General features: G+C 37.0%; 1 protein-coding gene across 1 annotated transcript; it reads left to right on the top strand.

Annotated features, from left to right (window-relative positions):
• The first annotated feature begins 5,886 nt into the window (after nt 1-5,886).
• Nucleotides 5,887-44,809, top strand: kcnk3a (potassium channel, subfamily K, member 3a). Its single transcript, XM_066706353.1, has 2 exons — nt 5,887-6,322; nt 40,235-44,809. Exons 1-2 carry the CDS (start codon nt 6,040-6,042, stop codon nt 41,107-41,109), a joined length of 1,158 nt encoding a protein of 385 aa, XP_066562450.1. The 5' UTR covers nt 5,887-6,039; the 3' UTR covers nt 41,110-44,809.
• The last annotated feature ends 17,064 nt before the right edge of the window (nt 44,810-61,873 follow it).

The raw sequence follows: 61,873 nt of genomic DNA, 5'->3' as shown, positions 1-61,873 counted from the left end.
CTTGCTTTTAAAAATAGTTATAATGTGTCATAGAAGTCCAATCCTGTTTATAATTTAACCATGTTTATAATTTCATAAGCCATATGTTGTTTTCTCAAGGAATAAAAAACATGTATCTGGAATACTTACTTACAATGTTATATTAAATTCTAGTATTTATTTGAACTGTTCAGTGCTCACATAATAATAAATCTACTTCAGCCTATAAATCACATTCAGCTCTGCTAAGTTAAAAACAAAACAATTGATTAAGGCTTTTTCTAGCCCTGTGTCAGGAATCCTACACCAATTCAGGATTTCCCAAGGCAACCATCTCAGATTTTAATTTGCTAAATGACAAAAAAATACTTTCATGAGTATAATCACCCTTCAAAAACATAAAGCATCCTATTCCAGAGAGTTGTGGGATTATAGACTTTTATAACATGAGTGTCAAAGCCATGACACAAAGCCAAGAATTTTCACTTTTGTTAGTTTGTTTTTACGAATGTAATGCAGGTTTTACACTGAATGTTTTGTTTTCATTTTGAAATCTTTATATGAAATACATCGATTGCCCAATTATATTTCACAAGGAAATTAGCTTTTGTCCTTTTCACATCACAGCCAATGTCTTTTGATTGAACATCTTGGAAGAAGAGCCTTATTCTTATTCTATGTCCAGTATTTAGGAGTAAGGGGATTTAACTACAAGTTTCATTTTCCTTTAGCTGTAGTGATGGCTGTGCCCTTTCTATGAAATAAATAATTAAATGAATAAATAAACTCTGTGTTTATGGCCTGAATTACCCCTTTTGCAGTGCCTTTTGTTTGTCTTATCTGTTTTATGTAACACAATTGATCTCGACTTCTGAAATTAAATAGGGTTGCTTCAGTTTCATCAAGCTGTGGTTTCTCATTAGAAATCTCATTGTTATAACACTATTTCAGAGATAATTGCAGCATCCAATTCATCTTCATCAAGGCTTGTGCAATTCTCTGCCTAAATCACAATCGCTCTAGGCAGAAAGTGTTATATGAAATGGTTCTTGTGTGTTAGTTTCATTACCATGTTTTCTGCATAACATATTTTAAGTTTCTTCAAGCCTTGTGCATAATGTGGTTCAACTGCTGCACAGATTCATGTTCAACCATGTTTCTTGCACTTAAAGTGGAATGTGTTTCCATCCGTGTCATGCTATGAGGAATCACACACACGCTTTCATATTGTCTTTTGATGTTCCATCTGACCTACTGGCTTGTCGTCCTTGAATGACCTGTGGAAACCAAAATCACATGTCGTCACAGTGAGAAAGCTGCCTTTGCCTCTGAATCTCTGAGTGGCACAGCATGGATTTGAGCCGGGATCCCCAAAATCTCGTTCTCATCCAGCATGGAGAAGAGACACACAAGAGCCCTTTTCTAATTATCTGTTATTGTTATCTATGTGTCATCATTACTGACATGAATCCAGCAGTGTTAAGGTAACATTTGATTAACTAAATGGAAACTTGCACAATCATCTAACTAACAGTTGTGATACACATTTTATAAAAGGTTGTAGGGTTATGTGGGTATGTGTGTTCATGTGTATATATATATATATATATATATATATATATATATATATATATATATATATATATACACACACACACACACACACACACACATATACATGCATACATACATACTTTAACTGATAAACAAATACTAAATAATACAGTTTATATCATATTTGTATTTTATTCTGTTGTATCAGGGTGTCAATGCACTTACAACTGGAAGACACTGTGAAACCCATTACATGTATTTATGTATTTATTTTTAAATCAACATTTTAGATTTACAACTTACATGTTGCCTTTTCTATGTGAAAATGATTGAAATTAAATGTATGAAACAACAATGGAAATATTTAATCTCTTGTCCAAGAAACAGGCAGCAGAGCACCTTGGGAAGCATAATGGAAATCTGCAAGCGAACCAGCAGTGGAGGAGGATTATTTATAGCAAAGGGAGTTATATAAATATGCAGCCAGGCCTTTCCCCATGAAAAACTTAATGGCCTATGCAGTGGTCCTTAAAAGGTTATTTGCAATTCCAAGCTGTCTTACTTATTTTATCTCTGCTTGTTTTAGGTATTTTGCTTCTGCTTCCATTCCCTATTATGATGATTTATTTTGTAATAATTAATCACTAGATAGTAATCTGCACTCTTCCTTCCAAAGCTAATATTGCAAGAATTTATCACCAGTATATTAACAAAGCTAAACAATACTTCAAACACAGAAGCGATCAAAACTTAGATAACAATCTATGCTATTGTTAATTCACAAACACACCAAAACATGTCCATTCACTGGCCAGAAACATAATATAAGCCAGGATGAAGTCATATTTTAACCACACTGGCAAATGTAAATTTAAAAACGTATAGGCCTATATGATGGTGTTTTTCTATGTGTAGATGCAGGAATGTTTATTTCCTGCTGTTTTTTTATTTCCATTCTATAAAACAGGTAAATGATCCCAATTTGATACCACATAAATCATGAAATTGAAAACAAGTTTATATTCTAAAGCAAGTAGTAGTAGTATATGTAGAAGTATGCCTATTAAATGTAATTTGCCAGACAAGAAAATATAATGGAAGTACAAATCCATGTAGTAGACACATATTTTGCATATTTGAACTGTGCCGAGGAAGACAAATGTTAAATGTTGTGAGTCATTATCATCTGTCACTATGAAAAAAGAAAAAGTGTTATGTGTTGAAGTGATTATAATGATATTGACTAAGCTTTGAGTAAGTGCCATGTTAACCTATTACAATATCTGAACTACAATCAATTCTTCGACTGAAAAACTCAAGACTCCCTTCCCCCTTTACAAGAATGCAGTATAAAATTTGAAAATTGAATGTAACCTTCAGGACATCTTATTTTGTACAACCATTATGAGTTCTGGAAGATTTTTTTTTTCATTTGTATATGGACCAATGCAGTTTCTCCAGCTTCAGACTATTTAAACTGAGTTTATGACCTTTCAGAGTTTCAGTGTGACAGTTCAGTGGGTTAAATCTAAATAATGCACCCATAGAATTCTTTTCTCAACAAGAAATGGATAGGGTATTAGGATGTTTCACCCTGGACATGATTGCATTTGCAATTTAAGCCCAGTCTGCGCTTCAAGGAGCTTGACTATGAGTGCACGAATATCTATGATCATGATATATAACCGAGAACATGACCACTGATTTGATGTTTCTGGTTCATTAATCTCTTCACTACAGGGATGCAGATCTGAGAGATGTGAAAGGAATTGGCTGGTCTCACTTTTCAAGACACTTTCTTACTGATTGTCATAAGTATTTTATTTCATTAATGCATGGTTGTATTTGTTTACGAGTTTCTACCACATATAGGCATAAGTAACAGAAAAGTCACCTGATATGAGAAATAGGTCAGGTTCTCTAACCACCACGATCATTTCCATTATTAAATAATTTAGGTATATTAAACTGATAGTTATGGGTGTATTTATTTATTGTATAAAGTTATTACTGACACCTGCTTTAAACATATATGTACTGGAAGATTGTGTTTTATCCTTACCTCCACAAACAAAATAGTTTTGGATTCATGTCATGCAGGAATATTTTCCTGCCACTTGCATATTTCAAATTAAACTGTCCAAATTAAAATGTCATAAATTGCTTTAGAATGTCATTTTAAAACACATCCTACAGTGTTATGAGCAAACGGTCTTATGAACCTCTTGTTTATTTTTCAATAGTAAAAAAACAATCAACAGCTAAATAACGATCATATCAAATTATTCAAACACAAAACAGAGTGGTACAATAGTTATATCTGAGTGTTGCTTTTCATGCTGATTCAAAAAGTAAATGACTAGATACATTTTTTTCTTGAAAATGTTGGATAGCTTAACAATAATATATAAACACAGATATATAGGGAACACATTCACAAACTCTCTTACCACAAAGTGTTAAAACAAAAGAAAACTACCATTTTGTTTCCTGACATCTAATACAAAAAGCAAAATCAATTAATGTTTCCTCACTGCCCCCCTGAACTGACCTGGATAAAGGCACAGACATTTATCTGCTAATACATTTTCCTGGCTGATTAATTCCTTTCATACCACTGTCTCCAATTGAAATAATGGAGGTTGAATGTTAACCAGACGTCAGACATAATGTTCAGTTTGATAGAGTTAACTGGGTTTTGTCTAAATCGTCTGGTATACTACGTTGAATTTCGTGCACAGTTTTCTGTTAATTTAGTTACAATTAAGTAAATTCTGTTGCCTGGAGGTTTAACATCTGTTTCCAGCTAATTTGGTTTATGCAGGTGTCCCACAAGGTTCAATAATGGGGACTCTTTACTATCTACTTTTGACAACATTTTTCATCAACCAGGCATCAGCATGATTATTATTATTATAATTATTTATTTATTAGCTGACGCCCTTGTCCAGGGCGACTTACAAAATATTACAATCAAAGTAATCTCTGGATTGAAAATTATTGTACTTTGATTGCTTCTTTGTATTCATTATGTCTGACTGAAGTCAGATCACGGATTCACTATAATTGTTGGCAATTTAGGTGACAAGATGAAACTGATGTTACTTAGCTTTCTGTATAAACTGGTGGAAAATCAATTGCTTCAAAATGGTTATTGATGGATGTGAGATTTCAGCTAGTATTTCTGAGATTAGAAATTACAGGTTTAGTTTTGACACTGTATTTTTAGGTTAATTCATGGGTTGTTAAGTGGGTCAAAGACATATAATTTGTACATAAATGTAGATACATTAACATCATTTAATAGTAATGAAATAAAAGCCTGTGTGCATTATTTGTTTGCATCACATCATACAAATTGCCAGGAGAAGAAAATGTCCTAACAGAAGTGCTAGGACCCCACATTCAATGCAAATTAAATTAGCCAGACAACAGACAGCAACAGATTAACAAAAACATTTGATCTGCTTCATTTTAAATATGATGCTCAGTGGTTAAGCAGATCAGCGGTTCAGTACAGTTTGGAGGACACTGGCTCACACATCAAATCTCCCTGGTGTGAAGAGCTACAATGAGATTTTAAAAGGCTGGTGTTCTTCTCTTGAGAGTGATATCAGCCATTTATTATATAGGATATGCCTTACAGTCCTTTTACACCCAGTTAAAATAAGTCAAAAGAAGAAGGCACTTGAGATTGAGATCTCAATCCTCATGGGTTCTGAGAAACATCAATGCTGCTGGCAATTCCCTTGGAGACATTAGCCCACTGACCATTGACTAAGAGTGTTGACAAGTATTTAATAGAAACTGACTGACTGATGTAATGATACATAATTATAAACAAGCTTCATTGCAATACTATATGATCAAATCAGGCCAATAACCTTTAAACAAAGTCTCTCTGTCTCTCTCTCTCTCTCTCTCTCTCTCTCTCTCTCTCTCTCTCTCTCTCTCTCTCTCTCTCTCTACCCTCTCTCATTATATAGATAGATAGATAGATATGACTCGTGGGTCTAGAAGAAAGTGTTCATCATCTCCTGTTTGTGCAATAGAACACCTTACCCCGTTTTCTGAAGGGGCTGTCCAGATAAACAGCAATTTGACATTGTGAGCTTTTCGATATAAGCCATGACGACTTTAATTACATTGTAATACCGTGCTGTTGGAAAATCGTTTAAAAAATCATTCGTGCTGCTAAATGGATATCAAGGAACTGCTGTGGCATGTACGCATGGACGTGTGCGGTTGTTTCTTTAAATCTCTGTGATAAGTGACAGGGCAGACCCACGGGTGTCTGGGAGCAGATGTCCAAATAAGGCGCCACCCTCTTGCGTGCGCCGGGCGCCGCGCTGGTGCTGAACGGACAGCTCCGGGACGCGGCGCTCAGTCGGCAGCGCCTCAGTCAGCCTCAGCCCCTCGCAGCCGCGGCGTCGCCATGAACCAGCCGAGCTCCCCGTCCTCCAGATTAACATTCAAACTTTTCAAAGCCGTCACACCACCCAGACCATGAAGAGGCAAAACGTGAGGACCCTCGCCCTCATCATCTGCACCTTCACCTACTTGCTGGTTGGCGCGGCTGTCTTCGATGCCTTGGAGTCCAAGCAAGAGACCACCGAGAAGACTAAACTGGACGACAGGAAAGCAGTGCTGATGAACAAATACAACCTGAGCTCAGGCAACTTTGACGAACTTGAAGCGGTCGTCTTGCAGCTGAAGCCCCACAAGGCGGGAGTGCAGTGGCAATTCGCCGGCTCTTTTTATTTTGCCATCACTGTGATTACCACCATAGGTAAGAGAGCGCATGGTTTCTTTTTCTCCGTTTTTTTGGGATCATAACTTTCATGAACTATGATGAATGCAATGTAAACTATCTTATTCCTGGCGAAATCAATCTATAATATTGAGCAGAGGTTAGTTATAATACGTGCAATGAACGAGGGGTTATAATGAACAGTGGTCACGTTGAACTGCAATTCTTATTTTTATATTAAATAAATGGTGAGCAGAATTAAAATCGAGATCAGCTACATTGGCATACATTTACGGTACTTCATTAGAATGCACGATTCCCTGGTCTTTTTTTTGGGTGTAAGACATTGATAACTATCTATTCCCGGTGTTTTATTATATATATTATACTACATAGTGTGTGTGTGTGTGTGTGTGTGTATCTATGTATATAATTATGTGTGTTCTCGCAATTGCATAGAAAGCCCTTGTTTCAACTTTTCATAATGTCTGTTCATTGCAAGGAATTAGGAAGAAAGCGCTTTTATATAGCAACAGCACAATCCCTTAAAGCATTGAAAAGGAAAACTGTAACCTGTTTCTCAATCCTGATGGAGGGAAAACAAACTTGGTTCATCTTCGTATCACCCTACTTCCTTTCAAACGCAATATCTGATGTTGCAAGACTCTTTAACTAGTCATTTTTAAATCAGACTTTGAAAAACTAAACAGTGATGTTTGAACCCCATGATGTCATCTTTACTTCACTTCATAGATGTGTTAACGTATTTGATTACGTTTCTTGTTCGTCTGTATAGGATGCATTATGTTTTTAATGTTTGAATACAGTATTAACCGAACTAAGCTGCTCAGGATGCTTTTTCAATAACAAAATAGATCTCAAAACTACATTCAATTTCAGACGCGTATTTCACTGGGTAGAGTAAGATTACTTTTTAATTGCAAGTACCCTATGGTTGCTAATGTGAAAGATTTTGCGGGCAAAAATATATATCACTTTTTTACTTGTACGTGTCGATTTATCCAGCCTGATGAAATGAGTGATGTTTTTAATGACTGCATGGAAACAAATATGTACCTTGTTGTTTTCACTACAACCATAAACCATTTGAAAACACCTCCAGGACCTAGGTGCAAGTTGCATTAAGACTAGAACCAAGTAAATGCTCAGAAAAATATATGCAATGAAAAACGATGACATATACCAGATTAAAAGACAATGCATGCATAATAAGCAATACTACAAATGAAGGACTGATCTGTTGCTCTAATATCTGGCAATGGATAAGAACAGGTGCTGTCTTTGCTACGCATTCATGCTACAAGTTTCTCAGTTTGTGCAGTCTTTTATTACTGCGGAAAGCAGCAGTTTGGAGTATAATCAACACACAGAATGTCAATGCTAGGGAATGTGATACTGCATTGGACAAGCTGCAAGCTTCTATTTGGTATTTTCACCAAGTGTTTTGCTTTTTACTGCAGTACAATGTTAAATATTGATGATTGTGTTGTTCATTTTGCAGTGAATGCATGTGAGGATGTTAATCGATACCACATTAACATCTGCGGTATGCATTTATTCTATAAGATAGTGGAGACTTTTGAATTACTTGAAGGAACTTGTAAAAAATCCCAAAATATGGAAAAGAATATGAATAAGAGAAAGTTAACTTTAAATCAATGAGCTGATTTGCATTAATGGAAGAAAGGCCCCTAGTTCACACTTGTTTTTCCTAATGTATGCAGTTCCAAGCAAGCAATCTTGAGAAAGTAATTTGATTCAAATAGCAAGCTAGCTGTTGGAGATCGACTGACTTTATTTACATATCAATCACTGGGCAGCTTTGGAAATGCCTGTATATTGCCAATGTCATTGTATTTTCTCCTCATTGGTCTCTTTACCTAACTATGATATGAAAATATTATGATCCGTATGGCTCCTTTTAATGTATAACTTGAATTATAGTCATATCCATTCAACCAAACTTGTTCAGAAACAAATTAAATTAACACAAAAGACAGTTTTTCCATTTATTCATGCCAGGTATTCAAAATGGGGTGTTTCCAGCAATTTAAAAAATATTGAGAAGAAAAGAAAATTAATGCAAACCTTAGCTATTGTCATGGGGAGGCCCAGAAGACTTTTGAAGACTTTTCATATTTAGCTTAAAATCTGGCAAAAGTATCAATTAGTTTAAATCCTAAACACAAAACATTTCCCCTTCAGTTTGGTCCAATACAATTGTAGCTGTCAGGAGTGAGATACTCTTGGACAGCAGTAAGGGAAAGCACGGAGAGATAGTCCTGGCAGCGTTCCCGACTTTCCACAGTTAAATTGTCATTCTTCCTAGAGGGGTGCCAAATTCACAGGCACAACGACAACAGAAGATATAGAGAGGAATACAAAATATTTTACAAATTATAATTGAAATTAAATGCTTGCCTCTTCACAGTGAAGTACACAACAACCATCTTCATAAAATGAGAAATCACTGACAATAATGGAGAATAATCATAATATTTATAATAGTATTTAAACACCGTGCAGTTTTTTATTTATTTATTTTTTATGGTCAATATTTAAACACTGCTGGATCACACAGATCTATTACAAACAAGAGTAGCAGACTCCTTAGTTTTTTTGCTCTAAACTATATTTGTATAACCTTTGCAAGAGTAATGCATGCCTAATGTCCACATATGCGAGGACAGTTGCTCAAGCTGTCATATTCTGGCTGTGATAGTTTAAACAGCTGTCAGCGATCACTGTCCCGCAACAGGAGATCTAAACAGATGCATCAATATGAAATGTCTTAAACAGTCATAGGTTTAGTCGCACCAGAGGAGTTTTCCAAAAGAAATGTATCATGCCAAATCCACTTGTGAGATATATGACATGATAAAAGCATGGGAAACTTGGAACAGGACACCTATGCCTTGCCATTTAAAACAATCGTCAGATATTGCAAGCTCTTGTGTAAAAAGGCAGCTCATGTGGTTTACGATTGCTAAAATACACACAGTACAAGTGGGTCACTATAATTCAACTGGGTATCCACAGGGGGGGGTGCTTCGGCTAGACCCCCCCTCCCTAATCTCTGGGGAAAGATTAGATTTAAGGAAGGAATGCCAAATGGGGAAAAATAAATAAGCTATTGAAAATAATTCCCAAATCTACTGTGTTTGGCACAAAGGAGATTTTGATAAACTCCACTGAAACTTTAACTTCTAAACCTTTTGGCAACCTTGTTTGTAGCCCCATGAATTTCTCATGTTAATACAGATAAGTTCCAAGTATATTGTGCAGGGCTTTAGAAGTAATTTCCATACTCACAGCTTTGTTAATCTAGTGTCTGGGAAATTAGCAAGTCTGTTCATTATATTTATATTCAAAACACTGTCACAAAAAATTGCCATTCATCAGAGTCTCTCTCCTAATACTCTGACTGAAATCCTATCGCCAGCTCTAAGCACAGAGTGATGAGGGCCTTCATTCCAAAACAGATTTTAAGTGTTCTAATGCACAAGCCCCCAAGATAAGCAAAATGCAAAAAAGGCTCTCAAATTATGCAAAATTAGTATATTGCTTTGGTTTAAGTTATTTTACTATAATCGTTTTATGCACTCCAGTAGGCAGAAGCTGTCCATAATGATAATTGTAAGATGAACTTATGCAAAGTGTTTTATAAAATAAAGCATTAAAGGAATTACACCGTTAGCTTAAGACCTTACAGTTCATTTTTTATCAAAATGTATGTTGGCTAATGGCACAGACTGAAATTTGTTTTGGAAATTGTGTTTTTTTAGCTGATTGATGAGGTAATTTAAACAATGTCAAAGCAAACCCAAATGAAATCTGACATTAATTTTCTGAATTACAGTTAAGCACCTACCTAGTCCTCTATTTGTGGGACTGACCAGACCAAATTCAGTTCCATAAAAAATATTCCAGCTAAATTTAAATACTGGCAAAGTAGGACACACATTTATGTTAATGCAATTAATAATATCAATAATATATTGTGGCACTCGGGAGAAGGGATTTTAAGGAAAAACATATAGTTATTCAATTAAAGAAGGCAAAGACCTCCAGCACAAGGGCCTAAAGCAAAAAAAAAAAAAAATCAGAACCAGAAATGACCACTAATTTCAGAGCAAACTCTCAAAACTAACTTGTCTTCAGACAGGCCAATTAAATAATAATTATGAAATTATTCTTATATTTATAAGCCTTCCAGCATCGTGGCTGATATATGATGTATAATATATCAGCAGAAATACAATTTTATAATAATTCAAACAAAATGCTAGTGAATTCATATTCCATCTGTCTCTTAAATGAGCCTTCAACTTTGATTATAGGCTAAGAGCTCTATTCCTATGCATTCAAATGATAATTCTTATCAGTTAGTCTCTTATGAAAAAATGATCTAGCTCCTATTTACAAAGTATGAGACATAAATATAAAATAAGAAGGATCTGAGAGGGCAGTCTTGCCAGCTTAGTAATATGAAGGAAATTATTAGAGCTATTCTAGGAGACAGCAGCCCCTGGGTGAACACTGACCAGAGGTGTCATTGTTTTCCACATGACTTGCTCTATGCCAGTTAGTACACACAGTAATGTATCTTCCACAGCACTTGTGGATTTATGGCTGCCTCACATTTATCAGTTGGTTGCATACACAAATAGCCTCCAAAGCATGACAGTTGCCCAATTAGTTTGATAAAATGGCCGCACAAATAGGTGACCTACCAAGGAATATATGTTAATGTATTTTGTCGAAAGTATGTAAAGGAAATACACACCAGTACCCGATGAGCTATTTTTTTGTTCAATAAAAGGTTCTTTTGCCACTCACCAAAAACTGCAACTTATTTTTCTTTGATATTTTCTTAAAAGGCTCTCTTTTAAGGGAAGTCTGATGAAAATTGCTCTGCGGAAAATTGTTTTGAGAGTCGTTTCCAAATGCTGGAAAATGAAACCATGAGGCGACGGCCTTCTCTGCAGCTCGGTTTTCCACACTGGCCTTCACAGACACCTGCCTCTGTATTGAAGTGATTGTTGTTTTAAAACACATTTCAGCTGAATATGCATGCACTGACCTCAAAAGATTGTTGTAGGGGTTAGATGACAAATTGAATAACATAATTAATACTAACAACACAGCCTCCAAAGAGTGAAAGATTTTACGCTGATTAAAACCTGATTTTTCCTGCACGGAATCCACACAACGTTTTTTAAACCCTATCATCCACTTCTTCAACCTATACAAATGATGAACCCTTATTGTGGGATTGAAATGTACATATATAGATAAGACTTGCACTCCTGGTCAACAAAGTCATTTATACATTTTTGTCTTTGTGGTCTTTTAGAAATGCTTTAAAAAGGTAATTCTAAACCCAATAGAAGCTACTGAGCGATGATCAAGGATATTTGCTCTTCTTTAGTCATGCTCTAACAGCGTGGAACATATGATGATTTCTTGAAACTTCACATTGATACTTAATACTACCATACTTGGTACTATTGAAATCAATCTCGAGCAGAGGGCACCCATGCACTCACAATGTCAGAAAATGACATTGGATATACTGTGAGTACTGGTGCTGTAATAGATAGCAATCCCCATACACATTTAGTAGTGTTGGTGTCTTCACAGTGTTTTCTTGGGGTCAACAGTGGTGAAATATGCCATTTACTTAATGACATAACAGTATCAATGGTGCTATATTGCAATATTTTGTGTGAACAAACTGCAACACAGATCTATTTTTAGTGAACAGGTTTCAGGTCTCACTGGATCTTCATTGACGGTGTGTCCCTTAGTCCCATCACAAGACATCAAGATATTTATCAAGAGATGTACATTCTTTAAATACCTTGCTTTATGTTACAGACACCACTCACTATGACATTTCCACAAAATCTAGAGTTACATTATTATTATTTATTTATTTATGTATGTATGTATGTATGTATGTATGTATTAGTATAAAACAAGTTTATTTGTATAGCTTCATATCACTTTTGCCTGTTGGAAAACAACTTTTTCTTTTTTAAAAGGAGCAAGTATACACCCATATGCTTGAAAGAAAACAGTGCAAAAATGCTTAGAGAAGCTAAAATGATTGGCGAGGATTACTGCTTTCCAAATCGTGCTCAGATAATTAATCATTGAAAATGGCTATAGTGGGACCTAAACCATAAAGGTTCTCAATGGACAACAGGGTGGTGGGCTGATGAATATGTTCAAGCCTCTCTGCTGCCAGTGAAACAGAATGTGGGCAGATGAACATAGGCTCTCAGAGTGTGCTTAGTGCCTGAAGTGAAACATGAAGGTCCTACTGTGAAAGAGAGGGGTAATTGTGCCACTGTTTAAAATGTACACACTGCTGTACCATTCCAGCTCTTTGTGAAAGATGGCCCAGTTTCAGACACAGTACATTACCACCCGTAACGTAAGTTTCCTATCATAAAGACACTGAGTACAAAATTAAACCTAGGTCACCTGGTTACAAGGCCAGCGCAGTCAAGAGTTCAGTTTCTGTCAGCAAAGCCACGGAGACAGTGGTGAATTGTATCACTCTCTGAATGAGTATGTTATCATGGTATATAGTGCCAAATGACTACAGACATAAAGGAAATTCCAGATTCCTCATATTTCCTTTGTGGTAATTTTCTTTTCTTCTGAAAATATAGATTTTTTTAAATACAGCAACAAAAATTCTGAAATATATTTTAAAGAAATTGCTTCTTGAAAGCCACCACTGTGTCCCCGTCCACACTTTCTGCCAGAAGGAGTTCTGCTGTTCAGGACATAATGATAAACCTTCTAGATGAATTCTAAGTGTTGCAAGGGAAAAGAGTGATCAACACAAATATTACACCAGCTATAAATACTGAATGTGTGTGGAATGTTTTTGTCCCCCCTCTTCATCAGCTTGTTTTTCCACTTCTGTGCAGTAGTGTAATAATGCGAGTCTGAGGACGCCTCAGGGAAATCTTTCTGAACCAGCAGTACAGCATTTTGAAGCAGTAGATGGCAAAAGCTAGTTATGTGTGGATTGCTGTGTGGCCAATGTGCCAGGTGAGCCCTGTGGTTTGTGAGCCCTGTCCTTGTCGTGCTGAGCTGCAGATCTTGGCTGGGGATAGGAAAGCACTACATTAAACTCAAGATCTCTTATTTGATTATATAAAAACAAATCTCATGCACAACAAGAATGATTACTTAGCAACACCTGTAATATAATTGATACAAAAACTGAACTAGCATTACTGCACAATGGTGTGGAGTTGTAGTTAGGGCTCTGGAGGGTTGTGGGTTCAATCCCATGTGGGGGACACTGCTGTAGTACCTTTAAGCAAGGTACTTTACCTGGATTGCTCCAGTAAATTCCCAGCTGTATAAATGGGTAAAATATGATATATTGTAACAATTGTAAGTCACCTTGGATCAGGGTGTCTGCTAAGAAATAGAGTAATTACAACAACACTAGGTGATGGGACTCCACTCTATTTCATGCCTGTTTTAGATATTTAATGTACTAGAATGTATGCTTATCTTATTGTATTTTGCACTTATTTGTTTTACCATATTTTGTAATGCTTTGAAGAATGTTTTTTGTGACAATTTTAAGTAATCTTGGTAATGGGTGTTTGCTTATAAATACATAAATACATAAATAAATAAATACATAAATACATAAATAAATAGTATGTTTGTGAATGCTTTGGGAATCATTAATGCTTAAATGTTTAAAAACAAATAAGGAACCTGCTATAAAATGTAGATTTGTGTGGAAGACACCCAATGACACGGGATTGTCACATCCATACATTACCCGAGATATGGTATGAAAATGTTTTAATGGTTGACATTGTACATTGTACTTTCACACAATGTAGTCCCCATTTTTCATATGGAGAGGTGAAAGAAGGTATAGGGTATATGCTGTATGCTTCAAGTGCAGGTGTGTCTATCCCACACCTGTCTAAATTTACACACTTGCAGAGTCAAAAGCATTTAAATGCCCAAGGTAAGAGCAAACAGCAGATTCAATGACAGCTGTTAAGCTCTGGGAGAAAAAAACTTTTCAGAAAAGGAATATGTCAAGCAGAAGATGAATAAGACCAATGTCAGGTCTAAACAGGACTATTTGGGTAATATGATACAGGTACCTCATAAACCTATAGCTCATGACTTCATGACCAAGCAAAATTGAAGTTGCTCTACTATAGTCTAGTAGGAGTTAAGTGGAAGGCGGGCATTTGTCAGAAACCTGTGCTTTTAACACATCATACAGTCGCCTTGAACAGTATTCAAACTTGGTAAATTAGGACAAGGATGCAAATCAGGTATAAAATTAGCAGATGTCTATTTTTTCTTTTCTACAAACAACATAAGGAAAGCCTACGGCAATTAATTACTGAAGTGTAATGAAGACACCTAACACAGCCAAGATTTATGCATGTGGTACATAAACCCATATCATTTTTTACAAAGAGAAATATATATATATAAAAAATATAGTCTTCTTCCAGTCATTTATTTAATTTTAATTTTCTTTTATTTAATACGAATCATCTGAGGCCCAAATTAAGAGAACTTTAAAGTATATAGTAAATGGTATATAAGAAATGGCTGCCACAGTGGCACAGAGTTTAGCGCTGCTGCCTCACAGACACAGGTCTGATTCTGGCCTCGGGTGTCTGCCTGTGTGGAGATTGCCTGTTTTTCCCGTGACAATGTGGATTTTTGCCAGGTGCTTCCATTTCCTCTCACAGTGCACAGATATACTGCTTAGGTGGATTAGTTACTCTAAATTGCTTTGTAGTCATGTGTGGTTGTGTTTGTGTTTGTGTTGTCCTGTGATGGGCGCCAGTAAGTGGCTGGGTGTTCTCTGCCTTGTGCTCTGTTTAGGTTGGCTTATGCTCTGTCTCACTGTGACCCTGTTCTGCAGGAAGCGGTTGTTGAAAAATGGATGGATGGATGAGTAATAGCACCTGAAATAACATGCATTTCAGAAATGTTGCTATAAGGTTGCAGTTTCATTGTGCAGACATCATTTTGTTGCAATGTTACAATATTGATGATTTGATTCTGTCAGACCTAATGTTGCAGCAACATATAAAATGGTCCAAACTTACTTTCATATAAGCAGCATTGTCACACAGCAATCATAATGTTCAATAGTCAGCTGGGATAGACAAAATAAAACTCTATACATAGTTAAGTCCATAAATATTTGGAAAGTGACACAATTGTCATCATTTTGGCTCTGGACACCACCACAATGGATTTGAAAGAAAACAAGATGTGCTTTAAGTGTAGACTTTAATCTTTAATTTGAGAGTAGTTACATCCAAATTGGGTGAACGGTGTAGGAATTACATCAGTTTTTATATGTGGCACCCCAGTTTTAGGGGCTCAAAAGTATTTGGAGAAACTAACATAATCATGAGTTAAATTGTGAGTTTCAATATTTGGTTGCAAATCCTTTGCAGTCAATGACTGCCTGAAGTCTGGAACCCATAGACATCACCAGATGCTGGGTTTCTTCCCTGGTGATGCTCAGCCAGTCCTTTACTGCAGCTGTCTTTAGTTCCTGCTTGTTCTTGAGGTGTTCTGCCTTCAGCTTTGCCTTACAAATCAAAACAAACCAATCAGAGAGATAGCAAAACATTAGCTGTGGCAAAATCAACTATTTGGTACATTCTTAAAAAGAAAGATCACACTGGTGAGCTCAGGAACACCAAAAGCCCCTGAAGATCACAGAAAACAACTGTGGTGGATGACAGAAGAATTCTTTCCCTGGTGAAGAAAAACCCTTTCACAACAGTTGACCAGATCAAGAACACCCTCCAGGAGGTAGGCATACCTGTGTCAAAGTCAACAATCAAGAGAAGACTTCACCAGAGTATATACAGAGGGTTTACACAAGATGTAAACAGGAAACAGGGAGACCAGATTACAGTTTGCCAAAAAAACATCTAAAGAACCCTGTACAGTTCTGGAACAACATCCTATAGACAGATGAGACAAAGATCAACTTCTACCAGAATTAAGGGAAGAGAAGAGTATGGAGAAGGAAAGGAACTACTCATGATCCGAAGCATACCACCTCATCTGTGAAGCATGTTATGGCACGGGCATGTATGGCTGCTAAGGGTACTTGTTCCTTTGTATTTATTGATGATGTGACTGCTGTCAAAAGCAGCAGGATGAATTATCTGCTCAGATTCAACAAAATGCTTAAAAACTCATTCACAGTGCTTCACAGTGTAGATGGACAATGACCCGAAGCATACTACGAAAGCAACTACGAATGTTCTGCAATGACCAAGTTAATCACCTGACATGAATCCAATTGAGCAGCATTTCACTTGCTGAATGCAAAACTGAAGGCAAAACACCCCAAGAACAAGCAGGAACTAAAGACAGCTGCAGTGCAGGCCTGGCAGAGCATCACCAGGGAAGAAACCCAGCATCTGGTGATGTCTATGGGTTCCAGACTTCAGGCAGTCATTGACTGCAAAGGATTTGCAACCAAGTATTGAAACTCACATTTTAATGAATGATTAGGTTAGTTTGTCCAAATACTTTTGAGCCCCTAAAACTGGGGGGACCACATATAAAAACGGGTGTAATTCCTACATTGTTCACCCAATTTGGATGTAACTACCCTCAAATTAAAGATGAAAGTCTACACTTAAAGCACACATTGATTGTTTCCTTTGACATACATTGTTGTGGTGTACAGGGCCAAAATGATGACAATTGTGTCACTGTCCAAATAATTATGGACCTAACTGTATATAGATGAATACATTCATGGATTAACAATTTGGGCTATAAAAAGCAACACTACTGCAAAATTCCATATTTTTTGGGAACTCATTTTAACTTGCATATAGAAACATATAACTAACTAAATGAGTCATATTAGATATTTTAGGCTATCTCATAAAGGGTAGCAATTCATAACGTATGCTAGACAGGGTTTATGGAAGACTCTGCAGACGCACCGGGTGTTTCTCCCACGGAATTTCTGCCTGCTTGATATATATGCACATTGTTTTTTTTTTTTTTTTTAAGCCCGGTTTGTGGATCTTGTGGTGGCAGGCGTGTTCAGACTCTTTTCCATTACTGAATATTATCCGTCACACATCAAAGTGTCTTTGTGCCAGTGTAAAGGGGGATACTAGAGATAATACTGGGGATAATATCTCCTGTAATGGATTCCCTGTCTTCTGCTCCAAATCTGTGGTCTTGGAACATTTTGCTACGGACTTTTACATTTAATTTAAAAGCAAAACACAACAAAGAAACAAAGAAAAAATTGCTTAACCATCCCTCAAATGAAGTAAATGTTTGTTTTACTACCTTATTATCTATTTATTTTTATACAGCACTAATGGATACTTGACATGAAAAGCAACTTATGCAGTAAAGGTTGCTGTTATTGTCTCCTTAGATAACTGTAGCATGAAAACTAGCCGTCTCAGCTTACCTTATGTAACTCGGCCACATATTCCGCATCTGTGAAGCACAGCAACCACATGCCCGGCCATTGTTTAAAAATAAAATAAAATGTGTTTTTAAAGCTACAGCAATCAGCCTTTGTGGGAATAAATACAAATTCAGACTTTAATTGTACCCCCAAAACAACGCAAAGGTATAAAATCACTTGACTTGTTATCTACTCCTGGTGAAAATTATTTGTTTTTGTAAGAGCTTAACCAAATCTTAATTTGTGTGTTAATTACCAAACACATAGCAACATGACACACAAGGCCACCAACATGGTACAGAAATATAAGGAAATGGACACTTAAATGTATCTTAATTCTATTTATAATCAATTTAGAAACATATATGTATACATTGCACTATATATCGAGGACATATATACATAAATACATTTTTTTCTATTACATTTAAATATGGTTCAGTTATATATTTATGTAGCATACAGCCAGATATACGAAGTTTTAAATGCTTTAACAAGTTGTGTTTGAAAGGTAAGCTATTTTGCTTAGACATTTAAAAGGAGAATCTGTATGAACTTTCTCATCCAGATCAGGAATCCAAAATGATCATTACACCTTGAGAAATCCAGTAACCAGGTGTTGAGTGTTCTGCTATATTAAAGGATAGCTTTACAATATGGATTCCAGCCCAGTGAAGAAAAGGTTCACACTGTATCCTTGTCCTTCCTGTAACCCAAGCCCCTTTCAAATGTCATGCCCCTGTCCACATGGATAATATGCGAGGGTATTTATGTGCAGCACTTTGCATGGTGGTTTTGGAAACAAATCATGGACTTCTGTACCACTTCTTTCCTAATGGACTCTGAATATTGCAAACAATGTGAAGTGCACGTTGAAGCTGAAGTGTGTCCTGAGCGGATTTGTGACACTTGGTATTTGTCAGATTGTGAAACGGTATCTCCCTTTCTTTCGTTACCGTACCTGTGAGTGCGGGACACAAAGTAAAATGATACAGTCTCTAATGGTGGAAGTGTATCTCCTTCACCCATTCGTCTCATCTAACAGATGTCTGTTTGGAACAGCAGCTGCTTCCAGAAGCTAACTCAAATGGTGCAAATGTGCATCCATTACCCCAGCTATCAACAATATTAAAAAAAAAAAGAAAGGAAAAACTTTTGAGATTACTACCACTGTGGCAGCAGACCATGTAACTGGACAGTTTTAAATCGTCTTTCAAGAACAATCAAAAAAACAAAGTTTCAGTACTCGATGTAAAATGTTACATTGCAAATTATACAAGACAATATGATGATTCTAGTGAAAAATAGTACCAATTTATTTATACAAAGGAGCCATTAAGACATACCATAGAACAGATTGTTATAATAATAAGTAGTAAACATATTAACCACACAGCTATTCTAGCACCATATCTGAGAGAAACAAATCACACAAGGGCTGTTTGGATAGCTCTGCTGAGTTCTCCTTAAGGAATTACAAGAAGCCTCCCTCAAGGGAGATTAAATTTCAACACTGAATAATCTATCCTTACCATTTGGTACACTAACCCATTTTGTTTTTGAAATTGTATTGATAAATTGCTGAACTGGATTAAAAGAGTGACGACAGCAACAGCAACAAAAGCGGTTACATTTCTGTGCGTACTTGAGCACGGCAGTGGGAATTAAACCATTTAAGTATGACAGTAATACTCCCGACAGCTCTTCATATTTTCAGGAATTGAAGTGCATTTCAGTCAAAATGGATAATGCATGAAAAACAAATAGAGAGTAAATATCACAGTATTAAAAAAAAAAAAATCCGGTAAAAAAAAACAACTAAATTACAGCCTGCTTGCCTGCCTGCTAGCCTGTACGTCTTTCCATCCATCTACATATCTATCTATCTATCTATCTATCTATCTATCAATGGTGTTGTTTTTGACATTTTAATATCATATTCTTTTTAAGCCAATCATTTCCTGTCTGTTGTTTTTCGATTAATCTGTGCACTTAATTGAACCACTAGCTGAAATCTTATCTATTTTTAAAACAAACATCTACAGCAGTAAAGTTTGTTTAAATGTAATATACAACATATAAATAATGTACTATTATTTAAAACAGAATATCTGCACATTCTATAATCGACAAGCAGACAGTCACCCAAACACACCCACACTGAAACCAACACTACTGATAATGGGAATGCATGTTACCTGAGCAGGTGAAGGCTATGTTTACAAGCACTTACTGAATCCTCAGCAAGGATTTAGTAAATAAAACATGATGACAAAGTTAGTCTTGACTTTCAAGGGGAGTGTGATAATTCCTACAGCCAAATCCCACAGCTAGAACCTCTCTCACCGATACGTTTAAGTTCATGCACTAAAATATGTCTGGGAAGTAAAAAAATAGGTGCCCTTTCATTATTTTTTCTTCCCCAAAATAGATTGAACTGATATACAACACTGTTTTCTTTTTAAACTCATGCTATAGGTTTATTCATTTTAAACAATGGGCATTAAATGCTGTTGTTTGTTAAGGTTTATTTCTAAAGTTCTCTAATTTATGAGCACTGCCCACATGCTAGCTGGGCAGTAGGCACTAATCCAAAAAGATTAATCAGTAATTAACATTTGGAATTTAATTGGAATGTAATATTTGCATTAGCTCTATAGAAGCCTACATACCATATGTGTGATGCGGTGCTAGAGGAACAGGCATGGTCTCAAAAGTACATAATTGCTTGTTTCCATTACTATCAAATGTTTACAATTACATTTGTTTGTGCTTATCAAGACTAATATATTAACATTAGGTGACAGGCATTTAATTCTGACAACTACAACTGTAATTGAACATAATTTATTAGTATATGTATAGCAGCAATACAATTACAGACAGCACAGAGTTCTTTATTTTAAACATACATTAAGCATTGTACTGTTGAATAATATTAATAGGAGAAACACAATTGTTTTGAAAAATACATAAAATAACCAAGATATTGAAAGGAGTGAGAAATATGTCTGTAGTACTTAATCATTAAATGTTGATTTACAATAGCTGAGTGTTGGGGCTGTGTGTAAGAAATCAACAGAAAGCAGAAGGAGGCCTGTGAATTCACACTAGATACTACAGTGTCGGTTCTGGTTTCCTGCTCATCGTTCAACACAGTGGCTCACAGCCACAGTGTGTGAAACTGTCTGCTGTGCGATCCTGGAATAGCAATATTTCAAAACACCAGGAGCAAAACACCAGTTTGTCTGTCCAAAGTAGACACTCAAGCTGTGACTGAGGGCTTTTGAAGGCCTCGACAGTCATTATTTCAAGAAATATAACTCCATAGACAAATCACCATATGTAACTTTTACAGAAAGCAGTAACACACAGTGATGAGTAAACACAGTTTTTATTTATCTATCTATCTGTCTGCCTGTCTACCTATATTTATTTTTAATAACATAGGCATCCAAGCTTACTCTGATTAGAAATAATTAACATTAGTATGAAATTCTGTGCGATATGAACAAAAACAAAATAAGTAATATATATATTAACCAATTGTCATGAAAGAGACAAAACATAGTTCCCCACAGGACAGCCTTTAAATTCTAAAACATCAATAATTCACCTCCTGCAGCTTTTTCATTATGTCCCAACTGTGGTCCTTATTATGGGTTCACAGTAATGACATTTAGTTCAGTGCATTACACTACTTATTGTGAGTGTGCTTGCCTCTACATTTGTATTCATGCCTCTGGAGACTTGTCCTTTTCAGAATACCCATAAATATCACTACTTACAGATTGCAGGTCTGTGATGGATAGAGTTAAAAAGCAAGAGCAAGGGGATACATGGCTTGTGTCTGCCTCCCCAGAAAAGTAACTCATTTATGGACAAATTGATCAATGAAATTAGAAAGTAGACATTTATGTTCTCAGTGTTTGTGAGCTGATAGAGCGGCTGATGTTTCCTGTTTTTCTAAGTGTGAGACGCAAAGGAATCCGAAAATATTGCTTCAATCTGTGTCTGTCATCACGTTTGATCTAGTTCTAAGTCTAACAGATGAAAAGAAGATGACCTTTACGGACCATGAAATCTCATATGCAGCCAATTAGTGGCAAGCGTCACAGTCATTTTCAGATTTGATGGTGATTTTGCAAAAAACATCTCCAATTTATCTAATATGAAAAATACATTTTAAACCTTTCAGCTTAATGTTTGATGCTTGTCAGAAGCCAGGCACGTGTATTATCTTGATTTACCTCTGAGATCTTGTGGATTTCTGCATGTCTTCAGAACGAAATGAAGTCATTGATCCAAAGTGCTTTTCTGGGATTATTCAATCACCAAGGAATGCTCCTCCCTGTGACAGAATGGAAACTGCTCTCTTGCCAAAGTTAAAAGTTTCCATGAAAGGAAACTGTGCAAATTGTTATTTCCTAATGGAAATTGTATTGTTTTCATTTAAGTGCTAATTTAGGATATGGCAGATAGATTGTTGTAGAATAATAAGGGTGTGTCGTTTGGGTCAATTAGAAAGATATTTGTTTTTATGTGCATGGTTTCCCATGTGAGCTGAAAAGGAAAATCCACATTATATGTTTTATAATAATAGCCATTATATTTATGACATAGTACTCACAGTCTGACATTTTGATAATTGATGGTAACACACAAATGCCTGTCTTCCTATATATGTGGGTGTGCATTTGATTTCACCCTTCCACACTACTGCCCAGAATGAAACAGTGGAAAGTGATTAGCAGGTGAGACACAGTCACAGCAGGCAAAGAATGCTACACAGTCCTGTAAATTCGCTGTAAGCCTTGTGACAAATCCAACCCAGAATCCCTCAGCTGACTTCCCTGCCCCATTTCTGACAGCACTGGTTTTGATCCTCCGGTGTTGGCTGCTCTCAGACACAGCTGGCACACAGCACAGCATGGATTCCAACTCACCTTCCATAAGTTCCCTAAGATCTAGAACTGCTTTCCAGCATTGCATTTTTTTCTTTCTCTCATATTTGTTTTCCTTCTTTGCCTGGGTGAGTCAACAGGGATTTCACTGTGTTTGTTCTGAAACAGAATGCAGCCTTTTGAAAGAGTGGGAACATGTTTGCTCCACAAACGTCAGAAATGTAAAAGTAAATGTTATTTCAATAGTTTTTTTCTTTCAGAACTGGAGATTATCCCTCACACATATATTTCAGGATTGTATTATGTAAACTTTTTTAATGTTTAATGTTTTCCAGATAATATTGAACATCCTACATTAGAAAGCAGCGCCATTTATTAAATGCTGAGCCAGGGAACGTTTGTCCTATGCTATATGTTAAAAATAACCGTATAAAAAAACAACAACCAACCAAACAAAAACTTCTGTGAGGCAATCTATGGCTTCCAGCCTGATTATTTTTATTTAATATGGGCCTGTTTTCCCCTTCAGAATTGGGAGTGGATTAAGCAGTAGCTGCTGATGTGACGCACCAGGATAGATTTACTTTTTGCCACAGATTAAACGCAAAGGGTCCTAGAGGGTGCCAGTGCTGCTATTTTTGGTCTCTGCATAATCCTGTCAACTCTGAAATCAGTATGGCATAAATTACACAGGACAGAAGCATTTAAAAAAGGGTGAATGTATAGTAATATATGTTTTGAAAGGTGGTGTAGTAGGAATTGTTTGTTACGGGTGGAGTTTTTTAAGGGAGCTGGAAAACCTTAAGTGATAGCTAAGGGGTTCAGGATTATGAAGATGTGAAGATGAATGGAGATGTTGTGTTGACGTTGCATCTCATCACAAGCTCTGATTCTCAGTGCAGACTCAGGGGGACAGGGAATGGGCGAGCACGTAGATTGAAACTTGGATCCCCTCCGAGACAGAATACAATACATGTATGTTTATTTTTATTTTTATAATATATACATTTATCATTGTTAATTATTCTTTCCAAAAGTACCTCATGTGATCTGTGACCAAAATCTTTCTTTCTAAAGATTAAATAATTATTCGGATTGGTGTGGAAAATGCACAAAATAGCACGTAAAAAGAGATACAAACAGAAACAGCCCACGGCCTCCAGATTAAGTCAACTGCCACATAGTGGAGTGTCTTCTTTCAGCCAATGACTCACTGCTGCCCCATTCTAGGATGGACTTATGGGAGGCTTATTAAGTCTTAGTTATATTAACTGCATTTTTAAAAGGGAAATAAAATGTTGGTGTGTATTTTACATATTAAGTTCCCTCTTTATAAGAGCCTGGACAGGATCCTGGAAAATCAAAGGATCCTCATCTTTTTCCTCCACCTGAGCATTACATAACTGTTTTCAATATTGACCTCGATTGACCTCTCATTCAGTAGTTTACATTAAGCATGGCTCTGTGACCTGGGGCAAATATCACTCTTGTATAATATCTCACAAAAGTGTATAATATTGTGTTAACGCTAGATTTTTTAAAACTTTTTTTGTAAGTATATGTGTTAATGCATATAATGATACAGAAATATTTTAAGTGGGAAGCTCTTGTTCTTGTGGAGCACAGTCCTTAAGATTTAAAAATTATACATTTAAATATGCATGTCCTTAAAACCTGTGAGAGATACAGTAAACATTTATATAAATGAGAGTCCGGGTAGAGATTTAGCTGTAAGATACGTTTTAAAATGTAAGAATTAACCATGAAAGCTGAGTGATTGCTTTGACGTGATCTAGCAATCGTTTATTATATTGTATATTGTGAATGCATTTAGGCCATGGGGTTGCATAACTGCAAGAGAACCTCAGGCAACACTAATAAATGCATTAACTGCGATCTCACTGGGACTCTAAACTTGAGAAAACAGCACGGGAAACTGACTGGTAGCACTGGAAGCATTGAAGTTGAAGTTGAAGCAGAAAACAACTGATAAATTGAATTAGACTGCTGTTTAGTTGCTTAGTAACAGAGTTCTAATTGCATTTTGTTTTTCAACTTTGAACAAAATAAGATGCCCTCTAGACTTTTTCATGTAACTCCTTTTTTGTATATATATCTTGTCCGCTGTGTCTTGTTAACTATGCCATAGTTGCACATTATGGTTAACTGTAATGTTTTATGAGCTAACATAAACCTATGCCACAGTCGTGGCTTCTCCAGAAACAGATTACATGAATCTGAATAACAAATCAATTAATGGCTTCAGCCACCTCAATTTATTTTGGTTCAACATCGCTTGCCGAAAGTACAGATGGGGAGGGCTGTGGAATACCATATTCTGTTCATGACCCGAGGGTGTGACACAACCTTATTAAAAATGTACAGGTCTTTAACATTTAGGGATGGTCTGGTTCAGTTAATGAGTGAGCAGGAGGGATTCAAACAAAAGACACAGTGAGAGGAACAGCTGTTTTGGGACAGTGGGTGTGTTGTACATTTGGGGTCATATACACCGAAAACAAAGAGACTGAAAAGTAAATAGAGCACACAAAAATAGTTAATGTCATTACAAGGGTAAAGAGACTAAAATAGTATTGATCTGGGTATACGGCAAGAGGAATAGAGTGTTTTGAATTTGAACATTGTGCAGCTGTCAAGTGCTTCTAGTTTGGGCACTAGTCTGATGAAAGTCACAAAGGAAGAACAGTGTTTGTGGAGAGCTGAACCAAACCTGGAACTTTTCACTTTCAAGAGAAAACCTACTGCATGTATGTATGTATGTATGTATGTATGTATGTATACAGCCTGCAATTGTGATTTTTTTAATGATTTTTTTTTTTTATGGGTCTTCAGTTTGATTTTTCAGATTCAGATTTTTGCCTGATTAGAATAGAATGTGTGCTAGGGAATGTGCACCTGTCCTGCTGTATCCACCATTATTAGTAGCTGTTTCATATGAAAACAGCTTTGTTTGAAATTAATTTACTGCAGTCTTTTGAAGGTCCTGATTATAATTCACATTTTTTCCTTTCATATGGTGATTGCTCAACATTATTATATCAGATATGCAAGTTTTTATGCCTCCCACCCCCCCATCAGCTTTTATTTTATGTAATTCTTTAATCTGTTTGTTACTTGGTTACTACCATCAGAAAATTAAGCAGCTATGCTTTTACTGAGCTTTTTTACAGCTTAGTCAAAACAAAATTATCCCCAGCAATAATGGAGCACGGCAGAGCAGAAATAAAAAATATGGGTTTATCATAAATATTTAGATCTCCAAAATCAGATATCAAAAAACAATCTGTAAGCTCTGTCTTTCTATTATTTATAAAATCTTTCCAAATTACCAAAGCTTTTAAGCTGTTAAGCTTTGAAAATTGGCAAGAAATGAAAGAGTGTTACGATCTTCAGCTCCAAATGAATGCAAAATCACTTAAACACAATGGAAACTGTAGATGACTACCAATGTGTGTTTTAGACATGTGAGAGTTAAAATAAGAAAATATAAATAATTAAATATATAAACACTATTTAAAAAAAACTATATAGCAGTAAATGTATACATGTATTCATTGATCATCAGAGGGGTAGTCACACACACAGGTACTTATTCAAAAGAAAGATACTAATTTTAAACATAGCTTCAACTATAACAATTAAAACATTTACACATAAAACATTTATCTGTCATTTTCAAGGAAAATGCAAGTGTGGCCAACAGAACTTTATATCAGCTTCACCTTTAACATACCCATCCTCTAGCATTTAGTTTACACTATCAAATAATTATGAAAATATATACACTGTAGTCCTTTTTAAAAATATTTTACTTGCACGATTAGTAGTATTTTCTGAGGAATTACTGTATTCTGGAGTAACTTGTTTTCTCTTCCCTTATTTATTTACATGGTTGTTTATTTGCCTATTGTAATATCTTGCCTAAAGTAGCCACTGCATTGATCATAGTTTATCATTCTTTAGATCAGATGGCTTAAAATTACTTGATGTTTTGAATTGAACCCAGTTTGTACATTTGTTCCCATGTATATCGAGCCTGCTACAGTGATGTCATTTAATCTGGAGCGGATGGAGAGTTCAAACCTCCTGTGTCAGGAAACTTGTCTTCTGGCATAGTGGGTTTATTACTCTGGGGCTGGACAGATCAGGCCCTCTGAGCCTTGCCTCAAATCTGAACAGGGGTCTGGTCACACATACAACAAATACATCTATTCATTTTGCAGGAGCTTTAAATAAAATTAGGGCAAAGTAAATTACATCAGAACTTGATGTGGAGAAAATAAATTGTAGACATAAAATTAACATAGTTTCAAAACAAAACATAGTGACCACAAAGCGCTGAGAGCCTGATACTTAAAATAAGTTGACAGCTAATAGCAAGAGCAAAATGGCAAAACCCAAGATAATAACATTCATATTGCAGAAAGGGGATAGCTTGCAGAGAAGAGCTAGCAGATGAAAGGCAACACTTGAAGCTATAATTAGAAATGAATGAATAATTAGAAATTGCATGTTGGCTCCAAAGAAGTGAGCCCCAATGCAGTGCACAAGACAAGAGGTACATAAAGTGGTTCTGTCCTTAATGGGAAACCATGTCAAGGGCCTTTAAGGATCAGACACTCCTGTATGATTTAAATGGATGATCAACCCTGTGAGCAATAGGATAACAGACTGTCGCAGTACAGTTTGGCCACCCCGACCCTCACCTGCACTTTTGCTCAATAATTTAAGAAGCCTGTCATTCCCCATGTTGGATTTATATTGGATAGGCAGCCCTTTTCTTAGAAGTGTCCTTTTATGTCACTTTCGATAGTAAGCCGTAATGACAGCTTTGATGTACTGCAAATTTGACCAGCATTCATAGCCCATTGTATTTGTGTTCTGCTTATTCCACTCTAAAGTTCATGCTACAGGGAAGTGAATCCACTCTTGAGCGTACAGGGATTGGCACCTTAAAATGACCATGCAGCACCAGAAAACGGATCGTCTGTGTTCTGGAAGCTGGAGTGGATTTTGAAAAATATTAATATGGTCTGGTTTATACTGAACAGATGACAAAATAAAATAAATTCAGTAATTCCAGGACAGGAAATTTCTTTCCTCAGATGCATGATTTTATTTGGTGTTGCAAGAATAAATTCAAGAACTGCCTGGGCAGAAGCAAAAATAACAAACTCAAATTTAGCTTCAGGATAAAATCAAAGGTTTGGCCAATCCTGCTAATTGTACATTAGAAACCATGTGGTGGCTTTTGTTTTTGTCACCAAATACAGAGGTTATAATTTGCAACAGGCAGGTATGTCCATTTTTTTAATTGAATCTCAGCACTGATGATAAAAGTATCATTGTATAACAGTGCTCCTTGTGTGTGAGCTCGTTTTGGTGATGTGAGCTTTGTAGAGCACTCATGTGTACACTTTGTGTAACCCCGGTCTATGAGACCTTAAGAAAGTTGAATAAATTACAATAGTCATGTCTGCAATCCTTTTCATTACATATCTTACTGCAATCCCAGCTGTGTATGGACTGGACTGGAACTAGGAAAGCTGTGGACACTTGGCTCATGTGACAGATGTGTTCTTTTAGCTGGTTTAGCATAGCATGTGGTTGGGGAGCCCCCTCTCACTGTCAAATAGGCTGTTGTGTAGATGTGAAGATTTATCATCTTAAAGAATAATTTCTTCATCTGCAGTTTCCTGTCCTTTCATTTCTTAATTGCTGCATATCATCTTATGTGCGTTCTAAGAGACTATTAGAGAGTATTTTTTTGCCCTGATTAGCTTTTTGCGTGCCATTCCAATCAACTGCTCACAAAAATAGCTTCTGAAAAAAAAAAAAACTTGCCAAGCCGAGTACGAGGAAATGTGACAAAATTAATGTTATGTAAATATGAAGTTCTCTGAAGCTCATGGGTGAAACGCTGTGTGTGACTCCTGTCCCACATTTATGTACTTCCCAAATACATTTCTTCACATTTAGGCTTTAGGGCTTATTTCTGCCAAAAGATCTAATTACTCTGGGAAATACAAAATGTACACAGGAACAACAGTGGATGACTAAGACCACACAAAGAGATATGAAAGTACAGAATAACAGGAATAACAGGAAATGACAGATTAGATGAATTAGACTCGTATCTTCTCTTACCTTGAGAACAGAATGGAGCACTTGAGAGAGTATATGGGGCTTTTCCATGCACAGGTGTTTCATCTAAGATTTAGTTTTGAAATGGTACCTAATGTTATGAGTTAATAACTGTTGGCACAGAGGAGCTGTTGTGGTTCGATGCTGCTGGGCTGCTTCTATTCCTTGAAGCCAAATGAGATCTTGATTATGTCAGATCTACAACCTATACTACACCCCCAGACCTTTTTTTTAACTAGATTATCATCCCCACCCTTAACAATATGTAAAATCAAAGCACGTCATTAACACATTATCTTACTTTACTGGATCTTGACCACCATAGCTGGGTAGAAATTTCTGTGGAATTTGTAGTTTTTCCCATTTGAGTAAAAATATTATCAAACTATTTTACACCTATTGTAGGTGGCAACTAAATCAAAAAGGTTTGAAAGGTTCTTCTACAGTGATGAGGCACCGTATTCACAGGTTAATACATTTTAATTTGTTTCCAAATCTGACACATACGGGGGGTGTAAATAGTTATTAAGGTGCCCATTAAATTCTCACTTATTTTATATTAAAGGTGAGGATAAGAACATTATCATCCATTTCAGCTGAAATGCCATTCTGTCATGTTTCATTTTTTCTCTGAATTTCAAATTGTGGCACTTGTGCTTTTATTGGATTGTGTGAAAACTGCACATTTCAGTTAAGTATTTAGACAAAAGGAGAAATATATTAAATAGATTTACTAGAGAGAGAGAGAGAGATAATGATGACTCATTTAGCAGACCGCTGTCATAGTCTACTTTAGCTGAAACCCTTGAACTGAACTGAAAACAAATTATTAATTATACTCGATCAGACAAACTACTGAATGCTGGCTCAGGTTTCTGAATTGTGTGCTTTCTGCCTGTAAATATTCTCTTTTTATCTAGAATGGGGCACTTGGGTTTTCCATGTGCAACAAGTCCCCACCATAATGATCCTGATGACTAAATTATACTGACTGCCTGTTGCAGTGGCTCAGGTCTGACTAAGCCCCTGCAGGAATATACCAGTCAAGTGAGGTAAGAGTCTGAGTCATACCTACCAGTTAAGCATTACATTCAACCTGAAATTAAAATGTCACTGCTTCTGCTGGTGTGCATGTCAGAACCGCGGTCGTGATTTCTGCTCCAAATGAGGCGGCAGAACGACACCGAGAGAGCATGACTCACCGCAGGGAAACTTCATCCTTTAGTCTTTCTGAATATTAATATATTACTAATGATCTTATCCTTTGCTGATGGACTCATCAAGTGGCTGTTCGAATTCCTCTTGAAATTCACCTCTATTTATGACGTAACCACACCTATCTATCAAAGCCTTCATGAAGCAGCCGATAATAGTAATAAATAAAAATACATTGGATCAATATCACGCATCATTATGAGGTACTCTATCTCACTGTTCATACTGTGATGTGAAATGTGTGGCATTTTCTATGAACAATGATAGATGTACATTTTAATGCTACAGTGAATTTCATAAGACAGACTGATGCAAACTTACCTATAGACCAAGTAAATGATGCTTCTTGGCACAGTTATGGGATGTAAAATAGCTTGAACCCTATTCCAGCTAATCTATTTGTTACAGGTTACAGCATGGTAGGAATCCTAATATGACAGTATAATGAAAGAGATTCAAATCAGCAATGGATGGACTCTCAGGCATGTTCTTTTTCTGGGTTCGTTGCTTGACCATCCCATTTCAAAGGGGCAGGAAAACCATATACTTGAGCAATTTACACTGTGTATCAGAAAAGACCAGCTACATTAATATAGACAGACAGATACCCCATTAGTGCTTTGTTTATTGTTAGCATAAGGCCTATGTACCCAATGTGCCCTCATGAAAGAGTGTGCCTATTGGGGAACCATACTGAAGCATTGTGGGTTAATACTACATGGTGCTGCTTTTTGCTTAATGCCTGACAACAGTTCATACACTGTGTGTGGACAGCAACAACAATCTTGCAGCTCATTATCTACACAGAATCCATATGAGGGTGTCCAGGAGTGTGGGTTTATGCCCATGAGACACAGCTCAGAGTAGGCCCTGCATGCTCTGAGGGGTCATTGCAAGTCCAGGCCAGGGCTGAGTTGTGATACTGTATAATTTCAGTGACTGCTTGTTCGGAAAGCCTCATATTTATTGATGGTGGATATGGGAATAGTGGTTACAGGTTGCATTGGGGTAAGGATTCTTGTAGCATTAGCAACCAATTCCTGCCAGCCATGTTTCTGAGGATGGCTATGATCCTCTTTTTCCTTGTCTGTTTCATGCAGCAATAGGAAACATTAGAAGTGCACACAATTGAGCAAATCAAATGGGAACATACAGAATACATTGTGAATAAATAAGGGTGCTAGTGATTAGTGATGAGACTGACAGTGAGCAAACTTAATAAATAAGTATAAATTCTTGCTGAAGCTCTGGATATGTTGATATTTCAAAAAGTCCCCCTTGTAAATTTGGCCTATGATTGAGGGGGACAAATTGACGCTCGCTCAGTATTGGGGGGAAAAAGTCCCCCCACCCTCCCTAAACCTATGATCTGAAGTACTGTCAGCAAATTTTCCTCACCTGACTTTATTAAAAATGAATTACAATGTGGCAGAGGGTCATGTTAGAACTTCTTAAGAGCTTATGTAGCACTGAGGCTTGTTAACATATTCAAATAATTTGCATGTTTCAAATTGTAAACATGAGTAACAATTCATAATGAAAAAGGGAAGCATAAGCTGCATGTCTCATGAAAAATGTTCAAAGCCACTGAGACATGAAAATATTCAAATCCTTCATGTTTAAAAATCCATATCAAACTCCAGAAGTAACAGCTAGCTCAGGTCTCCCTTGTATCAATTAATTTGTGAACTTTTTCTCTTCAGCTGCCACATCCATAGACCTGAACTAGAGGTCGACTGATAGTGGATTTTCAAAACCGATACCGTTAACAAGAATCAGGGTTGGGGGAAAAGCCAATATCCGATTAATCGGCCAATTTTTAAATTTTTTTACCCTTTTTAATCAATATATTGCATAAAATATATACACTCAATGTAAAATTGATTATAAAAAAAAAAACAGTATGAACTAAAATATAGTGTAGTATAAAATAAATATAATAAATAAATAAAATAGATCAATTCCAAATAAATGATAAAATAACAGTCCAAATTGTGGAAATTTGTGAAAAATGTATACAAAATTAGGGAGTTATGAAGAATGAATTGATTAGAAAGGTTTTGAAAAAATTACAGCATTAATTCAAAATTACCCTTTTTGGATAATCGATGAAAATAAACTACAAATAATGAAATTCCAGTAATAACAAATTTTGGGTACTTTACTTATTTTCAGATAAAGTTGCTATCTGTAGATATGTACAATAACTTCATAATTCTTTATAATATTTTTAACGCAGCAATTGTTATTCTTCACAACTAAACTACGTAGGGGACATAAATAATATTGATTGTACTTCCTGCTCAAATAAATGGTATAATCCCCTTGAAAGAGAGTATTTATTTCTTCAGTAGAAAAAATAATCCGGTGGGTATATTTTGCTGTCTGAAAGCTCTAAAATGATATAAGTGCTAAGTAGCTATTTATAATACTGCCAGAGTCGTAAACAAAGTACCTTCCATTTTATTTTGTTTGTTTTCAATGTTGGATTGACTGTGTCATGACAACTTTTATTGACCACTACCTCTTCTTTCAGCCGAAGTTGTTAAGCGAACATCAATCTGAAGTTGCAGCCAAAATGCTGAGCCAAGTCACACGGGACAAACTCCATGAGGAGTCAGTGATGGTTTTCATTTCACCAATAGAGGCCGTGTTATTCCCCTATAACAAGGACATTCATGCATACAACCCCAAAAAACTTTTGGCCATTTTCGGCATTCATTTTTGCAGATTGGATTGTTTCAAAAAGCTGTTATCGTCCCCGATTAATAGGCCGACTGATAAATCGGTTGACCTCTAACCTGAATTGTTTTGTATTGAGCACAATCTTCAGTATAAAATTGCTTATCATTTGGTCTAAAATCTGTCTATTTAATTGTATTTAGTTATAGTTTAATTATATCAGAAAAAGTACATCTGCAGGTTGCATGTCTTGAATTTGAAGAATATTTTCGGTTTGTAATCTGTTGTTGCCAATTCTAGCTTTCATGACAGGTGTGCAATTTGAAAAATGGCAGGATACATTTTTCTGAAATATCTTTTCATTCTCAATTATTGTATTTACATGCAAATTGTTTGAAGGTCCTCTACACCATCTGCACAAGATATATTTTATCCCTAAATTTACCCTTCATAATAGGTAACTGGAAACTGATTTAGCATACAGGTGTACTTGCAATTTCCTTAATGGCCTGAAACCATTTTGTGTTGGGGAAGTGCCATTAAGTGTTTTATTGACTATTACATATATGTATGTAGTATACAACAAGTCCACACTTGTTCTCATTCAATTATCAGTGATAACAGAGCATATCATTTTGAAAAGTTCATAATAACGGTGTGTTTGAAGACAAGATCATGAGTCAAACGTTTAGGCAAAGTTAGGTATTTTCTTTAAAATATTGTTGAATACGAGTCAGTACTTAAAGCATGTAAAGTAGACAAAACCATGTACAAATTCTGTCCTTTTAAAACATGCATTTCATTAGCCCTGATTTATCCTGTCTTAGTTCAGGCAGATAAAACAGTATTGCTTTATCTGCCATTTAATTAATATTATTCCCTTATGATAAAAACAAAAGTTGCAATAACATTAAAAAGCAAAGTAAGGACATTTCCATAAATTTCAAGTGCTGTGCTTTCTTGAATTAAGCAGCAATATACAGTTCCTTAAATGTAACTATTACCTAGGATGGCCATGTGAGGAATATGGGATTTGTGGAATGGGAAAATGTTCTCAGTGAATGGAAAGTTGTAATTTTTAAATGACTGCGTATATTACTCAGTATTCTACCTATGTATTCTATATCAGAAATTACACAGATAGTGAGGCACGGCCAAGTTGTAACTCTTGCTTTAAGAATTGATTACAGGCTATTGCATTTGGCTTGTTGTCCCACATAGGTTTACTACCCTCAACACCGATGTACAAGCACGCTGTAACTCTGCATTGCAAGTTTTTGTGGTGCTTTTCAAAATGAGGTACCAGGTAAGCAAAATGACACTTATTTACCATGCTTATCTGAGAGTGATTTTAAATGTCAGCACCCTTCAAAACACTGCTTCCCTTTAACACTTCAGCATAAAACATATCCTATAATCTGCGCCTGATAGATTGCCTTGTTTTGTTTCACCAGAGAACATGCTTACCCTACGGCATCAACAAGATTAATACTTAGAATCAGGAATTTACTCATAGCAGAACAGCAGATTCTGTGGACAAGTTAGACAGTTTTGATATTTATATATTCTGTAAATGGCTTATTTATATATGTAATTAACTATATCTTGTTTGGGCTTATTAGACTCCAGGATCCTGCCAATAAACTTACTAGTCTTCCCTGCTGTGTACGCTGTGTTTCTTCATAAGAGGCAACTTGGAATGTGTCCACTGATGTCTTGATTGTGTTACAGCTGTTTTGGATTCTGCCAAATTATTATGCAGGCCATTATAGTGTCGTCCTTTTAAACAATTTGTTATTTTGTTGATTTATTATTCTTGACCTTGTCCATAGTGAATAAACCATATTCATCTGAGAAATCACGTATCACTAAAATCGATCTGCAAATTCAATTTTTTTTTTTTTTCAATATATAAAAATGTTTAAAAGTGCCTGAGGGGACATCTTGTTACTCTTGGTTTATCACTTTATGACACAAGTATCATGTAAATGCTTGTTATCACCAGGTTAAGAGAAAAATAATACTTTCTACTGTTCTCACACAGTAATGTTCAAAATTCAGCCTGTCATCCTCTATTACTTTTTCTGAAATCCCAAAATCGTCTGTTAATCTGGAATAAAGGAGAAATTAAGCAATTTATGTGAAAGAACATGAAAATGAGGACTGAAGGATGGACAATTTTTTGTAGTTACACAGCTAAAAGTGTTACTTTATTGTTTGTTTGTTTATTTGTTTGTTTTAATTTAAGTGAATGTTTGTTATTTTTCACATTTTGTATTGTGGCCCTTGAAACAGCAGTGTCATGTACAGCAACATTTTTTTTGTTTTTATTTTGTTTTTGTCATCTGACAATATGCCTCTAATTGTCAGATATGTTTATGAAACTGAAAACATGTAATTTAATCTGAGTATATTTGGTTAATATTTAATGAGTAATGTTCTGCTTGAAAGAGGCTGTCATTAGCTCGTTCAGCTTTAACTACATTAATGTATGCTCCAGGGAGGACAAACTTAACTGCTGTTTAATTATATAAATCCAGAGACCTCTGCCTTGCAATGACAGGGAAAATCATTTAAACAATGTTTGCGTTTCTGGGGACTAAATGAGTAACAGTTGATTGCCAATACTAGTGTCAAAGGCTCATATTGAAAACATAAAGAAGAATGCTAGGGATTAAATCATCCAGTTTGACTAATAGCATATCATGCTAATGTAGTTTACCAGAGAAATTGTGTGAATGATGCCGCTTTTGTTTCAGAGGTTTATTGAGATAGTAATCTGTACATTGTGTCAAGGAAATAGAGTTTCCTTTCAGAGGTAGGCTACACATTTTTCACCGTGGCTACACTGTAGGGATGTGACATGTAAGTTAAATGGAATCTATTAATGCAAGAACGGTGTCATGATTTAAAAAACATTTACTCCTGCTTTAATTGCTTACATGCCAATTAGAATACTGCTGTATCCAAAGAGAGGACTATTTCCTAGGTGTGAATTTAATTTTGAAAAGCTGAAACCTATTATTACATTATTATTCTGCAGCATGAAACTGTTGTGTGACAAATACGAATATGGTATTCTGGGCTGGTGGTTTACAAAATCAGGAAGTCACTAATGAAAAGAAAATGGCAGTTACGCTGCACAGAAGGAGAGGACTGCTGAGGGAGCAGATGTGCAGAAGAAGAAGGAGGAGGGTCCCCTCTGACAGGAACCCGCAGACACTGTAAATGTGTGGTAACAAAGCTGACAGATCCAAACCTGAATGATTAAATATGTACAGTACTGTGTAAAAGTTTTAGGCAGGTGTTAAAAAAATGCTGTAAAGTAAGAATGCTTTCAAAAATAGACGTTAATAGATTATATTTATCAATTAACAAAGTAATTGCAAAGTGAGTGAACAGAAGAAAAATCTACAATAAATCCATATTTGGTGTGACCACCCTTTGACCTTCAAAACAGCATCAATTCTTCTAGGTACACTTGCACAAAGTCAGGGATTTTGTAGGCAGGTGTATGATTAAACAATTATACCAAACAGGTGTTAATGATCATCAATTCAATATGTAGGTTGAAACACAATCATTAACTGAAACAGAAACAGCTGTGTAGGAGGAATAAAACTGGGTGAGGAACAGTCAAACTCAGCTAACAAGTTTACTGTTAAAAGTCATACACCATGGCAAGACTGAGCACAGCAACAAGACAAGCTAGTTATACTGCATCAGCAAGGTCTCTCCCAGGCAGAAGGGGTTCAAGGCAGACAGGGGTTTCCAGATGTGCTGTCCAAGCTCTTTTGAAGAAGCACAAAGAAACAGGCAATGTTGAGGACCGTAGACCATAGTGGTCGGCCAAGGAAACTTACTGCAGCAGATGAAAGACACATCATGCTTACTTCCCTTCACAATCAGAAGATGTCCAGCAGTGCCATCAGCTCAGAATTGGCAGAAAACAGTGGGACCCTGGTACACCCATCTACTGTCCAGAGAAGTCTGGTCAGAAGTGTCCTTCATGGAAGACTTGTGGACAAAAAGCCATTCCTCCAACGTGGCAACAAGGCCAAGCAACTCAACTATGCACGGAAACACAGGAACTGGGGTGTCTGGGATTACATGAAGAGAGAGAAGCAACTGAGGCTGCCTAAATCCACAGAAGAACTGTGGTTAGTTCTCCAAGATATTTGGGCCAACCTACCTGCTGAGTTCCTTCAAAAACTGTGCAAGTGTACCTAGAAGAATTGATGCTGTTTTGAAGGCAAAGGGTGGTCACACCAAATATGGATTTCATGTAGATGTTTCTTCTGTTCACTCACTTTGCACATTGCACTTTACAGCATTTTTTCACACCTGCCTAAAACTTTTGCATAGTACTGTATGTGCCTGTCTTCTCTCTTTTGGGTATTTTCAGTGGGGGTGAGATAGTCTAGCACCACCAGGGGAACATCTAGGAGTGATTCTCAAGTATATCGAATCAGGAGTTGAAAAGTGCCCCATTGTTGCCTATTATTATTATTATTATTATTATTATTATTATTATTATTATTATTATTATTATTATTATTATTATTATTATTTTTTAATTTATTTATGTATGTATGTATGTATGTATGTATGTATTTATTGGCAGATGCCCTTATCTATAAGCATAATGCTAGAAGAAGCATAACCCTTAAAAAGCCACTGTGCGTCTTTGGTAGACCTCACATGACATGGATATGTGCAGAGAACAGTCCTGGTAAAGAAACAGGTTGTTTAAGTCCAGACAAATTACAGAATTGGTGGATGGATATTTTGCAGCTCCACAGAAGTCTTAGTTCATAATAACGATCGCATTTGGACATTATCCACTTAGATAATTCCGGGATTCAATCAGCTTTTCCCTGCTTTTTATGAAATAAAACTAATATGTTTATTGCCACCTGTCTATGTGCGCAATGCAGCTATGTGGGATTAAAATGAGAAAGGCCGTTTAATGAAAGACTACAAAAATCCAATACCGATTCATTATTTATCAGTTTTATTACACATTTCATCATTTCTCGTTTAATCTGCTTAAATTCACTGCTTTCAGTTAATGTAAGCAGGAACCACAGCCCAGTCGTAGGGTTGAAGGGCCTAGGAATTTGTAGTATGGTATCAGTTCTTCTTCCTATAGTCTGGCCTCACACGTAGCATAAAAAAGTAGATCTTCATGCCATGCAGAAAAGCATCTAAATCAATTTATAATTTACACTGTGAAAAATGAGTTCAACTTAATATAGATGGTGAGATTACCTGAGTGACGTTACAGTAGATCAGGACGGCACACAAGCTTCAGAAATCTGTTGTTCTAGAACACATTCAACTTATACAACATGGACACTATCCAATATGTGAAATTTGCCATCGTTATTGTTGTTGTTTTAAGAGACTGTCAGTTTCCCGTGTCAGCTGTTTAATGAATGGTGGAATGAATTAATTGATATACACTTTTGTTTGATTCAATAGGCCTTTTCCAGAGTAATACACAAATATACACAGCATGCAGCTGCTATGTTAATGGATAGTCTTATCTTAGATGTAGAAAATGGCAGACTCAACTGTAGGGCTGCAAATGAAAGAACCGATTAAAACTGCTAATTAAAAGAAGATGGGAAAGATAAGGATGGACAAAGGGTCTAAATTGTCCTCATTGTATTTCCATCCCTGCATTGAGATTTCTTATTCAAGCTTATCGAAGTGGGATATTATATAACAAATCTTGATTATATTTTTAGTTGTTTGTTTTCCTAAGACAGTTATTTTCTATAGCCTGGGCACTGATAATACAGCACCATGATTACATGTTATCTAACAGACTAACCTGATGCCCACAAATAAAAAAAAAATATTTTTCTTTCTCTGTAACTGCTTATGAAAATAAGCAATGGGAGGTAGCCTACATTATGTGTCTGGTGGAATTGGAACGATACTGAGAAACGCCACATTCAAGTAAGAATGCCATTTTTATTTTAAAATTATTTTAGATTTTTTTATATTTTCTTTTTGTACCATAGGACCATGCTAAATACTACATATACTAACTACTTGTACAACACTAGAGACCAAGGCTTTTAAACAGATGATTTATAATTAATTAAGTATCATAAGACATACATCTTAAATAGCTTTTTGGCATGATCATAATTTATTTATTCTGTAAAATTGAAAAAGTTGCTTAAACCATGATTGCACATAAAGAACATGATAAACCTAATTACATTATCAGTCTTTTAGGAGAATGATTTGTGAACTTATAAACTATGATGTATTGAATACGTGTCACATGACATGACCTAATGTTTTTAAACTGAGCTATCATCATGAATCTCTTTGAATCTTTGCAATCTCTTTTGCTATAATTAGCAACCTTTTAGACATCAAACCAATCCTATTTACACTGGGACAGCACAAAGACAGATATTAAACCAAGTGATACTGCTAATCCACATATAGTCCATCATTGCAAGATGCAGGTTCTCTCATAGCCTGGGCTAATTAAAAGCTAACAACATGTCTAGACCTTATTAGTGGAACAGATCACCCCTGGAAATGTTACTTCTCAGTGGGTTTGCTCACTGGATTTGCATTTATTGAATAATTCATGTCTCACCGTACTGAAAAGGAGCCGACGAGCTTTGTTCTACACCACTGAGTGTATTCATGATCTGCGTATGTTTGGTACAGTATGAGTGTTCTGCCCTCTGACCCTTTCCGCAGGGGCGGGGGGGCATCCTGATTTTACATCTATGTTTTTCAAGAATGGCCCGCTGTGCCCAAATCCTTCCTACTGGGCCATGCCAAGCTCAGTACTATGCCACTGAAAGAATTCCACCCCTCAGGAATGCTTAAATCCCCCACCCCCATGTCCCATGTCAGATTCCCATTGTTTTTCATGTGTCTGGGATCAGCAGGAAGAAAAAAAAACAAATATAGCTAGACAATTTTAAACGCATATATTCCCCACAGTCAGATCACTGTGAGCTCTCAATCAGAAGACAATTTGTGGGACTTTACTCTTCTGGGTGGACATTTAGGCTTGCTTTGTGTCTCCACTAGTTGCACAGTGATTCAATTCCCCTCATATCCACCGCTTCCAGGATGACTATCCCCTTCTGCCATCCAGCTGAGTGAATTTACTGGCCATTAGGTAATAATTACACGATAACCAATTCTCTGAAAGATGCCCAAACCTGGAAATGCAGAGTCAGTCACCAATTTACACAGGCAATCTCCAGTGTGTAGGACTAGGACTATGTCCAACAAAAGTTTGCTTGTGCTGTGCAATGTGATTTAACATTGCTGCCTGTTTAAACTGAGCCACAATAAACCAATTATTGTACCAAGAGAAACCTGTGAACCTGTGAGAGAAGCCCTAACTGTAACTGTAAATGTTCTTTCATTTCTCCCCCTGGAAATTAACTTCACACCTCCCCTACTTGTATTTTATCACAGGCTATGGACATGCGGCTCCCAGCACTGATGGAGGGAAAGTGTTCTGCATGTTCTACGCCCTTCTGGGGATCCCGCTCACCCTGGTGATGTTCCAGAGCTTGGGTGAGCGAATTAATACCCTGGTCAAGTACCTCCTGCATCGCATAAAGAAGTGCCTTGGGATGCGGAGGGCAGATGTCTCCATGGCCAATATGGTGACCATTGGCTTCTTCTCCTGCATCAGCACACTGTGCATTGGGGCAGCTGCCTTCTCCCGCTATGAGGAATGGAGCTTCTTTCACGCCTACTACTACTGCTTCATCACACTCACCACCATTGGCTTTGGGGATTATGTGGCTCTACAAAAGGACAATGCCCTCCAGACTAACCCAAAGTACGTGGCTTTCAGCTTCATCTACATCTTGACGGGCCTGACGGTCATCGGGGCTTTCCTCAACCTGGTGGTGCTGCGCTTCATGACGATGAATGCCGAGGACGAGAAGCGGGACGCCGAGCACCGCGCCCTGCTCAGCCGCAACGGTCAGGCCAGCAACATCCGCTGTGTCCCGGACCCTCCCTCCTCCTCGGGGGGCACCAGCCGGGGACTCCGTAACGTCTATGCTGAGGTGCTTCATTTCCAGTCCATGTGCTCCTGCCTCTGGTACAAGAGCCGGGAGAAGCTGCAGTACTCCATCCCCATGATCATCCCCCGAGATCTATCCACTTCAGATACCTGTGTGGAGCAGGGGGATGCCTCCCCGGGCCGCTTCCCCGACCCGCGCTCCAATGGCTGTGTCTGTAACCTGCAGCAGCGCTCGGCGATCAGCTCAGTGTCCACGGGCCTACACAGTCTCTCCACGTTCAGGGGACTCATGAAGCGAAGGAGCTCCGTGTAGCCCTCCGCAGGGTTATTCATTGACATCTAATGAGATTGTGATGATGACATTGTCTTTGGAAACAAAGAAAACTAAACAAAAGAACTACACCTGCATATATATATAAAGTTTTTTTTTTAATTCCTAGACAAGCATTGTAGAATCCTAAGAATGGAATCAACTGCAGTTTTTGACTTTTGACTTTAGATTTCCACTGGGTCTTTTGACTGAAAAGACATGCGTGCTGCAATGCGGCCATGTGTGGTTTCTGGTTTCATCAGACATTTCATCATATTCTGAAATCGACACACCTACCTGCTCTGGTGCAGCATATCTTCCTAACTCAAAACTCAGAAGTAATATGTATTGAAAGAAGAGTTTTTATGTATATTTATATTAATTAAACGTTATTTAAACTGTGTTATACAAATTAGGAAAGGGCCTATTTTTATAGTAAAAGTGCTCCAACCGGTCTTTACTTCTTGTTACTTGTTTCTTCGCCATTGAAGCTCAATTCACGCCAAAAAAGATTAAATCTGCTTGGAAATTCTTGATCTGATTCACACGTTTTCTGGAAGAACGCACTGTAATTGTCTCTCTGATTATGTTTGCTTTTCAAGGCTAAATTATATTCTGTTGAATGTTTCATTTCCATAGGCCGTAATGTGTACCTGTGACCTTTTTGCCTAGAGCATGTTACCTCATTTTGTGTTGGCTATTCAATTTTTAATTCTTTGTGGCACTTTAGTATGCTGGACAATGTAGGGCATGGGTCTGCAGCCTTTACCCTGGAGAACTTTGTCCTGGACCAGTGTGCATTATAGGTACCCTAAAATAATCACAGATATGACCTCAGGCATGTGAAATTTCACTTTAAAGGTAAATAATCAGTTAATTTAAAGAATTTTAGATCTGAGCTGGAATATAAACCGGAAGACACTAGCTCTAAAGGGCCAAGGTTGCAGGCTGCTACGTGTGCAATGCCGAGCTGCAACTCACTTTGAAATTAACGTCAACACTGACCCACAACTGTGTTCAAACTGGAAGAGCAGAAAGTCTGTGAGGAGGCACCATGGGCACAGATGCATTGAATTAACAGATTTGTTCAGTAATTTATTGTTCAATAACATTACTATGACAACACTTTATTACACTATATTGTTATTATGATCGTTATAATTATTTTATAAAGTAAAAATACGAAAATTGTTAAAATATGCTTCAAAATAAAGCAATGAATGCTAGGATTTGTTGTGCTTCATGTACACTCTCTGCCAAACATATATTTTCAGGCCATCTGTTACTTTGCACACTGTGAGTCCACAACACAAACACTAGGGCTGCAGCTCTACAGGGAGGACGAATGCTTCTCTCACTGATAACACTTTTGGCTTGCAAGCACCTGGCAAAGACACAGGGGTCACTGTTGCACAGTAAACCAAAGAAACCCTGGACATCTTTTAACCCACCCAACCCCTGTTACGCAGTGCCCCTTGGGGCATCCCCAATCCCAATAGCAACAATAAATCTGTTGGTTGTTGGTTGAGCTGCTCTGAAGCCCTCCTGCTTCACACTGACACTGCTGAGCTGCTCCAACAGATGAACGGTTCAGCTTTTGTTGTGTAGTGCAGCTCAGTAAGGCATCACATCACATTGCCTCTACTGAGTGAACAGACTGAAACAATGTATTTTTCTACCACTGAAGTGTAGTGCATTGCCATGTGAAGACATTTTGTTTAATGTGGCATCTGGTGTAAGTGGGCCTTCTGTGCTGTGGCCCCCAGCTCCATTTTGCAGTGGCTACAAGCAGTCTAGTTTTTTGGGTTTCCATGAAAGATGTTGAAATTTGATACTAATGATTTTAGGCATTTTGTCTGCGGTAGTTTTTTTTTGTTTAGTTATTTTTCTAAGACCTATATTAAATCAAAACTTTAATCCAGCTGACAGCTGTAAATATAAAACCTTTTAAAACAAAGTGTTTGTTTCTTTGACATATCCTATGGAAAACTGATCTCAATGACTGGGTTTTTAATTTGCTTCTAATGGGTTTTATTTTTTAAGATTTGATTTACTGTATTTGACGTAAACCTCATTATTTTTATGGAATTGAAATCTGGACTGTTAATGGCCACCTGTCAAGAAACACCATTTAAGTGTATTGATCAATGGTACACTTTAAACAAAATAATGCATTTAATTTATGCGGTTTCTAGAGATATACACATACACATACACACACAAATACACTATAAGAAACTGATTGTATATACTGTATTAATTGGTTGGGCTATAATTATATAACAGATTCCTCAGCTGGCACCAATTTAAAGATATCTACAGAATTAAATATTTCTACAATTCAATATTGTTTTGTTCTCATTGTTTTTGTTGTTTTATCTTTTATTATTGTATGCATTTGTGTTTAAGCTATACATGCTAAAGTGTTATATAAAACATTTAGAAAATGTCTTCAATGCTTTAAATGTATTTATCAAAGATATCTGGAAATCATTCAAAACCTGTTTATTTAGTAGATGGAGTTTCACAGAAAAACAAACAAACATGCGATGGAAGCCAGAATCTGGTCAAAGGAAAATGCTGTCTGATACTTGGGCAGCCAGTGTTGGTATGTCACATTCAATCCCTGATTTACAAACCCAGCTCATCCAAAAGGTGTTCAGTGGGATTGAGGTCAGCAATTCTGTTAAATAGTTTCAGTGCTCTCCTCCCTGAACCACTGTTACACTTCTAGGTTTTTGAAGAGAGCGTCATGTCCTTTTAAATACCAGAGCTTATACTAGACCTAAGGGCAAACCTTCCCAAGAATGGTGTGAGACGGATGCAGGTGTCAGATGTCAGTTATTCTCTGTTGAGAACATAACACACTGTGCCTGACTGCAAAAGATGGGATTTAAAAGCGTTAAAAAGCATTGAAAACTTCCATTTGGAGTCTAGCTCTGAATGTACTTTTTGTATTTGTCTTTAGTCATTAAAAAAAAGCAACAGGTACAATTTGTTAAATAAAATATTTACCTGCTAGTGTTTGGAAATTGCAGTCTCTTGCTCTAGAAAAGAAATTCAACCCAATGCTGCTGCTTGACAAAGTTAAAATACTCTTCAGGGAAATTATAATAATTTAAGGTAAATTATACATGCTCTAGATACAGTAAAAAAATATATTGTGTGGTCAAAGTAAATGAATTAATTTCCATGATATTATACCCTTGTCCTTCTTTCTTGGCCAGCGCTTAATTTTATATGCTCTGTATTTTTCCATTACATCAGAGGACAAGCTTCACAGACAATTTCAGAGAAAGCTCAGACAGAGGGACAGATAATGCCTTGTGCACAACAGGTTATTCAGCTTTCTTCCTCCTTTTCAAGGCAAACCAAATACTCCAAAGTAGAAAAATCACTAGCTGTCCAAAAGAATTGACTTTGACCACTAGACCAACACGCGGCAACAGCAGAAGGTTCTCAATTTCAACATCTCCTACATGAGTCCCCCATGGTGAGAACGTCTGTCACACAATAAGCAAGTCTACCTTGTCAATAGAATTTAACATCTACCTTCAACAATGTCATATAAAACAGAATAACATCCGAGTCCCCCAAATCCTGAGCTGCAAAGACCCAGAATATACAAATGCATTATAAAAAGGTATATTTTTTTGAAATGGGATTTAGCTGCAGTAATATTGTGGTGTATGCATAATTTATATATTCCTAGTCAAAAGCAATTTAAAGATTGTTTGAAATTCATTAAATAAATGTCTTTTCTTTGCTTGTTTCATCCTGTTCCAAGTGTTGTAGGCAAGACTCATGGGAATATGAGTTCAATTCAGTTCAGTTCAATTTTAATAATTTTTCAGATTTCTTGCATTACTTTCTGAATTCACTTCCAAATGTATTTTTAAATGCTTTACTGCTTTACTAGTAATTCAGTATTTTAAGGAAGTTATTTATAGACCTTGTGAATTCACCATTTAATGTAAAGGTTTCAGTAAAGGAAAGTGTGTAATTTCACAACACAAAAAGCTGACCAGATTAATACAAGAAAGAAAGAAAGAAAAATGTGCAGCCAAACAGGTTTGTGATACACACACTATTCTGAATATGGGTCACTTCATCAACAGAGCTGCAAAGACCCAGAATTCAGCTCTTTATTTCATGAAAAGACGAAAGAACTGTGTTTGGACCCTTGAGCATAGAAGTCCTCGAAAACACATTTCTCAGATATATATGTTTCCTATGCAATATTATGATCATCTTTTAATAGTAACACAATGGGGAACACACATAAATCACACTCAAACAGGTAGCTCTATGAGATTTTACAATAAATTACAACTGAAAGATGTATTCAATTCAATCATATCAGGGCAGGTTCTACTAAAACTGTAACAACATTTAACCATTTAATGCAGTGTCTAGTTCCAGGAACAACATTAAAAGAAAACTGATTTACATAACAACAGTGTTTGCACAGAGATGGAAAGGGGAATGTGTTTAACCCGAAACAGAGAAGAGTTTTGAAGATTTGAATGGAGAATTAAAGTTATGAAAGGTTTTGACAACATTGTCCAAAACCATTATTCATTTCATCCCACAGATCAGGACCAAATGACAATTTAGTTAAATACATGTCATTTCAAGACAGGTAAATCATAATGTAATTTATTTTAAATTATAACCCTGAGCATGATGGTGAGGTTATTAATGTGTAGAAGAAGGAAGCCTCTGACAAAGACAAAAACTACCACTGAGTACAGTGTAATCTGCGATCTGCATGTGGGTCAAACATTTGATTTAACCCCAGCCCTAGTCTAGAATAAGCATCATTTAGGCCAGGTTTAACTTAGGACTGGAGTTTCTTTTCAAAGATCTGTAGAAATACTGTAATGACAAGCATATCACTGGGATTGTGGCATTATGAAGGTGTTTTGGATCATAATAGTAGTAATACATAATGATTAAACACAATGACAGCTGCAAGGAGAAACCTTTTTGTTTTTTTATATAGTCTTGCTTTACTCTTAAATGTGGAACTGCAGACTAACGGTATACAAATAAAATAGCAATTTCAATTAGTATTTTTTAAAGAGTGATAGGCCTATATATTTACAATGATTTGTAAAATAGTTTTATTTATTTTTATATGCAAAACGCACTGGACTTCAGCTTACTGTACGTTCATTCTCTTTCTGTGAGAAGGCATGTACATATTCCACTTGCATTTATGCAGATCTCTAATGTTTTGACAGGGGACTATTTTCATGTTAACTTCCTGTTTGTATGACATGACCCCTTGTGAACATTATTTCTGCACTTTTGTAATGCTTGTGTAACCTGTAAGTCACCCTGGATAAGGGTGTCTGCCAATAAATATTATTAATACATTTACAAAAGGAAGCAAAAAAACAAATACAAAATCTGTAGGCCAAGATCACATAAGAATACAGGAGATTCATAAAGTTGTGACTTGTGAAAAAAAAAAAAGTTTTAATGAAGATGGATCAATTGCAACTAACTGAAAGCTGTGTACTAACTGGAGATGGTCCCGTGGTTAGTGTGCAGCTTCATACTAAACTAGTCCGCAAGTTTAATACCCATTGCAAAGAATGTAGCGTCCCCAGCTGTGGACTAAACAAGGGGCCAGATTAAATCAAAACATTGACCCACCCGCTAATAGAAAACTACACAACTGCACTCAGTTTCGGCTTCAATTTTAGCAAGATACCACTTTCTTCTAATCATAAATGTAACCCCTATGATGTACAGGTTTGTAGTTTGCTACTAGTTTGTGGGTAAAAGTTTTGATTTAATCCGGCCCAAGGTCTCCATTGCAGCGCACCCCAAAATCACTGCTGCTGCCCTCTAGAAGTTAGTATGGGACTAACTTTGTCCTGCTCCATCTACAGACTAACTATGGATAGTACCGTACTAAGGAGAACAAAATGTGCCACAATGTATTGACTACTTTTGTTACTGAACTACTCATAACTTGATTCATTACCACTCATCATTTTTGTTTTACATATCAAATAGTTACATTTTTGTTTTTGACATTGACAAAATGTAATTTATGAATAATGCACTAGTGTACACTGGTGAAACTGACACCACAACTAACAAAAAACATAACTAAAATAAGAACCACCAGTGTACAAATTGTTGGTTGAAAGGTTTTATTAAATACTATGAAATTACTGAGAATATATTTAAAGCTCCATAGGAATTATTACCCAGCAGGAACTGTAATGCAATATTATATTAATAATATGGAGTTATAAAACAATTGCGCTGTATGTAGCCTATAGCCCACTTCGTGTATTATATGCCAATATACACTGCTCAAACAAATTAAGGTAACGTGTAATCATCACAATATAACACCAAGACAATTAAACTTCAGGGATATCAATCTGTCCAGTTAGGAAGCCTAAGCGATTGTGAATCAATGTCACCTGTTTTGGTGCAAATGAAAGTGACCACAGGTGCACTGGAGAGGCAACAGCAAGACAACCCCCAAAAAGGGAATGGTTTTGCAGGTGGTGGCCACAGACAATTGCTCTCTCCTTATCCATCCTGACTGATTCTTCTCTAGTTTTGTGTTTTGCTAGTGTCTTTGTCACTACTGGTAGCATGAGACAGTACCTGCAGCCCATTCAGGTTGCACAGGTACTCCAGCTCCTCCAGGATGGCACATCCATAAGTGCCATCGCAAGAAGGTTTGCTGTGTCTCCCAGTACAGTCTCAAGAGCATGGAGGAGATACCAAGAGATGGGCCATTAAACGAGGAGAGCTGGACAGGGCCGTAGAAGGGCATCCACCCAGCAGCAGGACTGGTATCTGCTCCTTTGTGCGAGGAGCAACAGGAGGAGCACTGCCAGAGCCCTACAGAATGACCTCCAGTGGACTACTGGTGTGCATGTTTCTGACCAAACTGTCAGACTCCATGAGGGTGGCATGAGGGCCTGACGTCCTCTAGTGGGACCTGTGCTCACAGCCCAGCACCATGCAGCTCGATTGGCATTCGCCAGAGAACACCAGAATTGGCAGGTCCGCCATCGGCGCCCCGTTCTCCTCACAGATGAGAGCAGGTTCACACTGAGCACATGTGACAGACGTGAAAGAGTCTGGAGACGGCATGCTGAACGTTATGCTGCCTGCAATATCATCCAGCATAACCGGTTTGGCGGTGGGTCAGTGATGGTCTGGGGAGGCATATCCTTGGAGGCTTGCACAGACCTCCACGTGCTAGCCAATGGTACCTCGACTGCTGTTAGGTACCGGGATGAAATCCTCAGACCCATTGTCAGACCTTAAGCTGGTGCAGTGGGCTGTGGGTTCCTCCTGGTGCAGGACAATGCCCGGCCTCATGTGGCCAGAGTGTGTAGGCAGTTCCTGGATGACGAAGGCATTGATGCCATTGACTGGCCCTCACATTCCCAAGACCTGAATCCAATTGAGAACCTTTGGGACGTTATATATCGGTGCATCCGATGCCGCCAAATAGCGCCACAGAGTGTCCAGGAGCTCACTGATGCCCTGATCCAGGTCTGGGAGGAGATCCCCCAGAACACCATCCGCCATCTCATCAGGAGCATGCCCAGACGTTGTCGGGAGTGCATACAGGCACGTGGGGGCCATACACACTACTGAGTCACATTACGAGTTGCCGTGATTAAATTTGCGCAAGTTGGAACAGCCTGTAATTTCAATTGTTTACTTTGATTTTCCGTGTGAGTTTGAATCCAGCCCTCAATCGGTTGGTGATTTTGGTTTCCATTGACCATTGTTACGTCATTTTGTTCAACGAATTACACAATGTACAGTAAAGATTTTGATCTTTAATATATTTCGTTCATCGAGATCCAATGTGTAATTTAAGTGTTCCCTTAATTTTTTTGAGCAGTGTAGTACAGTAGTATACCGTGCCCGTATACTCGGGGCCGCAGCTCTGTTCAGGGGTGCTGTTGGGCTGCGGTGTGGGAGGCGCTGGCTCCAAACCTCCGCCTGTGCATCACACCCATTATTTTCTTTAAAATAATTCAGACCAAAGTATTAAATATTCAGTCTAGATAATGTTTTTGCGTCTCGTTTGGGTATAGCTCTAGCTATATATTTGTGTGCCATAAATACGTCTTGAGCTTAAACAACATAAAAAAAAATAAGAAAAAATTCTGCCCTTAGTACAGTACTAAAGCTGGGGATCAGGTAGTCTCCAACTTTGCTCTGCCTCTTTTTTCATTGCAATGGGTAATAACTTTAGTACGCAGCTGGGGATGATCCCAAGATAGTACCGTACTAGCTAGAACACAACTTAGTACAGAGCTCCGTACTAACTCTGCGAGTTCGTTGCAATTGATCCAATGAATTAATGAGAGTCCAATTTCATACCACATTCTGATGGAAGGCAAGCACATTACATTCCCCTCTTGTCTGGAAACGTGTTCATGTTTCATCATCAGGCTTACCTTGTAGTGAGTCAAAAGGTCTTGTTAAATATTATTCTCTATAGAAAAATCCCAATGGTACACAAGGGGAATGAGGAATAATATATTCAAGTCATCTATGTGCTCTTGAAGTTTTAAATATACACACTTGAAAAGGGTTAAGCTAGGTGAGTCATTGAAACATGTAGAACACTTTCAGAAAATGACAAAATAGCAGCATCCAGAAGTATAACAAGCAAGATTTTATTTTTTTTTCCTGAAAGATTTTACCTTTTGTGAAAGAAAACACATACACTAATAGAAGCCCTGCAATTTCTTTATGAAACTTGCTTTCATATAATACCTCTGGAGAACATTTGTGTTTAAGTACCTAAATGATCCGCACCCCTGTGGTTCTCAAGAGCACCTGGGGAAATTAAAGGAAAACTCACCTTTGTTAAGAAGCATCAAAAGAGCAGCAGTCTGCCTGCCTGCATATTTATGGGAAATTGCAATTCTACTGAATGCCTTATAATCACCTATTCCTGAGCTGCATCCATCCCTTTCCCTCAAAATGGAAAATGAGAAATAGATATTCTTAATTCAGACTGTGTAAAAAAAAAAAAGTGTTGAGGCAATTCTGAAACACACATTGCAGTGGTGCGCACATTTAACCAGTCACACCTGTTACAGCACGCTCTTTCACACCCTTGATAAAGTGTCGCGAAAGCTTTATTTAGAAAAGTTGTACTCTCCAAAATAACTTCAGGATATTCATAAATATACACTATTCACATTTACTGACAGCATTTTAACAGTGCTTTCTGCATCCTTCGTTCTCCATGTTCGTCTCCTCCAAGCTGCACACTTTTGCACTTGTGAACAGCATTCTTCAATGTGTGGATTGTGAATGAAAATACCTGATGTTATGCTTTGGATTATTAAAGTTAATCTGTGACCATGTTTCAGCATCTTGGCACAGGCCGCCAGGTTTTTTAGAGGCAGTAGCCCAGTATGCTTTTGAATTCACCTCCATGCTTCACAGAGGCGTGATTGGCTGGTCTCCATGGCAAGGTAGGGGATTTTGATGTATACTAAACTATAATATAATATACTATAACTATAAAAAAACTATAATCAATTATAGGGCTATATTTAGTTATTTCCATTACTGGAAATGAAATACATGAAATACATGTTGTGATTTGATTTTTGAAACACATTCTAGTGGTCTTTTTCCTGACCCTTGGCATCCTGGGATCTGTATAGCTGTTGAGGGACATCACTGGGAAATGATTCCTCACATCAAAACACCTCTGGCAGTGAAACACCCCAGTAAAGGTTAGCTCCTTTTTGTTGTCATTTTAAAGGATTTAAACTGATGGGACAAAGTTTCAGAGATGCTTGATACAGTAGTGTAGTTACAAAGCTTTAAATTTGAACATGTGTAGGATATACAGTATGCACAGGCACTGTGATGTTCCACCGCCTTTTTATTTTCTCCCCTTACTTGTCTGGATTCCTTATTGAGACTCCAAATTAATCACTCTCTCGTATTTCAGAGTAGAAAAGGCAATCTCAATCTCAAGTCTCCCAAGAACCCTAAAGAATTCAGTCTGGGTGACCTGATACTAAACTGCTTTTAATATTTCACAAAACAAGGCATTTACATTGTTTCAGACATAGAACAATTCAAGATGAAGATTGAGATTCTTGGAGACTTCAACAAGATGGTTTTATATAGTGGATTTCATTGCTCCATAAATTGTGTTAGCACTCAGTCATGAAGAAACACTCAACATTTCAGAACAGGTGCCAAACAGCATATATGCCAAAACACCCTTGTGGTACGTGTTGCAATTTTGATGCCCAGAAAAAAATATATATAAATGTACCACACAGTTGTTTCTCAGTGTTTCAGAATGCAATCATTAAGATCAGGGAGATCCTCAGGCACAGTAACATAAGTGTAAAACTAATGGTGATTTGTTTTCAGTGGTGGTAATAATAGCTCAAGCCTCAAGGATGTATTTTTTCAGTCTTTTCTTTCCCCGTAAAGCTGAATGGGCACCTCCTCAAAGCCAATAACTTTACTCATAACTGATTCATACACATTTTATAAAAGGAATATGCCTTTTTATGGACAAAGGTATAAGAAACAGGATATTTTTGTTCTAATGTACACATCACATATGGTTTGCTTATTCAAACACTACCAGCTGCCCTCCCAATATGCTAATCAAGGGAAAGATGGCTACTTGCAAATCATTGGACTTTTTCTGTGGGAAACTTGGGATGGATTGCTAACTGTTCACACTGACCTGTAGTTCAGGAGCTTTGGCCGAACCCTAATAAGACTGATGGATGGTGTATAATGTTTGTAGACTTGTCTTAAACTCACTTGGCTGAGGGAACTGACTTGGCCTGCACCCCCCTCACCATGTGGAATAGCCAGAGAGATTTCTGCAAAGGTGGTGTTTGGGGTGGACGGAGGGATGCGAGGCAACGAATGTTGGCAAAATAGCATTTGAGCCCCATATTTATGCATGCGGTGGGGGCAGGATTACAGTTCAACCCCTGACCTGAAATTTCATTTAATACTCCAATAATTGTGCAGTGAATTATGAGTTGTTCAGTCTCAGGGCTCTAGACTTCAGTCTAGTGTGAAATGGGCCACAGTTAATAATTTCTTTAATGTAACAACATATGATTGAATTGGGAAAAGTCTCATCTGATGGCTTCCTGTGGTTGTCATTTTCCTTTTGTAAACTAGGAAAACATCAAAGAAGACTGAACTTGTTTTTTCATCAAACAGACACATGTGGAAGTGAAAAAACTAATCTTCTTTAAGAATTGATGTAACCAACAAAGAAGAGATCTGGTAAGCTCTGTCACTGTTAGAAATGCAAGTCTGGAAATTATTCTAAAAAGTGCAATACAAAATGTATGAACTGACCTTAAGGATGATTAACCATTTAATGTAACATATGAATTAAAACAAAATGGATCTAAATGGCTGTGATTTTCTCAAATAATTCAATACAAATTTAATAATTAAACACTAACATTATTGATGCTTGTAATATCCATATACTGGAAATATATTCAACAGCAATATCTATATTTATATAATATCTTGCTATGTCATGCTTTAAAAAAACATTCAAGCTAACTTCCAAATTGTTGTTTTGTTTGATTGCTTTGTTTTCCAATATGTTAGAGCACAGTGTGCATCCCTCTAGTCATTCTGAATGTTTTTCTTGATTGTTATTTACAAGCTTATCCCGAAGAAGGTCTCACTTGAAATGCTGACATTATGCATGTTATATAACTATAACCCCCAGCTTTGTTATACTAGCACAGACGGCCTCTTCCTTCACTTGTATTATTCACATCACACACGTATTAACCCATCACTGGCTCTTCTGCTGCAAATTTGCTGAATTTACTTCTGTTGATTTACATTATTGCTGGCAGCATTGAACATTAATGTCCCACACAGTACCAGTTAAAAACACACATACCATAAGGGCATGAACTGCAGTGTTGCCTTCTATTTGTATGGTGTTAAATTATGGGCTTTTTATAATCTATTCACTACATAATTAAATAATAGCCCTTCAGGCAATGTGATAAATTAAAAGTGGCTTTCTTAGAATCTCATGAAGTTGTTTTTAAAGAATCAGAATTGAATCAGCATCCACAAGGTATTTCTTAGCCTAAGAAATACTCAATTTATTTTTGTGACTTATAGTCCAGATGCATTTTTCTTTCTTTCTTTCATAAAAAGACTAAACCAGAACTGTCAATTATAAATTACAGGGCCAATGTGGTCATTACTGCCAGATGTTCTGGGCATTTGGAAGATGCAGAGATTGTTAAAACCTGCAGGTTTTTGGCTCTTCAGGAACATGATGAACTGCCTGTTACAGACTGTTACCCTTCAGTGGGTCAAAGTGTAGCTGCTGTTAAGAACTGTTTAGAAGATATATTAATATAGATAGACAGTTAGATAATGAATTGTATTCAAGTTTTGAAATAATATTTTCTGAAGAAATTCCCAATTGATTGCTCTGCAGTTTTACAGATTTAAATTAAAGCCTTTTGATGTCTACAGATAATTAGATAAATTTATTTGGAATATGCAAACATTTTGATAATTCTGATCTTGCCTGCCAGAATCAGTCAAATAAAGCTTCTTTCAAGGGCTCTCAGATTATCCTTTACCTTCAATTAAAATGCACAGCCCATTCCTGTCTCCATCCCCCCAGCCTCCCTCCTGCAATTTGAAAGGCAGAATATAGAATTCACATAATTTCTGCAAACCTTGATCTAACAGGCTGCTACTCTTGGCATCTTGTAACACAATTTGCAGGTGTTGCTGAATGATTGAGTGCTGAAAGACTGATCTCAACCTTAATGGGTTTTAGCTGGGCACATTGGATACCTGCTTAATGTGGCTTCCAAAACCCAAAGTATTAAAGTCACTAATGCCACACTCTTTGGAAGTCTCAAACCAAAGCAGCAATAAGACTGTGGCCTCACAATGTTGAAAAACAAAGAAGCCTGGGCTGAAATCTAGCACACAACATCCCCGCAGTGCTCAGCCAATGGCTGTAATAAAAGTCCAGGTTTACATTAAAGTCCAGCAATATCTGGACTTTTGTGCTAAACCTACTCTGCAGTTGGGGACTGGACCAGGATGGAGTCTGTAAAGCAATATCTTTTTTGTTTTAATAGTTCAGTTTGCTCTATTTATTTTGCTGTTAGCACAGTGTTAGTTCAGTGACCTGCTGCTCAAATCTGATTATGATAATTTTTCTGATAGATGATGTACAGTCAACTTTGTTTTTGCTGACTCTACCCCTTTACATTTCATGAGTCAGCAAATGTGATCTCATACTGTCCTTCTCCCAATTCTGCAATTATTTATTGGTGTGACAGTTAGTTAACCACTCAACCAAAGTATATCCCAAACAAACAATTTTCAAATGAACTAACAATATAAACTTCAGTGCATCAGTCAGAAACGTCTTGTCTCTGGCTGTTTTCAATTCTTCACTCACCAGTGTGACAAATGTATAGACCACTGGGTTACACACAAAAGAAGCGTCTTATTTTAAATCCCTGTTTGCCTTGTGAAGTTCATGTTACATCAATTTTTTTTATTATTATTTTTTTCCAGTGAAAGACTTGATTTTATCACTTAATCCTGCTGGAGTCTAAGCAGATGCCCTTTTACTAAATCTGTGTCAACTCCACTAACCACTGAAGCAAGCTGTTTCATTGAGGTTAGAGACATAAAAGGCCTTAAACACAGAACAGAAACAAATTAGTTATATCTAAGTGTTTTCTAATATTTTAAAATGTATTTATTCACATTAGTGTAGAAGTCAAAAGTATTTTATAGAGAAATTGGCACTGATTTTTTTTTGTTATTGATGTATTGCTGCTGTTTAAATCCAGCCAATGCTCCACATAGCAACTGGGTTGATGAAAGCCAAGACTGAAGACTGTCAGGTCATACTACTCTGTTTTGTACAGATTACAGCTAAAAGACATGTTAAAAACTGTGGGCATTAAAAGGTTTTTTCCTAAAATATAAGATTGCACAGTGATTAAATTTGCTACCAGGTTGTCACAGATTGGCTCTGGGCAGTAGTTGATCGTCTTAAGACAGCAGCAGAAATTAAAGAACAGGATTTATTTCTGCAGCGGGAGGGAGCAGTAAGATTGTGGGAGAGAGAAAAACAAAGTGTTATCTGAGGTAAGGGCTTAGAAAGCTAAGTGTCAATTAAAATTTCAAATTGCATGGTTTTCTGTGTAAATTAACTGACAATTTCCTTGGTAAAAAGAAAAGCATGTTTTCCTTTTCTTGATAAAATGTCAAAGATACTGAGGCAACAATCAAATATAGTTGTATTTGTTATTCATAGAATGCACACAGCAGCCTGGAATTGCTTGTAGTTAAGTTTCTGCCAAATCAAATCTATAATCTGTTCCCCTTCACATTTTAAATTAAAACAAAACATTCAATACAAACATATTTTCAATGCATTCCATTTCTATTTGTCCTGGACTGAAAATGCTGACAACCATAAAAGTTCAGTTTCCATAGGGCTTTACATTATTCCATATTGTAATTAAAAATTAACTAAATCATGTATAGATTGCCCCCTGTGGATCAGTGTAAAACAGGGAATTATCTGTAAAATCGTTTTGAATTCCATAAATATACAGTAGGCTATATATAGATACACACTCACATACATAGAGAGAGTGAGGGAGTGAATTTTTGGATCATCATATCCAGGCGACGATGTGATAAGAAAACACAGACTTGCAGCACAGACATGTATGCTCCGCTCACAGAACCCAGGGAAATATTTTTCTCTGCATGCACTTTCTCAAAGGGTTAGTTTCAGGATCTTGGTTACAGCTTGGAAGTGATGTCAGTGCCATCTGGGCGCTAAATCTTTTCAGTGAGTTTCAATGTTATCCTGCAATCTAGAAAGAGTTTTCTTAATCTCCCCCTTCTGTAAAGTGTCCATTAAGAAACATTCCCGTGGTTGTTCATCTGTGAATAATCCAAACAAATGTCTTATGAAAATCAACATTAAACACACTATTTTCCACTTTTACATGTAGCCTGCTGATGATGGAATTAATTATTTACTTCTCACCATACTTCAGTTAACCAGTCATTTTAAACCACTTTAACCTGCAGTGCATACTGCAGTCAGTTATAAAGAAGTTGACACATTTAGGGCTGGTTTCACAGACACACATTAGCATTGATCTTGGCCTACCCAATATAATTTTAGGTAGGGTATCCCAATATTAGTGCTAGCCAAGGTGTGAGAAACCACCTTACAATTATCATTATTATATTTCTAACAATTGTCACAATACATCACATTATTTGTACATGCAAACGGCAGTGTTTTTACTGGAGCAATCCAGGTAAAGCACCTTGCTCAAGGGTACCACCCTCCACTCCTAAGTCCAGAGCGCTAACCACTGCTCCACACTGGCGCTGATCTCTTTTTAGATGGTTATGGATTAATACACCCATTTATGACAAAAAGGAGGTCATGTATCTGAGTTACTGTCAACATTAGCAATACACGTTTAACATTGTGTTTAACATGGAGGCACATAGGCACCTGAACATGTTTTGAGCAGGGGATGCTGACGTCCGAATGTAAAATAATGACGTCATTGCCATTTTTAATTATGAGCTGCTTTATCAATTATGTACAAACATAAACTCCAGAAACTCTGTGTATGTGCCTGAGCCTACAACAGCTTCTACTACACAAACTTGTCTTGTCCAGAGGAGGGTGTAGTTAATTAGCCCAAAATGCCCCTTTAATAGTTAATAATAATAATAACCAACAACTCCCATTAACACACTCAATGAGAGCCAATGGGAACTTGCCATCTACCGACACAAGTGTAACTGAATAGCTTGCTTGCAAACAGAATAATAAAGATCAATGGATATTAATATTAACGTATTGACGATGGCTACACTTGACCCTATCTATCTTATCTTATCTTACTTACAACTACAAAGCTACAAACGCGGCCTTGCGCTCCGGTGTTTCTGATCAATCACCTGGTCGATCCAATCTGTCCACAGTATGCATACAGCTACGTGTGGCAACCTCTGCTCACTACTAAAGGCTTCTGTGATGTTATTTGTGTTTTTATCGATGTTACTGATGCTCTCCTCACAAGTTTAGTGATTTTTGTCTTTTTAGTAGAACTATTAGGAAAATAAATTGCAGCCACTGTAATGAGCGCCGGCAGTTACTTTATAGCTGCAATGCTTGACTGTGGTTGAATAGCAAATGTCAAGGTTTCTTCTCTCCTCCTAAATACATGTGCATGTGTCTTTAAGCCATGTGTTTGAACTACAATGAATGCAAGTGAAAAATAGAAATACAGTATGTAGTTAACACCCACAGTAAACCAGTAATGAGATTCATTAGGATTTTAAATGACAGTGTTCATTTGAATCGCTCTTCAATCGTTTTGATATTGAAAAGCAGGCTTCTCCCAGCAGATTAGAAAATCCAGAGGTCTGTATTCTCACCCTTGCCACTAGCTGGCTAGGACAACTGCATTTATAACACATAGTATATCACATTTCTCTTTTCTTCCTCTGAGTAAAACAGTCTTTCATGTCTTGGTACATTTCAACCATCCCAATCACACCAGCACAAGGATAAAAAATTTAATTAGCTTAATTAAATTAACAGCATATGTGATTATTGGATGGCTAGTTTTCCTTATGCTCTTATAATGATTTCTTGTAGGCCATTCAGTGTCTCTTATCAGTGATAATGGAATTGGTATCATCATGTGATGGTGTACCGTGTCACACAACAGACAGCGAGTCTATAATCTGAAAGGCGCATATTTTGACTTAATTCATATTTTTCATCTGTTGTGCAGCTAAATCTCCGGGGCTGCTCAGCACTCTTGCTCTTGTGCACTCTTATTAAACGATGCTTCCTTATGAGCCTGCTTCATTGTATATTAGCATTATTATTATTCTGTAATTTTACTGCATTGTCTGCTATGGCTCCCCCTTCCTTTAAGCACATACCTAGGACTACTGTTATGTCTGCAATTGTTAGTTATCTGTACCAGGTTGTATGCTTATTGTATTTTGTACCAATTATATTACAGCACTTTGTAATGTTTTGAAATGTTTCCTGTGTAAATGGCACAGGTGATACATCATTTCTGGCACAACATTTGACATCCACGATGCTGCTGCTGTTATCTCAGAGATGCGCTAGCCTTTTTCTGGATGCAATGCTACTGTTGTTTGGATGTAATCCCCCCCCTTTCACTCCCTTGGTGGCAGATCTCACTTTGCACCTGCTGGTTGTCATAGTCCATTAATAGTTCATATTGTAGCTTTTAGGCTTTTTGATCAGGGTGCAAGCAAAAGTTTTTATTCTCAGAGTAGCTCATAAAGCACACACAGAACCCGGACTCTTTCTAAACTACTTCTCCCTGGTGAGAACTGGGACACCCCTATATATTTCCTTGGCCCCCCGTGACGAACTCCACCAATCCAGCTCAGGGTTAACCTTCAAACCTGGTCCCTCCCTTCCACACAACAATCCCAGTTTACAGCTCTATGAACACTATGCCCTTGAAATCTATTTTACAACCAAACTCTCTGTTACGTAATTGATCTGATTTGCTGATTAACTGGATGAATTCAATACTCTACAAACTGCTAATTAAATTATATTATTGCACCTTAAATCAAATGGATATGTAAGCCATTGAGAGTACACAACTTAAAAACAATGTTATATATGTCTAATGGATTTAAAAAACTAGATTAAATAAGTACTGCAATTGAGCAATTGTGTAGGGTAATGTCAACAAAATGACATGTAGCCTGGATTGAGTGATCCACAGCAGATGATGCAGGGTAAGGAGTTAATTATTTCTATCATTTTGTGCAAATATAAATATAAACTCAATTATTTGATCAGGAATGATTTAGACTTGCAATTCAGTTGTGGCTGATTGTCAAATTTCCCATTGATTGTCCCAAGCAGAAGTCAATAAAATGTGTACTGCACTGCATAATTTGGGCTTCTTTAAATCCAAGAGGCCAGTGCTAGTGCCACATGAAAACAAGCCTTTTATCGTTTTTGTTTTTTTGGGTCTGAGAGCTTCAAACAAGCTCCTCTTCCTTCTCACATTATCCAGTTTTGAGTGTTATGATTGCCAGCAGCTTTAGTACATCTTGTACATGTAATATTTGAGAACTGTCATTTGCATTAATTAAAAAAATATATTATATAAATATTTAGAGGAACACTCATAATTATACATCTATAGATGGACAACAAAGATAAACTGCTTTTGAATCAGCTTTTTCGATATCTGGCCTGTATGTTTAAAATACAAAAGTGAAAGGTGAAATATACAGTCGCATTGTATTAAAAACAATGTTTTTCTGTCTTAATAAACATGGTGGAGTTCATCAGTGCTATCCACAAATGCTTTGTGAATTCCTAGCAGCTGAGAAATTATTGTTATCATCACAGAAAATGCTGAAGCAGGAATTTGTCAGTAATACAGACATCAGTGTTCAATAAAGAGGAGAGAATTTGATGTGAATTAGCCAAGAAGTGGGTGTCCCCTCGGGAAATAGATGAATTATAAAAGGCCTTTCTGTATGAACATCAATTACCTTTTCCTTGTGTTTAATCCATTTTGAAAGCATTTGGTAAAGGGATATTGCAAAATCCACAAACTCAGGGAAATAATGAATGGAGCCCTATGTCACAAGAAAGACACATAATGTTTCAAACCCTCAGTGTTTCTCATACTATAATTTCCAGTTCAAGTTTTACAAGTTAATTCCTGAGAGCAAATGTGAAAATCACATGCTGTCATGGAATACGGGCTGCCTTTAAAAAATTACTTCTGTCAGGTTATTCATCGTGCAATCAGTTCTGATACCTTTGAGCCATTTCAAAATCCTAACAATCTCAAACCTCCTTAAATGACTGCTGTCTTGGCTCATCATATACTTTGTAGTGCCTCATCGTGACTTTCTTGTCAAACCCTCAGAAATTGTTTGGCTCCAATTCAGGGTAACTTCCGCCGATTGTGCCCTGTAGCTTTATTGATTTCCACACATCCATCACTCAAACTATTTTGTTTCAAAGGATTGCAATTCCTTCAAACATAGCTACATCAGCAAGGAAGCTATTATCCTTGTACAAAATACAGAAATGTTATGATTACATAAGACAAAAACATGTCACTCCACGATCTGACTTCCTACTGGAAAACCTTTATTTATAATTGAAGGTACAGTGAAATCTTTTAAAAATTTTCCAGTATAAGTCCTATGATAAACCTCCTCTTGAATGAAACAAACCGGTACAAATACAGTCATGTATACTATTAATTTACAATTTGAGTAAACCATATTTATTTGAAGGGAATTGGCTATTATGTGACTAGTGAGAAATCAGTCTCCCTACTTGGTCACACTTTACAATAAGGTACCTATGATTCCTAATGAATTAATATATGAATACCACAGGATAAACACATGAATATGTCATGCACTTCATGTGAGCTATTATGTTAATCAAATGAATAACAGGGTTAGGGTTAGGGTAAATGCAGGTTCATGTGCTCAACATAAGAACTCAGATTCATGAGGAATTATGGTACCTTATTGTAAAGTGTGACCAAGTAGGGAGACTGATTTCTCACGTAAAGTGTTACCAATTACTCAAATGATAATTATAAACAGCCATCTCAAAGCCCTAAAGGAGTTTGCAACAAAGCACTTCAGTGATCCTGCAAAAATTTGGCAAAAGGTGTTCTGGTCACACAAGACCACACTGGAACTTTTTGGTCTAAATGCCTAGCATAGACTCAACACAGCACATTTCACCAGTCAATACCATGGTAACATGGTAACATCATGCTATGGAGATGCTTCTCCTCAGCAGGGACTGGACAGTTTGTTAGGATTGAAAGAAAAATGAATGGAGCAAAGTACTGGAAATACTAGAGGAAAATCTGTTTCAGTCTGCTAATGACATAAACATGGGGCCATTTGATGATGGTGGTGGAGAGTGCTATCTAACATGTCAGTCCAAATTCTCCCATAGGTGTTCAACTGGGTTGAGATCTGGAGACTGCAAAGGCCATAGCATATGATTCATATTTTGTTCATACTCATCAAACCATTCAGTGAGCCCTCATGCCCTGTGGATGGGGGCACTGTCATCCTGGAAGAGACCACTCTCATCAGGATAGAAATGTTTCACCACAGGATAAAGATGATCACTCCCTCCTAATGACTCTTCCCTCTAAGGGGACAAGTGGACCTAATATTGCCAGGAAAATGCCCACCACAGCATTACAGAGCCTCTGGACCCCCCTCACTGTAGAGGACAAGCAGTCAGGCCTGCACCGTTCTCTTGGTGTCGCCACACATGCACTCGCCTACTTGTTGAGAACGCTAGCCAGTTGAGCGTCTGTGTGACTGAAGCTCCTGCCATTCGTGCCCCAATAATGACCCCTCTTTCAAAGTCACTTAGATTCTTTCCTCTTGCCATCTTGATCCAAAATTGAGGTCAACTGGGCCTGCTCAGCATTTTTATACATGCCACAGAGCATGATAGGATGTTAATTGCTTAATTGTATCATGCAGTACACCTGTTTGAAGGCATCTGCATTCGTTATGTTCCTTCACTCATTTATTCAGATGTTTCCTTTAATTTGTCACCTATCTGTATATATATTAAATGTGTGTGCTAAATTTTTAACTTCACAAA

Source organism: Amia ocellicauda, chromosome 1, assembly GCF_036373705.1.
Source record: "Amia ocellicauda isolate fAmiCal2 chromosome 1, fAmiCal2.hap1, whole genome shotgun sequence".
NCBI classification, from domain to species: domain Eukaryota; kingdom Metazoa; phylum Chordata; class Actinopteri; order Amiiformes; family Amiidae; genus Amia; species Amia ocellicauda.
The sequence above is the reverse complement of the archived record's forward strand: the minus strand, read 5'-3'. Positions and strand labels throughout refer to the sequence as shown.

What these genes read in the sequence shown, in the direction of transcription:
- kcnk3a (XM_066706353.1), top strand. Translation starts at nt 6,040, where the DNA reads ATGAAGAGGCAAAACGTGAGGACCCTCGCCCTCATCATCTGCACCTTC. An exon ending in CACTGTGATTACCACCATAG is followed by an intron (nt 6,323 to 40,234) that starts GTAAGAGAGCGC and finishes ATTTTATCACAG; the next exon opens with GCTATGGACATGCGGCTCCC.